The sequence below is a fragment of the Hevea brasiliensis genome, chromosome 7 (assembly GCF_030052815.1).
Source record: "Hevea brasiliensis isolate MT/VB/25A 57/8 chromosome 7, ASM3005281v1, whole genome shotgun sequence".
Lineage (NCBI taxonomy): Eukaryota > Viridiplantae > Streptophyta > Magnoliopsida > Malpighiales > Euphorbiaceae > Hevea > Hevea brasiliensis.
In genome coordinates this window covers 88330557-88402645 of record NC_079499.1, presented here as the reverse complement: position 1 = coordinate 88402645, position 72089 = coordinate 88330557, and the positions used below count along the sequence as shown (strand labels likewise).

General features: G+C 31.3%; 3 protein-coding genes across 5 annotated transcripts in view; 2 read left to right on the top strand and 1 right to left on the bottom strand.

The window, feature by feature from the left end:
* Nucleotides 1-4119, top strand: part of LOC110650434 (G-box-binding factor 1) — a 7884-nt gene extending 3765 nt beyond the window's left edge. For all 3 annotated transcript variants that reach the window (XM_021805425.2, XM_021805571.2, XM_021805495.2), the window contains 4 exons: nt 12-214; nt 2590-2667; nt 3306-3431; nt 3630-4119. In XM_021805425.2, coding sequence (XP_021661117.1) covers nt 12-214; nt 2590-2667; nt 3306-3431; nt 3630-3731 — 509 coding nt within the window. In that variant the 3' untranslated portion in view covers nt 3732-4119. The remainder of the gene's footprint in view (nt 1-11; nt 215-2589; nt 2668-3305; nt 3432-3629) is intronic.
* A 20049-nt stretch (nt 4120-24168) lies between these two features.
* Nucleotides 24169-26619, top strand: LOC110653705 (vicilin-like seed storage protein At2g18540). The gene is made up of 5 exons (XM_058149428.1): nt 24169-24475; nt 24551-24723; nt 24838-24920; nt 24978-25302; nt 25401-26619. The coding sequence occupies exons 1-5, from the start codon at nt 24169-24171 to the stop codon at nt 26274-26276; spliced, it is 1764 nt and encodes a 587-aa protein (XP_058005411.1). The 3' UTR covers nt 26277-26619.
* A 5220-nt stretch (nt 26620-31839) lies between these two features.
* On the bottom strand, nt 31840-42255 carry LOC110650351 (probable protein phosphatase 2C 80). Its single transcript, XM_058150149.1, has 4 exons — nt 41568-42255; nt 40978-41284; nt 33122-33271; nt 31840-32366 (listed from the first exon to the last, which is right to left on the bottom strand). Exons 1-4 carry the CDS (start codon nt 42047-42049, stop codon nt 32070-32072), a joined length of 1236 nt encoding a protein of 411 aa, XP_058006132.1. The 5' UTR covers nt 42050-42255; the 3' UTR covers nt 31840-32069.
* Between the last annotated feature and the right edge of the window lie 29834 nt (nt 42256-72089).

Here is a 72089-nt window from a genome sequence, read left to right as displayed (position 1 = left end):
CTTCACTGCAGCCACTGCACAAAATAACAGTGCAGGCGCATCAGTTCCTGGAAAACCTGTCATGTCTATGCCTGCAACTAATCTAAATATTGGAATGGACTTATGGAATGCATCTTCTGCTGCTGCTGCACCTGGAGCTGCAAAAATGAGAACCAATGCATCTGGTGCCACATCAGCAATAGTTCCTGCAGTAATGCCTGAACAATGGATTCAAGTATGGAACTTTCAGTCAGTTATTGTTTTCATGAGCATGTGTGCTTTCTCTTTGCAAAATTTTGGCGGAGCCTTAATCCTAAAATGATGCAAAAATTTCTTTTATCACTTTCATGTCAAAATTTTGTTTCAATCCACTGGGTACTTTTAAATATGGGGAAAATATAATTAGGTACCACATGGTTTCATGCTTTTAGTTTTCAGAACTTGAGTTATTTTTCGTTGCAATTCAAGATATGTGGTTCACACTGTTAGCACTTAGGTAACAAAATGGCTAACAGTGTTAAAAATGTTGCCATGGCATATTGAAAAAGAAAATCCCACTAGATTAAAATTTAAAAGATTAATAATTAAAATAGTGGATCCCATAGGACTTAAAATTTTAAATTATAATTATTAAAATTATGAGTGAATTATCTTAAGGTGCTTAAAAATTTTTATTATTTAAAAAATTCATCCCCGTGCTCAACAAGTTGGTCTCTCAATATTATGATTGTTTACAAATAGGTCCTTTTATTTTGACAAGCTAATCCTTTAATATTACCATTATTGACAAATTGATCCTTGTATGTTTCTTCCCTCTCTCTCTCTCTTTCTCGCTCTCTCTACCCCCTATGTCTTTCTCATGTCTCTGTCCCTCTCGTTATCTCTTTATCTCTCTCTCCCTCCGCTATATGTCTCCCTCTCCTTCCCCTGTCTCACTCCCCATTTTCTCTCTCCCCAAAACAAATCCAAATACAGAAAAAATATGCCGCTCTTATAAAATAACCCAAATGGCAAATATTGTTCACCCAACAAATGGGATAAGAATCATTAACAGCAAAACTGCTGCAAGAGCTCCAATTAGTATATGAAGGTTGCCGATGATTGCACCATAAGTTGAGTTCTGAGCTCGTTTCCTCATCAGGTTGTTGTTTTCTTATTGTTATTCAAGGGTTTGTGCTTGTAGTATGGATAATGATGAAAGTGGTTATGTTTTTGGCAAAGGGAGGGTAGGCAGGAATGTTTGTGCTTTAGGAAGTATTAATATTAGTAAGAATGGGAGAAGGAGCTCTTAAAGGTTTAAGGAATTCCAACAGAAGTAGAAGCAATTAGAAAGCTATCTAAGAATGGGAGAAGGGGCTCTCAAAGGTTTAAGGTATTCCAGACAGAAGTAGAAGCAATTAGAAAGCTAAGGCATCCTAATATTGTAAAACTCAGAGCCTATAACTGGTCTGTTGATGAGAAGTTTCTAATCTATGATTGTATACCTAATGGAAGCCTTGCAACTGCACTTCATGATAAGTTTTAGAAATTTCTTTTCAGCAAATAGAACACATTTCTATTTTCACTCGTTTCCATAAATGGAGCAACTGAAACTTAAAAAAGACAAACAAAGCAAAGGAACAACAACAATGGTCAATGGATGGTTGTGGATTATGGGTCTTTTCAATTGAAGCCTAGAATTAGTGTGCAAAAATCAGCATCTGGCTTTCAATCCTATGTTAATGTCTGAAAGAGCCCATCTTCTGAAATCTGTACCTGGCATGTCATGTCCTTGGTCGACTCTTTCATGTGATTGTTGGTGAGCTGAATTCGAGAGGAAAATCCAACAGGCGTGGAGAATATGGAGCAAGTCGGAAGCAACCATGAAGTCGAAGATCTAGATTTCCATCTGGGGAACTGGAGTTGATAAAGAAAAGAATGGAAGAGATAATGAAGAATATGTAGGGAAGACTTAAAAAGCTTTGTCATTTCTGGATTTTGCGTGAGATAATGTTTATAGCTGAGAGAGAGGTTTCTGTTTGGGGAGTGAGAAAGTGTAGGAAAGCAGAGAGAAAATGAGGTATGATGGTAGGAATTAATGAATAGAGTTTTTTGTTAAGAAAGAAATGATTCAGGAAAAAGAGAGAGAAATATGTCATAATTTAACCTTTTTGTTAAGAGATGGACTTTTATTAGTAATAATCTAAAAATTGGAACCACTTGCTGACAATATCAGAAAAATTAATTTTTAATGTGCCATGTCAGTAGTTCTAACGCTGTTAGTTATTTTGTCATTCAAGTGTTAACGGCACAAAACCACGTGCTAAATTGCAACAAAAAATTCTTTAGACCATGAGTGCTAAAAGCGCAAATCACAAATACCTAAGTACACTTTCCCCTTTAAATATTTTAGCTTTTCGTTTTAATTGAAATTTATATTTTGTGCATTTTTCTTAAAATGCATTTGCTTGTAATAATTTTTTTCTTCTGGAAAATCATTAAATCTTTGGTCTTATCATTAGTCTTCGAAAATGATATTTAGGATCATTTTTATTCATATTAGTGGGCCATCTGGATACCTTTTCCTTCCACCTTTTTCCTTCCACTGATCACAGGTTTCCGTTGTGATAGGATGAACGTGAACTGAAAAGACAGAAGAGGAAGCAATCTAACAGGGAGTCTGCTAGAAGATCAAGATTACGGAAGCAGGTACTTTTGCTGTTTGCACTTTTCCATTCTTGGGGCGTTCGTTTATTTCTTCATCAATGTAATTGCTTAGATGGATTCATATGACCTGCATTTTCATTTTACCTTTTCTATTATTATTTGGAGGAAGGTGTGCATATTTGTCCTTTGTAGTTGGTTTAAAAATTCATTTCTTATCACCTGTTTTTATTAGTGTTGATAAAACCTCATTGGTGCTCCTGCAAGCAGGCCCCAAACAGGTGAAAAGGGGCTTAATTCTGTTAAAGCTTATCTATCTTAGTTATGACACTTCACATGTTATCCTGAAAATAATGGGGCGCGATATCATTGATCTGAGGAAAGCATTCAAGAATTTAGTTTTAGAACTTGTGCCCATCTAGGTTGGCTTGTACTGTCTTGTGGTTAAAGGTACAAGTGAAAACTTGTTTGGATTCAGCGTATTCTACATTGTCCTATGTAAGAGGAGGAAATCTTAAAATGCTAAAAATGGGTAGCAGATCTTTCTCTTTTGCTTTTGGGTTAGGGAGCCAAAGCACCTGAAACTTTGGGGAAGTGTTTGCTTTAGAAGTTTATAAGATATTGACTTGCTTATATACTCTTTAATTGTTAAATCTGTTTCTTTGTTTTATCATCCTTACCAGGCAGAGTGTGAAGAGCTACAAGCCAGGGTAGAGAATTTGACCAATGACAATCACAATCTTAAAGAGGAACTGCAGAGGATCTCTGGTGAATGCGAGAAACTCAAATCTGAAAACGATTCTATTAAGGTTCATTTTAATCCCTAATTTTTTGCTGTGAACCTCCAATTGAATTCAGCACATAGAATATCATTTTTTTTTATTAATAATAATATTCACTTATTGTCATTTTTTCCCTAATTTCAGAATGGGAAAATGAAATTCTTGCTAATAATTAGGTAGCATATAATGCAATTTCTAATAAATGTGGTTTCATCACCATGGCAGGAAGAATTGACAAGGTTATATGGACCAGATGCTGTAGCTAAACTTGAGCAAAGCAACCACTCTTCAGTAGTTCAGTCTCTTGGCGACGAGGGAAACAGTTAGTAGTCTAGATATATAAGAAATGAGGAAGTATATTTCTTGACCTTAAGTAGATTATGACCATAAATGGAGCATAGAACATTGGTTTGCAACCACTCTTCAGTAGTTCAGTCTCTTGGCGACGAGGGAAACAGTTAGTAGTCTAGATATATAAAGAAATGAGGAATTATATTTCTTGACCTTAAGTAGATTATGACTGTAAATGGAGCATAGAACATTGGTTTTCCTTACTGACTACACCCTTAAGTCTTAACCCTTTAAGTTATAATTGTATCATTTATTTACAAAATTTTACCGAGTCAACGCCTCGATTAATCTATGCATATTGTTGTATTATTGATGAATTTGTTGGGAGGATAAAGAAGGTATATAGTCTTGTTTCTTGATAAAATTTATACTGATTTATTTTCTTCTCACTTGCTAGTTGTAAAAAAAAAAAAAAAAAAAAAAAAAAAAGAAGAAAGGGGAAGTTTTTCGATGACTAAAATAGGTTGCTATTAACCACTGATTTGTGATTTTGATTATTTTAATTTTTTTTATAAAATTTATTTTTTAAAATTTAATAATTGATTTATAATTAATTATTAAATTAATTAGTAATTAATATTAAAAAAAAGTCTTAAATAAATGATTAGCAATTGATTTAAAAAGTCGATTACTAATAATTGATTAAGGAAATTAGTTACTAAATTAAAAAATTATTAATTAACTCCAAAATTAATAATCTATTTGCAATCGGATATAAAAATTGATTGCTATTAACAATTGATAATCAATTGTTAAATTTAGAATTTTTTTTTAAAAAGTTTTAAATTGCAATTGATTTTATGTTTCAAAAAATTTCCACTTATTTTTTTTATTTTTCTTATTTTAATTTACAATTGATTTGTGAATCGATTATTAACAGTAACTGATTTTTGCAATTAATTAAAATTGATTACTATTAGTAATAGATTTTTTAATACCTTTTTTCTTTCTAAAAAAAGTTTTGCCCTTTTTTTTTATTTGCAACGGATTTATTAATCGATTATTAACAACTGTTTTTTTACAACCGATTTTAGAACCAATTATGAATTAGTTGTAAAATTTTACTCCAAAAATCTCTGCCTTATTTTTAAAATAGATTAATCAGTTATTAATTTACTTATGTAAACTTTTACTAATTTTCTTATCCACTACTCTTTTTTTTTTTCTTTTTCTTCTCTTTTTTCTTATTTTCTTTATATTTTTTTTTTATTTTCATCTATTTTATTCATCATTTTCTTTTCTAGTTTATTATCTTTATTATCTTTTTCTTCCTCATCTATTTTTTTTCATTATTTTTTTATCATCTACTTTTCTTCTCAATCTTTTCTTTCTCATATATTTTTTTTATTAATTATCTATTCATTTCTTATCTATTTTCTTCTTAATCATTTTTTATTGCTGTTCATCTATTTTGTTTATCATCCCTTTTTTTCATTATCTTTTTCATTCTTATCTATTTTATTCATCATCTTTTCTTTTCTAATCTATTTTCTTTATCATCTTTTTTTTACAACTATTTTTTTATCATTTTTTTCTCATCTATTTTCTTTTTAATCTTTTTCTTTTACATATATTTTCCATTTTATCATCCTTTTCTTTCTCAACTATTTTCTTCTTTATCATCTTTTTCTCTCATATTATTCATCTTTTTGTTTCTCATCTTTTTTTCTGCCTCATCATCTTTTTTTTTCTCATCTTTTTTATTTAATTTGTTTTTTCTTTAACATAAAATAAAAAATTTTCTACAAATATATTTTTTGTTAGTAAATTATTTCTAGTATTAATTTTTAGTAATTTTTTTTGTTATATATATATAAGGTAAATTTTTTTTAGTAATTTGTCTTATAAATATCTTTTTATATTTAATTTTTTGTTAATATTTTTGTTAATAGTTATTATTAATAATTTTTTTTGATAATATTTTTATATTAATATTTTAGTACTAATTTTTCACTAAAAATTTATTATTTTAGTAATTTTTTGAAGATTTATTTATTTGAATTTTTTATTTGTTATTTGGAAATTTTTTTTTATAATTTTTTAAATTAGCAACCAACTTTAGATTGCTATATTAGTTGTAAATAGCAAACGATTTACAAAATAGTTGTAAAATTATAAAATTAATCACTAAATTTTTTGCATCTGATTACGTTTCGATTGCTGAATCGATTACCAGCAACTAATAATTTTTTTTTATCAAAGTTTTATTTTTGAAAATTTAATTAATTTAACAACCAATTTGATTGTCGATTGCTATTTATAACCAGTCTCATTACAATCGACTGAATCGATTAGCAACCAATTTTAATGGATTAGCAACTGATTCGATTGGTTGCTAATCCAAATTTTCCTTTTTTTTAGTTCTATTGGAGTGAAGGTTGATTAAACTTTTTTTTTAATTTTTACTCTTTATGGTATTTTTTTTTAATAAGACATTTATATTTAGATTGAAATTTGATTTGGACTTCATGTTTCGGACCTATTGTGTGTAAGTACTTGTCAAACTAAACAAATCCAGAAGAAAAGACATCAGGGTGTTCAACCACACATGGCAACTCAATTCTAATAGAGTAGAACTGCAAAAATATGTAGTACTAATTAAAATTTACATCAGTAGATGCAAGTTGTGCAGAAAAATTATGCAGGTACAACAAATAATTCACTAGCTTGAGGCGTGATAGGTCATTGTTCTAAAGAGCATCTCTACCTCTTAGAGAAATCAAGCAGTATTCTCTAGGATATAATGAGTTCTTCTGTATGTAAATAGGAGCAAGAACAACAATGTTTTATGAACCAACAATGAAGAGAAGAAAAGTGGAGCTTGAGGTCTCTTTAGATGTCAGGACATATCTCTCCATGGCAAATGAACCTCCATTTATATAGTCTCTAACAATAGATATTATGGAGGTCATAAATCAGCATTAAAAGGTTTTTTTTTTTTTTTTTTAAAAAAAAGGGTTAGTTATAAAGATTATAATTCAGCAATAACAAGGTTTTTTTTTTTTTTTTTTTTTTTTTTTTTTTTTTTTTTTTAAGAATGCAATAAAATGGGAGTAATGCATAAATTGATGGGATTGTTACTAGTTGTTGGAAGGGCTATAGGTGCTTTACGGAGTTCTTTAAGAGTCTAATATAGGTCATTAAGACTAGAAAAATAAAAGTAATGGGCCAGCAAAAGGTGAGCTAAATCAAACCCACATAAAGGAGTTTCAAGTGAATTTCCACTCCCTATGCGAGATTGTGTGATGCACATCCAGTTAAATGTTTATTGTGTGATGCGCAATTGATTAAATGTTATTCGAATTAGCCTACTTTATTGCCATGAACCTTGGCTCATCTCATGTGTGCATGTCAAGGCTTTTACTTGCTCTTTATTTAAGCTCATATAAGGTGTTGAGTTATATGGCTCCGAAAATTCTCTTAAGCTCATATAGAGTGTTAGATTACATGGCTGTGAAAATTCTCTTCTTTAACCAATGCAGCACAACAATCTTTTGTAATTTCTCTCAATATTTCCAACCATTCTTACTCATTATAAAAAGTTGTTTCCATCTCAAGTGGGGGATTAAAGTACAATATATAGATTTTGGTACCTTTTGGGCCATGAACTAAAACTTGAACAATTAAATTTTAATTCACCCAAATTTGGTGAAATTTAAAGATTTCTATGAATCAAAACTTCTTTTGTTAATTAGGGAATTTAACATTCATATTGCAATTTCTCAATATATTGTTGTTTGATGTAGTATGGTACAAAATATGTCATAAACCATGTCTTGGTTTTCATGAATGCTTTAGAGACTTTGCCTAATTCTCAGAGAAGTGGTCCACTCCACACTCAAATAGGTAATTTCATTTAGTGTATACTACTGCACATGTATCTCCTATACATGAATAAATAATTATTAAGAGCATAAGCTCATCCTCTGGATATTGCAGTTGTAGCAAAGTTTCTCTCATTAATAATAACTTGTTAGTGCCAATATGAACCTACTTCATGGGATCTACAATCACATAGGTTGGGTTCCCATCATTGTGGACTTGCAAGCATTAGATTCATCATTTTTTTTGTCTCTTAAACCATCCTCTATTGCTGATAACTCGTCTAATGTAGCGGGATAATTAAATAAAATTATTGTTAATTTTATAAATAATAATAAGTTTTTTTTTTCCTTGGATCAATTAGGTTACAACATATAAATGTAAGCACTTTGAGATTGAACATGATTAATAGGTTGATCATGTTATAAATTGTAAAGATAAAAGGGAAATTAAAAAGTATCATTTATATTTTATTTAATTTAAATGAATACTAATTTTAAATTATTTTTTTAAAAAGACCATAAATAAATATAATCAATAGATATGCAACAAATATCTAAATGAATTTATTTAATTTTGGTAGAAAAAGTAAATACATTCTTATGTAAGAAAAACTAAAAAAGCTATATTATATTAATTAGCATATAAATTATTAAAATGTTTTGATATAGCACGTATTATTTTCTTTGAAGTTGATCCAATTGCTGCAATAACACATTCATTTGCCTTTTTTAGTGAATCAAATTTAACTTGTAGTTGAGCATAATCTCTTTTCAATGCCTCTTTTTCTGCTTGAACATGTTCAAACATAAGCTTATACTTAACCAATTCATCTAAGTTGAAATCTTCAATCTTAAGGTTGTGGATATTTGCTTCGAGCTACTCTAAACAAAACTCATTCTTTGGCTTCTGCAATTGAAGTAAGATCTCCAGCTATCACAATGAATTTGATGTCGCCAAATATCATGATGATTAAAGCTGATCCTGATTGAAATTGAGTAAGATTCATGGAATTCTTTAACGAAATAAATCAATCGATTTTGGAATGTTAAGCTTGTCTACCAAATATTCTAATGTTGCGATGTGAACAATCTCAAATAATTCATCTACAAAATTAAATAACATGAGATTATGGTTAAAAAAAAAAAAGAGGTTTGAAATACGATATAAGATTTTTGGAAATATGAGATGTTATTTCTATGGAGATGAAAAATAAATGAAATTTAGAAATATTTTAATAGTGAAAGAATTAACAAACAAAAATAAATACTAAAAGAGCATAATGATAATCTTGTGATCAAAGTACTCAATCACATACCATTTAAAGTTGATTGAAAAAATTTACATTTTTTTGACAAAGTAAGAAAGTTAATATTAATCACACACGCATGTGTAAGAACAGAAAGGAGACATAATAAAAGGAAGAAACACATTATAAAAAATCCTTGTTGTTGTTGTGGGTGTGAGAAAAATAGCTATATGAATTTATATGGAGTGAAGAATGGCACTATTAAATGCAAGAAATGCATGTCCTACATATGATCTTTGGATAAATATGAGAAAAATCTTTGAATATAATAAGTGCATGGATTATAATATCAAATCAATTTTTCAATATTTTAACTAAGGTATTGTTGTTATGATTGTTGTAAGATATAGTCAACAAATGTTATATCCTACAAATGTCACACCTTACCCCTCTGTAAGGTATAACATGATCCCGTAGTATACCTAATGAATTACCGAACTTTGCTTATCGATAACTCATTAAATATACTACATGGAATTTTGAATAAATTCAATTTATTTTAAAGTGTAATTTAGTATTAAATAATTATTAAAAAGCTTTTAAATGAAGTTTATGTCATAACTAAAATTTTAATTAATTAGGAATTTTCTAAAATTTTACAAAAATTTTGGCAGAGTACCGTCTAAGAATTGAGAAAACAGTTCTTCAAAACCTGTTAAAAAAACACTTCCAATAGATGTATTATCCACAACTCCATTAAAATCAACACATCTCAATCTCAACAACCTCAAGCAAGAGAAAAGTAATTCATTATTTGTAGAATCCAAAAAGAAACTTAAATATTGCATTAATAGGAATAAACAAGTTTACATTACAAAAATTTATATTAACCAAAATGAATTTATAGACTTTTTATATAACTACTCAAGTCCTTTACATATATACATACAGATACAAGTACATTAAAATAAATATACAAGGGTATACCTAAAATGTATACCCAAAATTTTGTCATATCCTGCTCGCTCTACAGCTCCTTTTTCCCTACCTGCGACAGCAGAAAACAGTTATCGCTGAGCAAACACTCAATGGTGCACAACTAAAAAAAAATTAACACATCAATATAAATCACAATTTTTCAAAACTAAATCAATTTTAATGTCAATACATGTAAAATCATACCTTATTTCTAAAACAAGAGAACCGTTTAATAAAAGCGAATTTTATTCCAACAATCATAAAACAACAATTTCTAAAAAGTCACACAGTTCAGAACATGACACGATTATCCAATTCATTCCAATAACCGAAGGCTAATGGAGAATGCAAAGGCTAGTTAGCACATATATGAGTACTCATTCAATTCATCCTCAACTGACACACACCTCAACACTTCAGATAGAGAGGGAATATAATTCCGATTTGTCCCACTAGGTAAGCTCGTGAGGAATACAAAACACATAGTCATGTCAATTGTGGTTTCAAACCATATTCAAAAATTTTCCATTCATCAAATATATTTGTCAACTCATATTTATATTTCATTCAAACAACTATCCAAAAATGGGCTAACAACACATAATTTCTCAATTAAGAATTTCAATGCAACAAAGTTCATAAACCATTCATACAATTTATTCAAAATAAAATTCAATTTTAAAATAAAAAAGGAAATGGTTGTTGTGCACAAACCTTCTTTATCTTCTTCTTACTTATTTCAACTTCTCCTTGTCCTTTGATATTTCTTTCTCCACTGAAAATACACAATGGAGATGTCTTAATACTCAATTTAATCACCACTAATAGCTAGTTAATTAAATGCCTAATGTATGTCTAAGTTACTTAAGCAATTTCAAGGAGTTTTGTTCATAGACAGATTTATGCTCTGACTTTGAAACCCAATTTCAACCTAGTTATAATCCTCATTTAATGTTATGATCTTAATGAAAGTTGTTCCTTTATGTGTTAAGTTTTCTTTCCAATTTGAATAACTTAATTTGGAGTTGTGTAGCTGTAGTTATGGTCAATTTACCATTCGGGTATCAAGTGGTCAATCTGACCAAGTGTAGAAATTTCCAGAATTGGAATCCCTAACTTTTCTTAGCAATTTCTCTAAGTTGCAATTGGTTTTAGGTTATGGTCAAAACATCAAAGTTATAGTTCTAGGTCTTATAGAAGTTTTGGCATTGGTTTCACTGTATTTGCAGTTTTTTGGACCAAGTTATGGCATTTTTTGCCAAAACTAGTCAGATGGCCTTTTTTCCAGGATTTTAGGTCTGTTTTGGTTCTGGTCAGTTTTGTTGACCTAAATTGTTCTAGCAAATTGGCTGGGTTAGAGTCAAAATTGGGCTTTGTGTTCTACATGAAAAATGTGCTCATATATCTAACCTTTCCAATGGTTCAAGAATCAGGTCATTCTGACCTTCCTAGAGTGAGTTATGACCATTTGAACATTTACTCTTCATTTAGTCATTTTTCCAAGTCTAGCAGTAGGTTACTCGAATTCAAGCCAATTTTAGACCAACTTATGGTTAGTTTTTAAGCAAGGTTTCTTCATAAAAAATGTAGAATTATAACCCTAGTTTCATCTCCAATTGGCCTCATACCAATTGAAGCAACACAACTCTACTTATGGCCATATAACCTTGCTAGACTCATTGGTCTAGAATTCAGCAATTCAATAACCATCACTTCTCTCAATTCCATTTTCAATTCATGTTAATTCTTAACTCAAAATACACCAAATGACCACAATTAGGCATAACAACACCAATTGGTCAACATTTCATTAAAACCCTAATTTCCACCCAAAACCGTAATTCTCTTCTTCACAACTCATGTAAAATCATGCAAACTTAACTCAACAATCATATACATATCCTTAATCAAGCTACAATACATGTTTAATCAAATTAAAACTCATCAAAACCTTAATACTCCATGGCTACCAAAATTTGCCTCTTCCATATTCCCACCGTTTTCTTAATTTTTCATGCCAATTCAACTTAATTCTACATGCTTTAAAAGATTAAAGAAGGGAGATAGCTTGGAAGATCACTTACCTTGAGTAGAGTTTTTCAATATTCAAATTCCTCAAGACTTCCTTAAATTTCTTTGTTCTAATATTCTCTTTAGAGTTTAATTTGAGGGTTTCTATAATTTTTGTAGGGAAATTATAGGAAGAATTAGGGTTTCAAAAGCTTGCTTATGATTAGCAATAGAGGTTTTTGGGTAAGAAAGATAGAGAGAGTGAAGAGAGGAGCCTGCCACTCTTTTTAGAAAAGAAGATGATTATTGACTTTTTAATTTTAGTCATATTTTATGCCATAATTATCTCAATTTTTCATAATTTAAAATTATAAATTTTATTGGGTTATGCTTACCTCACGCTTTTGTCATAATTCCCATTTAGTTTGAGTTTTCTTGCTTTCATTTTCTTTTTACTACCCATCTCTTCATTTTTTATTCTTTTTCATTATTTTAATTTCCTACATTTTAATAGACATTTGGGTAAAAAGTCACCTCTAAGAGTGAATTTACCAAAATGTCCCTCTTTGGTTCAATCCGTCTTTCTAATAGTGTTTAATAGCTCTTTGTATGCTAATTCCATTATTTGAACTTGTTCTCTATTCTTTTCTATGGTTTTCTAGTTTTCAATAGTTTCGCAATTATCCCTAGGCCTGCAGTGTCATAGGTTCCCACAAAAATTTAGGGTAATAACTGAGCTCGCAGTCGCTTCCCGAATCGATCACCCATCGCTGGGACCTCGGCTCATTTAACCGATTAGACTTTATTTTCTTATTTTCATTTCACCTTTATGTGATCTCTATTAATTTTTATTTATGGCTTTTCTACATGACTTAATTATAGTTCTAAATATCCTGTCTGTCCGGACAGATACTAGTCACCGAAACAGTAGAATGTATAGCCTACTTAGTATGGGGGTATTACAACAAAAATTTAGTAAAAATGAGATCTTAGCGGTGCATTATTCTTTTAATTATATAGTGGCCAAGAGTTTGCTGCATGTGGATGAAAAAGCCTTTCTGTATATACCACATCTTTTAAATACAACTAATGAAATTAATTATAATATTGTGTTACTGTACTTTCAATTCTAAATTTTTTATTTGTTTACATTATCTTTTAAATGGTCTTTTTTACTACATGTTGGACCAAAAAGACTTTGTGTATGGTAATGAAAGCAACTATAATATTGTGCTATTATTTGGATGGTCTTCCCATAGTTGTAATTTATCACTATAGTGTTTTAGTTATGTAGTTATTCTGTAAATGGTTAACTGCAAGTGGGACCAATGAGATCATATCCTTGCATATATATATATTATTGACTTGTGTGATGAAGGCTAAAATTGTAGTTTTCTTTCTCAAGTATAGGTTTTTAACGTCATCTATAGTAGTTTCTATTGTTTGTTATATTAAAATTTAGAAAATCTTGAACATATATAAATTATTTTTGTAAACAATTAAAAAAGACTAAGGTGAATAGTAATATTAATGAGAGAGTAAACATTTAACAGTGACAACATTAAAAAATTTAATGAACTAATTAAACTAAGTTGCAATACAAAAGTCCTAATTTCACAAAAAAAAAAAAAAAAGAATCACACTTCACTCAAAACAACTAAAAACTTAAGATGTTGTTATTGTCGAGCAATATGGATATAAATGAGTATTTTTGATGATTTGTTATATTTAGGTAGAATGTTAATTCAAAGTAAATTTTGAATTATATAAATGCAAAATAAATTGAAACTTTTCATTTAAAAGCTTTTTGAAAGCAAATTTTGTTAAAAAAATAATCAAACATTCTTAGTGGTGTGTAAATAACCTACAAAAATAAACCAAATAAGCTTTTAAAATGTGATAATAAAAAAATTATATTTTTAGAATAAAGTAAAATGACAAACCTTTTATTTGTCTTGTATGAAGACTTGCAAGTCTATAACCTATGGGAAAGCAACACAATTAGCATTAGAAGTATATATTCTTTATAACAAATGGGAAAACTTAAAAAAAAAAAAAAAGAAGAAATCTCAAAAAAAACTTGAAGTTGCCACGAATAACCAATAACAGAAAATAGTTTTTTATATGCAAGAATTAATCCCTGTAAATATTGAAAGTAAGTACAAAAGCCATACTTATTTAATATTTAATAATAATTATAAAGTACAATACTATCCTTTTTTTTTCTTAAATAACATTTTCTTTTGTTAAAATCAGTATCAATATTGAATACTTTGATTTTGCAAAGTGATACTAAAAGATTTTATTCATTCTTTATCTCTCATAAACTAACATAGCATTTATTGTTCAGATTGTAGTTCTTATCTTTACTTTGGTTTGTTGGTAATGACAATAAGTGTTTTAACACTGTTGAAATCACAGTCATGAAAAGTTTAAAGGGGAATGTTGCAGAAAGCATTCTAAATGGCATTGTGGAGGCATTGTCAACATTTTATATCTGTAGAATTTCAAGATTTTTCCTTAACTATAAGACTTCTCTCTCCGTCTCTCTCCGTCTCTTTCTCTCTACATGCATTCTTTTCCTAATTTCGCTTCTAAATATCTATTCTGTTTATGCTATCCTTTTGTCTATCCATTGTAATAGAACTCTTTTACTCACATAGTTGTTAAGAGTTTATTGCATGTGGGATGAAAAAGCCTCTTTGTTTTGCCATATCTTTTTAAAGACAAATAACGAAATTAATTATAATAATGTGTTATTGTATTTCCAATTATAAATTTTTGTTTTGTTTACATTATCTTTTGAACGGTCTTTTTCACTACATGTAGGGCAAAAAAGACTTTGTTTATGGCAATGAAAGTAACTATGGATGGCCTTTCTATAGTTGTAATTTATCACTGTATTTTTTTAGTTATGTTGTAATGGTTAGCTGTAAGTGGGACCAATGAGATCATATATATATATATATATATATATATATATATATATATATATATATATATATATATGTTAGAATTATGACTCAAAATCCTAGGGAAATTTGGAGAGACATTTTCTTAATTTGAGTGGGAGAAATATTCCTCAATAGGATAGAAGAATATTTCCTATATAGAGTAAAATTGTTATTTAAGTGTTATTCATAAATAGAATGGGACTCCTAATCAAATTAGGATTAAGGGAATTAACACTATAAATAGAAGAATAGTGAAAATGATTATTTGGCTTTCAGTCCATAGAGTAAAATTGTCACCCATTGTAGAGAGGAGCTTTGCCAATTGGTGAGGATTTGGCTCTGTCTATTGATGAGGGGCACTTGCCCATTGCAGTGGAGAGAGGCTTCGGCCTAAGGTGGAGAAATGACATAGAATTCAAAAGGAAGGGATTCTTGTCCATTAGTGAGAGGACTCTTGCCCATATAGTTGAGACACTCTTTGTGGTGTAATGTTTTAATAGTAAATATATTGGGTTATGTTTAAAGGAGACTAAGAGGGACTAACTAATATATTTACTATGAGCAATTTGATGTTATATGGGTTCTCTTGTGTGTAATTGGGTTTATAATTTTGAGCTTATAATGATGATTTATTACTATTGATAGTGGAAGATGGCATGCCCGTGGATGTAGCCCTATGTTGAGAGGGTGAACCACGTAAATATTGGTATTTTGTGTGTTTGTTTTGTTTCTTTGCAGCTTACACACTTCCGCGATGCACAACAAAATGGTATCAAAGCATGGGGATGATATTGGTGAGTTTGGTTGAAGGTGGAGTTGCTGCGACATGTAAAAAGCCACACATGCAATAATGGTGGTGGTGGAGAGTTGAATTTAAGATGGAGCTTTTGATGCGAAATCAAGATGGTTGATGACGTGAAGATTTTTTGAAGAAAGAAGCAAGTTACACCCATGATGAAGATTGAAGAATGGAGATTTGAAGGGTTCAAGCTCAAGCATGGAAATTTGATGATTTGATGACACCCAAGAATTTAAGATATATAATGGTTAATGGATTTTGAGTCAAGGTAGAGATTGTTAGAATTATGACTCAAAATCCTAGTGGGATTTAGAGAGATATTTTTCCTAATTTGAGTGGGAGAAGTATTCCTCAATAGGATAGAGAAATATTTCCTATTTAGAGTAAAACTCTTATTTAAGTGTTATTCCTAAACTGAGTGGGACTCCTAATCAAATTAGGATTAAGGGAATTAACACTATAAATAGGAGAATGGTGGAAATGGTTATTTGGCTTTCAGCCCATGGAGTAAAATCGTCACCCATTATAGAGAGGATTTGGCTATTGGAGAGGATTTGGCTTTGCCCATTGATGAGGGGCACTTGCCCGTTGCAGTGGAGAGAGGCTTCGGCCCAAGGTAGAGTAAGAACACATAATTCAAGATGAAGGGATTTTTGTTTATTAGTGAGAGGGCTGTTGCCCTTATAGTTGAAGGCACCCTTTATGGTGTAGTATTGTAATAGTAAATATATTGGATTATGTATAGAGGAGACTGAGAGGGACTAACTAATATATTTACTATGAGCAGTTATATAGTATGTGTTCTCTTGGGTGTAATTGGGTTTATAGGTAATATAGTTTTGACCTTATAATTGATTATTTATTATTATTGATAGTGAAAAATGGCATGCCTGTGGATGTAGCCCTATGTGGAGAGGGTGAACCACGTAAATATTAGTGTTTTGTGTGTTTATTTTATTTCTTTGCAGTTTACACGTTTCCGCAATGCACAACATATATATATATTGTTGACTTGTGTGATGAAGGGTAAAATTGTAGTTTTCTGTCTCAAGTATAGGTTTTTAACCTCATTTATTATATTGTCTATTGTTTGTTGTATTAAAATTGGAAAAATCTTGAACATGTATAAATTATACTTGTAAACAATTAAAAAACAAAGGTGAATAGTAGTACTAGTAAGAGAGTAAACATTTAAAAAGTGATGACATTGAAAATTTAATGAACTATTTACATTAAGTTGCAATACAAAAATTTTAATTTAAAAAAGAGAGAGAGAGAGAGATCACACTTCGCTCAAAACAACTAAAGACTTAAGATGTTCTTTAATTTAAGATATTGTCCAGCAATATAGATGCAAATGAGTATTTTTGATAATTTGTTATATCTGAGTAGAATGTCAATTCAAAAGTAAATTTTGAATTATATAAATGCAAAATAAATTGAAACTTTTCATTCAAAAGCTTTTTGAAAGCAAATTTTATTAAAAAATAATTAAACATTCTTAGCGGTGTGTAAATAACCTGTAAAAATAAACTAAATAAGCTTTTTAAAATGTAATAATAAAAAAAAATTATGTTTTTAGAATCAAGTAAAATGACAAACCTTTTATTTGTCTCGTATGAAAACTTTCAAGTTTATAACCTATGGGAAAGCAACACAATTAGCATTAAAAGCGTACATTCCTTGTAACAAATGGGAAAATAGAAAAATGAAAAGACAAAAAATCTTCCTTAAAAAAAAAACTTGAAATTGCCATAAAAAACCAACAGCAGGAAATAATTTTTTATATTCAAGAAGTAATCTCTGTAAAGATTATGCAGCTATATCTATTTAATGAAAGTAAGTACAAAAATCATAATTATTTAATGTTTAACAATAATTATAAAGTACAATACTATTCTTTTTTTTTTTCTTAAATAACATTTTCTTTTGTTAAAATCAGTACCAACATTGAATATTTTGAATTTGCGAAATTATACTGAAAAGTTCTATTCATTCTTTATCTTTCACAAACTAACATAACATTTAATGTTGTAGGTTATAGATCTTATCTCTACTTTGATTTGTTGGTAATAACAATAAGTATTTCAACACTATTGAAATCACAATCATGAAAAAAGTTTAAAGGGGGCATGTTGTAGAAAGCATTGTAAATGGCATTGTGAAGGCATTATCGACCTTTTATATCTGTAAAATTTTAAGATTTTTTCCTTAACTGTAAGACTTCTCTCTCTCTCTCTCTCTCTCTCTCTCTCTCTACTTGCATTCTTTTCCTAATTTCACTTCTAAATATCTATTCTGTTTATGCTATCCTTTGGTCTATCCATTGTAATAGAATTATTTTACTAGCACAGTTGTTAAGAATTCACTGCATGTAGGACGAAAAAACTTCTTTGTTTTGCCACATCTTTTAAAAATAACTAACAAAGTTGATAATAATATTATGCTATTGTATTTTCAACTCTAAATTTTTGTTTTGTTTACATTATCTTTTGAATGGTCTTTTGTACTGAATGTAGGACCAAAAAGACTTTGTATATGGCAATGAAAATAATTATGGATGGTCTTCCCATTGTTATAATTTATCATTATAGTTTTTTAGTTATGTAGCTATTCTATAAGACCAATGAGATCATGTCCATATATATATATATATATATATATATATATATATATATATATATATATATATATATATATATATATATTGTTGACTTGTGCGATAAAGGGTAAAACTGTAGTTTTCTTTCTCAAGTATAGGTTTTTAACCTCATTTATAGGATTTTCTATTGTTTGTTATATTAAAATTTGGAAAATCTTGAACATATATAAATTATATTTGTAAACAATTAAAAAAAGAAAGGTGAATAATAATACAAGTAAGAGAGTAAACATTTAACAATGACAACATTGAAAATTCAATGAACTATTTAAATTAAGTTGCAATACAAAAATCTTAATTTCAAAAAAAAAAAAAAGAGATCATACTTCATTTAAAACAACTAAAGACTTAAGATGTTCTTTCATTTAAGATATCATCAAGTAACGCGAATTTAAATGAGTATTCTTGATAATTTACTATATCCAGATAAAATGTTAATTTAAAAGTAATTTTTGAATTATATAAATGCAAGATAAATTGGAACTTTTATTTCAAAAGATTTTTGAAAGCAAATTTTGTTAAAAAATAATCAAGCATTCTTATCAATGTATAAATAACCTAGCAAAATAAATCAAATAAACTTTCAAAATGTAATAATAAAAAAATTATGTTTTTAGAATTATGTAAGATAATAAACCTTTAATTTGTCTCGCATAAAGACTTGCAAGTCTACAACCTATAGGAAAGCAACATAATTAGCATTAAATAAGTGCATTCTTTATAAGAAATGAGAAAATAACTAAATGAAAAGAAAGGAAATCTTCCTTAAAAAAAAAAAGAAATTTCATAAAAAAACTAACGGCAGAATATAGCTTTTTACACAAAAGAAGTAATCATTATAAACATTTTCAGCCATACCTATTTAATGAAAGTAAAGACAAAAGCCATAACTTTTTAATGTTTAATAATAGTTATAAAGTACAATAATATTCTTTTTTTTTTCCTTAAATAGCATTTCCTTTAGTTAAAATTACTACCAATATTGAATGTTTTGAATTTATGAAGTGATACTAAAAAGTTTTATTCATTCTTTATCTCTCACAAACTAACATAGCATTTAATGTTGCAGGTTGTAGTTCTTATCTTTATTTTGGTTTGTTGGTAATAACAATTAGTGTTTCAACACTGTTGAAATCATAGCCATGAAGAGTTTAAAGGAGCATATCATAGAAAGCACTGTAAATGGAATTGTGGAGGCATTATTGACATTTTATATCTACAAAATTTCAAGAAATTTTTCCTTAACTGTAAGACTTCTCCCTCCATCTCTCTCTCTCTCTCTCTCTCTCCATATATTTTTTTCCTAATTTCAGTTCAAAATTTCTATTCTATTTATATTATCCTTCAGTTTATCATTGAAATAGAACTCTTTTACTTGCATAGTTGCTAAGAGTTTGTTGCATGTGGGATGAAAAAGCATCTCTATCTTTGCCACATCTTTTAAGTACAACTCATGAAATTAAATATAATATACGCTATTAATGGGATTAATCTTATCCAAAATTGGAAGGTTTGGCTATAATTGCAAATTATTGCAAACATTTGACTTTTTATGTCCAATTACAAATTTGATTTTAGAAATTGGATACAATTGCACCCAACATCAACGTTGGATACCAAAACTAAAATTGAAACGTTCAGAAAAAATTGCAAATTGATGAAAAAGGTTCAGTGTTTTTTGTCCAATTGCCCATATATATATATATATATATATATATATATATATATATATATATATATATATATATATTTTGTTGACTTGCATGATGAAGGGTAAAATTGTAGTTTTTTTCCCTAAGTATAGGTTTTTATCCTCATTTATTGTATTTTCTATTGTTCCTTCAAAATATTTATGGTTCATGATCTCTTTTTACACATGCTCACCAATTTGGAAAATGACCTAAAAAAAAAAAATGAATGCATGAAACTAAACAAATGAGGTAGAATCCTATTATAGTAATAATTAACATAAGCTGTAAGACTCACTACAATATACGTTTATTTACTTCTAATAGTATAAATGAACTTACATGAGACAAAGTTGGATGGTATCATAATGTTTTCTTGTAGATTAAAATATTAGAAAATAAAAATCCATAGAAAAATGAGTCAAAAAGAGAAAAAAGTCACCAACGGTGAACAACAAAAAGGCATGCATTGAATTTATTGGTTCTTATCATAGAAAGCATCAAATAGGAATGTGAGATTACTCTCACAGTGGTATTTTATCAAAATGCAATTGAGTTATTTCAAAATAACAATTTAAATAACACAAATTTGCAAGTAAATAAATAACACAGTTGCAAATTTAACCAAATTTACTAGTAAACAAAATAATGTGTTGATTTTTCCTTATTGAGGTATTTTAGCAGAAAACTTCAGCTCCTTACAAGCAACCAAACTTTAGTTCAAATTGGTAAAGTAAAATAAAAAAATGCTTTAAGTCTTTTTCACCTTTTAGATGACTAGTAAAAAGAAAATACCATTAAAATAAAAATTCCCTATAAATACTAGCAGTTCCATGAAATTTAAGGGAAACTTAATTATTAATCCTAATTTTAATAATATTGAAGTGAAATCTCAAGAACTGCACGAAAGGATCATATTTTTTAGAGACAAGAGTAACAATTGTGTGAATTATAGAAACTTTATTTCATTTAAATGAAAAAAGAAAATGTTGACATGGTCTTAGCACAAAAAACAAGTCACCAACTATTAATTTAAGAATGAAATAAATTTATATGCTGAAGAGAGGAAAGAAAAAAGTAGACTATTTGCAATTATAGAATTGGGATTGCAATTTATGAAATCTAACTCAAAGCTTTTCAATTCCTTGAAATTATTCATGTAATCCATCAAAATCACAACAAAGCCTCTGATAAAAACGACAAAAAAAAATAAAAAAATAAAAAGGAAAGCTACATGGAAATCAATTTTATATATATATATATATATATATATATATATATATATATATAATAGAGTGCGATAACTGCAATGACTAATGGGAAGGGGGGTAGATACTAATGCCATGCAAGTTGATAGTATCCATTAGTGGATCAAATTGCTAGCATTCTCTCTTTTAGTTGAATAGTTTAAAGTGGCATGCGTACTTTTTAAAAATCGCAAGTTGACTTGTATGATTTTATGAGCTAAAACAATTAAAATGAGTAAAAAAAAAGAGTAAAATTTAGATAAAATTGTATTTTTAAATAGTGAAATTAGATTAAAAAAACACAATTTTATAAATTTACAATTCTATGATTTTATATATTTGAATTTTTAAATTTTTAAATATTACCTTTTAATTTATCAAAATCATTGTCATTTATTTATTTTAACATCATTTCTAGATTTTTAAGTTTTAAAATATAGTAATAAATACTATTTATGCTACTACAATTATCATGCATATATATTATAATTTTTTATATTATTTTTTAGCAACTTTTGTTATATTGTTATTCCATAAATATGATCTAATTTTTATATATTATCCATCAAATATTTCTATTATTTGCATTTACATCTTTTCAAAGATGGAAACTTAGAATTATGTTTTCAAATACCAAGTTTATGTATGTATGTGTGCGTTAATTTATCAAATTATTAGATAATTTTAATTATTCTCATATTAATAATTTAGTGAAGAAAATATTAGAGTTAAAATTAAAATAATTTGAATATTAGACTTGACAACATATTACAAATAAGCTTTTTTTTATAAATTTTTTATGCTTAAATGTGTATAAAAAGTTATTTATCTATTGATATAAATACAATTATATTTTTTTAAAGGTATTTTAAGCAATTTGTAAAATCTTACAATTTTACATTTGATTTTATGATATGATTTTGCAACTCTTTCATCGATTCCAGGTTAAAAAAAAGAGTTTGACAATTTTGGTAGCTTGTATGTTGTTGATTTGGGCTAATTAGAGACTTCGAAACATACAGATTTTTAAATAGAAAAACCAGGGAGCTTATCTCATAATGCACATAAGTGGAGTCCCCCCACAGAAGGTGTTGTTGAAGTTAATGAAGATGCTGCGAAGCTTAAAGAAAGGATTTGTTGGGCCTAGGCACAGTAATCCAAAACCACAAGAGGAGATTATGGTGTCTGGATCACGAATTTGTGAGTTTCAATTGTCGATAGACCAAAGCTGAAGTGAAGACGAATATCTTTAGGGTTTCAAGGGTGGTAGAAATGAGGCTTAGCAAGGTAGAATTAGAAATTAATTCTTTAACTGTGGCCCAGCAACTTAAGTTAAGTGCCTTCCCTTCCTCAAATCTGGGTACTCATCTTCTTCGCCTATCATGGATTGCACAAAAATGTTCTTTCTTTATTTATCAACACACCTTTAAAGAATCAAATCAATTGATCCATGCTCTTCAAAAGATTGCTCTATCCCTGAATATGGATGAGCAAATTTAGATGAACGTTCCTACTGCTTTGTTTTTATTGTCCTATTAGACCTTTCTTTAATATCTTTTAATGTAATAGTCTTTCTTTTAAAAAAAATATATAATAATAATAAAGGCCTCAAGCGAGCGAACGAAAATTTGCCATGAATAAAAGATTCAATAAATTTAGTCTAAAATAAAGCTTAAATCTACGAATTAAATTAAATCAAATTAAAATATTTTAATTTAATTGAGTTTAATTGTTTCTATTTATAATTTGATTAAATTTTCCTTTTTAAAAAATTTAATATTTTTATTAATTCAATTTTATTTGATTTGAAATTGAATCTACGGAATCCTCAATCCACGATCCTAACTAAGATTAGCCTAACTTTGTTGAAAGCAAGAAACAAATGGGAAACCGGAGCCTTGCCATTTCTAGCCCAAGATAAGCCTAACGGTTCAGACTCCCACATTCCTATTATCATTGTTGTCTTCACACGCAAACACACCATAACCACGGATTCTGCCATTCCAATGCCCTCTGCTCTCTGCACCAAATTCAAAACGTGAAACGGCACTTTTACCAACATTTGAATGAGGCATCGTTCCATAGATTTATTTTAATGATAAAAAGAAAAGGTAAAATGGTATTATTTATATATATATATATTTTTTAGAGCAAGCGCTAATGGGAAGTTTATCTTTATAAAGCTCCGCTTGACTTGTTTGTTTTCTAGATCACTTGATCTCGAACTTAATTTTTAAATTTATTTAATAAATAAATTAAGTTAAATTTATTGATATTCGGCTAAACTCACTTATTTAATAGATATGAAGGTTAATGTGATTAATAATAATATTTAATTTTAAATTTATTATCTTAAACTTATTAAATATTATCTAATTTTAAATTTTATAATTTTAAATTTAAAATTTACTAAAGTTATAAATCAATCTACTCGTAAGTTATTGGAAGCTCAATTCAATAAAACTTAATTTGCTAAAAATTTGACTTAACTGTATTTATTCGAAAAATAAATTAAAATTGAAATTATGGTTATTTTATAAAAGATATTTTTTAAAAAATATTTTTTATACTTTTTAATATTTAAAACATATAAAAAAATTTAATCAACAGAAAATACTTTTTATCAGTCAAACCAAAACTCTTCAAAGCCCGCCGCAGTTGGTTTACCTGTCGTTTAGAAGTGTATTGTCTGCGGTTGCTATTGCTGGAACATGCAATTTCTGCGAGAATTAAGCTAAGATGAACCTAAGACTAGGACCAAATAAAACCCATACTTGTCTGTTAATAAGCGATCAAAGCATCTTATGGCTAATTTGTATTTTAGCCGGAAGAAAGAATGCATATTATTGTCCGCCAAGTGTTCCATCAACATGCACGCGTCCACTTGCAGAGACGCGTAAGACTCATCACCTTCCTCCTCAGTCATTGCATACAGATCAACACTTATTCACCAATGGCAGTGAGTCCTATCAATTAGTTCTCATTATGGGGAAAAAGAAAACGAATGTTTCAAAAAGCTTCAATTATGCCTTGTTCACTCTTATCATTCGTCCTTTTGCTTTCCCTTTGTTGCACTCTTCGTGCGGAGACTTTCAGGGAAGCGGAACATGGTTCTGCTGGGATGAGACCTTCTATGGTGAAAAAGGAACAGAGGAAATCTTTAATGGTGACAGAATACGGAGAGATCTCAGCCGTTGATATCTCTAGTGGAACAAGAGGTGCTTACCATCTTGAGTTTATGACGTTGGAGCCTAATTCCTTGTTTCTTCCTGTTCTTCTTCATGCTGACATGGTATTTTATGTGAAAGCAGGTAAAATTTTCTTTCATCAAGTGAAGTTTATAAATGTTTAATTTGCACATGCTGTAATGCTTATGCTGAATATAGGGAGTGGGAAGCTGAGTTGGGCTGAAGAAGGAAGAGAAATGAAGAGGGTGAATTTAAAGACAGGAGATGTGTATAGGCTACGTCCAGGCTCAATTTTCTTTATGCAAAGTAGCTTGGAGCCAGAACTACAGAAGCTGAGGATTTATGCTATCTATTCAAAGACAGATGAAGATGTCCATGTAGGAAATTCTTGATTGGGACCTTTCCTTTCCTCATAATAGAAGCTGAGAATACATGTATAAATTTCAATTTTTTTTTCTCTGTCAACGTACTATTAATTGCAGGAGCCACCCATTGGAGCATACTGTAGCATTAGAGATTTGGTCCTTGGTTTTGATAAGAAACTCCTCCTATCAGCTTTCAAGGTACTGTACTGCAGCTTATGAATACATTTATAAGCAAGTTTGCGTAATTCTGGCAAAGATAGCTTAAACCGGTGTTTTAAGGTTCCTGCTGATGTAATAGAAGAAATGATTGGTGCGATGAGGCCACCAGCCATAGTCCCTGCTATGCAAAAGAAGAAATCAATATTTTTGGAGCTAGAAGCTAGATTTACAAAAGCTCTTACTGGCAACAAAGATGGTTCCTTCTTTAGCATCAATGGTGGGAACAAGAAAACTAAGACATTCAACATTCTAGATGCTGAGCCAGATTTTGAGAACTGTAATGGGTGGAGCGTTACTGTAGACAGAGGAGACTTGAAATCGCTAAGTGGTTCCAATATTGGTGTTTTCATGGTGAACTTGAACAAGGTAAATGTAAATTATAATTTTTTTTTTCTCTCTTATAGCTATAGAATCAGAAATCGTGGTAGCAGTGTAGCACTTCCATTGATGTATTTTACCTGCAGGGATCGATGATGGGACCACACTGGAACCCAATGGCTACTGATATAGCAATAGTTTTACACGGACAAGGGATGGTAAAGGTGGCTTGCTCTAGCAATTTAAATGAAACAAAGTGCAAAAACACAAGGTTCAGGGTTGAGGAAGGAGCCGTTTTTGCTGTACCTAGATTCTATCCTATGGCTCAAATGTCTTTTAACAATGATTCATTTGTTTTTATGGGATTTATCACATCAACAAGGAAAAATTACCCTCAATTTCTAGCTGGGAAAAGCACAGTCCTCCAAACTTTGAACAAACAGATCTTGGCCTTGTCCTTCAATGTTACTGACACAACAATTGATGAGTTCTTGGCTCCTCAGCAGGGTGAAATCATATTGGAGTGCACTTCTTGTGCCGAGGACGAGGATATCTTAATGAAGGAAGAAACGGAAAGAGAAAGGCAGGAAGAGGAAAGAAAGAGGGAAGAGGAAGAAAGGAAGAGAGAAGAAGAGGAAGAAAGGAAGAGGGAGGAAGCTAGGAAGAAAGAAGAAAGAAAACGAGAGGAAGAGAAAATAAGAGAAGAGGAAGAGGCACAGAGAAAGGAAGACAAGGCAAGGGAACGGGAAGAAGAAGAAAAGAGGAGACAAGAACAAGAAAGACGGGAAAGAGCACAAAAAGCAGCAGAAAGAAGGCAAAAGGAAAAGAAAAGACGAGAAGAACCAGCCAGAAAGGAGGAAGAAAAAGCCAGGAGAGAGGAAATAGAAAGGCAAATGAAACAAAGGGAAGAAGAAGAAGAAGAAGAAGCTAGAAAGGAGAGGAAAAGAGAAGAACGAGGTGGTGAAGGCCAACCTAAAGAGCAGAAACAGAGAGAAAAAACCAGAGGAAGAAGAAGGAACTAGGAAAGAAGAGCAAAAGCGTGAAGGTGGTGGTGGCCGAAGAAGAAAAGCTGCAAGAAAAGTCTGGAAGCTTTAAAGCGCAACCCTATAGCTGCATTGGACAATTCTCGGTCACTCGCTCTGTAGATGTGCCAATAAAAGCTCATTCTACGCTATGCCCTGGTTACCAGCTTTTTATTCCTTAATAAGCTCTGCGATACAAGTTTGGAGTTTGGACATCATGTTCACACTGGGAGCTCTAGATCCTTCTTTTCACGAGTTTGGATATTTTCTTTCGTGTAAAATAAATTTTGGAATCCATTTTCGTGTCTTTTGTTTGTAAAATAAGCTCTGCATAGCAATCCTCAATGACGCTAGCTTCTTTCCCTGTGCTTTTTGTTTGATTTATTAAAGAAAATATTTTATTTAATTCTTACATTTTAACAAAAATTAATTATGTAGTCTCTATTTTAAAAAATATATTATTTAATCTTCATATTATTAGTCAGTAAATTATTTAGTTCTTTCATTAAGCTAAATAATTCATAGACTAAAAATATAGACTAAATTATATATTTTTCAAAACAGAAAAATCAAAGAGTTAATTTAGTTAAAATGCATGAACTAAATAATAATATTCTATTTATTTAAACTTTCCGGTCTTTTAGTAGGCTATAGCTAACTTGATGCTTGAAGTGGCATTTCAATGAGCTTCATATGGTGGAAATTTAAGTTGAATCCTTCCATTTCTTTAGTTGGAAGAATAGTGTGCCCCAAATTCATGGGAGAACTAGGGTTCAGGTATTATAAGAAATTCGACGTCGCATGCTTAACAAAGCAAGGATGGGCATATACTTTCCTTTCTCTTCTTTTAGGGAGGCTAGGAAATGATGGAGGGGATCTTGGATTTGAAACAACTTGTTAGCTGGTCGAGAAGTTCTAAAAGTGAGTGTCAGGATCAACATATTAGATGAGAACGGTATTATGATATGGGAGGACCCTTGGATCCCTTGGGTCCCTCAATTCAAAGCACCCAAGCCTATGTTATGCCCTCCAAATGTTAACTTGGTCTTAGACCTAATGGACTAGAACAAGTGAGAATAGAATCACAACCTAGTTTTTTCAATTTCAATCCTAGAATAGCAAGATCTATTTTAGTTATTCCTATGGCTCCAAGAGGAACTAGTGATTTTTTCATTTGGCATTATGAGTCCAATGCAGTCTACTCAGTCGATCGAGTTATAAACTGCTAGCACAAGAGTCATGCAAAGTCAAGCGGATCGTCCTTCATGTTCTCAGAGTGCACTACCACATCATCGGAGCACTTGGAACCTTCAACTGAAAAATTAAAGTGTTCATTTGGATAGCAATGTTATATCCTTACCAGTTAGAGATAATTTGTGTAATAAAGGAATTCCTCTAGATCCATTTTATCCAATTTGTCACAAAGAGAAAGAAACAATTGAGCACTCCCTTTTATGGTGCGACTACGCAAAAGTAGCATGGTTCTGGGGGTTATGTGCTTATAAACTAGACCCTAACGGATTTCCCTCTTTCTTAGTGTGGTGGTCGAGCTTACTAGAACAAGTCACAATAGGTAACCTCCATTATGATACCCTTTCTTTTGCAACAATCACATGTTGGCAAATATGGAAAGAAAGGAATTTAGCAATGTTTGAGAATGCCATTCCAAATCCCTTAGCAACAATGAGGTGAATCATCACAACTACAGAAGAAGTTAAGCTAGTAAGTCCATCCTCTATACCCAATGGAGGTAAGGGAAAATGCAAATCAAGATTCTCGAAGTAGATGGTATCCCCCGCCAGAAGGCTTTCTTTAGCTAAATTGCAATGCTAGTTCGGAAGAGGATATGCCAAAGTCATCTATTGAAGTTGCAGTAAAGGACCATTTGAGGAGAGCAGTGGATGGTGTAGCTAAGTCAACTATAGCTTCCTCCCCATTGACAGGTGAAGGGAAAGTTGTTGAGGAAGCCATGCTTTTGGCTAGAGCTCATGGCTTTAATTCTATCTTAATTGAATCCGGCTCCACCAATCTTATCCAAGCTATAAACAAGCTGTCCAAGACTCTGCCTTGGGAAATTCAAGTTGTCCTGCACTCTATTGAATTACTAAGATCTTCCTTTCATTCTATTTCCTTTTCTTATGTTAGAACCTCTTGAGCAATTCAGGATGACTTATAACTATGATGCCCTTAGGCCTTGTAATACAAATTTGCAATTAAAAAAAAAAAGGACTAAATACAATATAATATTTTATTTCACTTTTAGTTATAAATATATTAAATTACCTTATAATTCTTAATTACAAGTGTACTATTATATATTACATTTTAATTTATAATTATATTTATATCTTATGTTAAAGATTATGTAATTAGTAAATAGTTAAAAGGTATATTATATAATATACTTCTATTATTATATTATATAATATACTTAATCCTAAATTATATAGGTACTGCAACACCCATCATTTTTTATGTCAGAATTTCTGTCGTTAATAGAATATTCTTGCGAAATTCAAAAATTCTACAAATGAGGGAATGATAGTGGAAAGTGTGTGTTTGTGTGTGTGTGTATATATATATATATGATACGTTAAAAATTATATTTAAGAATAAAAATGTTTTAATGATTTGGACGAAGAAAAGTTTTTAAGTGTTGTTTTGGGCAGAAGGAACTTCAGTATTCAAATAATGGATTTTCGACAGCTAAAATCCCTTTTACTGTTCAAATGTCCTTTTGGGTAGAACGGACTCTGACAGCTAAAAGCATGACTTTCGACAGCCGAAAGTCCCTCGATAGTGAGGGTATAAAAGGACTATCAACTAGGTTTTCTATAAAAAGGAGGCTTGGATTTTCTCTCTTCTCTCTTTCTGAGTTGCTGTAGCATGCAAAAAGGACATTTGAAGAAGAATTTCAAGATTTCTTGCTTGATTCTTCTTTTGGGAAGTTTAGAGAGAGTAGTTTGAACCATGGATCATAACTTCTCCTCTTTCTCAAGCTTAAAGGTAAAAGAGTAATTCTTCTTTTCTTTTGATCTTTTAGAAGGATCCAAGCATGTTTATGAATGTTAGGTTGTTTGGCTTTAATTGTATGTTTAATTTGAGGAGTTTTTGTTTTGGTAAGGATAGAAGAGGCTCTTGCATGTTAGGGTTTTGATGAATCCTGATGAATTGTATGTTTTGTTTTGAATTTGTCAAGTTTAGGCATTTATAGGAATTAAATGGCAAGTTTCCCTTGATGGAGTTAAGAATTTCTTGTTAATATTATGTTTGTAGTTGGGTAGAACTTTGAGTTCTTGTTCCTAGTGGATGCATGTGTAATTAAAGCTTGAATTCAAGTTGTTTTAGACCTTAAATATGTGCTATGATAGTTGGATTGTGTTTTGGAGCTTGGGCTTAAGTTGTGGTGTTGTTAGGAGTAAGGTTCTATAGGTTTTGGACTTGGGAATTTTGGAAATTCTTAAGTTCAACTGTCGAAAACTATTATTTCGGCAGCCAAAGTATGTAGTTTCTCAAGAAAATATGAAAAATTTTCAAGTTTGACAGCCAAAGTCCAAAACTTCGATAGCTGCAGTAGCTACTGCCCAAAATGGGCAGGCGATGTTGAAGACTTTGTCAGCCGAAGTCCAAGACTTTGGTTGCTGAACTTGATTCTGCTAACCTTATTTCTCCTTTAGTCTAAGGCTCCAAACATGATTTTACTATCCAAAAGGACCTAAATGGTGAACATTAAAGGTCCATTGTAGGTTTTAAGGAGTCTAGGATATAGAATTGATGTGTTTGTTATTTCATCACTTGATCAGAGTTGGTGATCAAGGTTTAAGGATGTCGAGCCCTGAGTTGGTTTGATGTCAGAACATCCTAGGAAGCACACATGAAATCAAGTCTACTTGCCAGATCTAGGAGGTAAGAGTAAATGAATAAATTCTACTAGAGATAATTATAAACTGCTTAAATTAATTTGAAATTCTTTTTAATTACTTTAATTTCTACTTTAAGCATAATCATGCATCATGAAATTCATTGATATTAGAGTATAATGCATTAAAACCATACTTGATATAATTGCATATATGTTTATGATGTGAGGTAGATTATGGATGACCCACTGAATCCTAGATAGTATATGGTATCATGTAACATATGTTATGGATCCAAAAATCCAAGTGAGGTTCCTATGAGGCCCATGGTACATGGCACATATCATGTTTTAAGCGAAAGTCCGAAGAAGCCTCTGTACCAATGTATTAATAGCATAGAAATATGCATTTATGTCATGTCTTGGTATCATGTATGTTGAATGTATTTGATGTTTTAGGGTTGTATGTTATGTCTATGATGTGGACATGTATATCTAATGTATGATGAAATAAAATGCCCTTGCCAATAGTTTGTTTAGATATATTGTAGTTAATGGTTTCCTTTATATTGAAATGGGAGAGCATAATAAACTCTAGTAGCATAAAATGTAGTTTAAGAAGAAGGGAATGTGGAGTCCGCTAAAAGAAATAATTATAAATAGGAAAGTGAGAAATGTTAAAAGAATAAGACCAAAAAGTTATATCCTCTCCACAATTAACTAAACAATGTCACATAAATTATGAAATGAAGAAAGAATAAAGTAATGTCCTATTAGTCACACTAAATTAAGAAATTTAATAAAAGTCTATTAGGGTAATTAATGACCCTCTTAAGTATTTTCATACTAAGGCTAGAGTGAATGTTCACAAAATGGTAAAAATAATGTGATTAATAGGAGCAGTTCAAGTTAAAATGCTTTGACTAAGAAAAAGAAGTCCCTTAAGAGAAACATTTTCAAAGTAAGGTATGAAAATTATGAATAGCCATAACGGATATAAACTATTCAAAGGAAGTTGTGATTTATAGTAGTCATTTAAAGTCTACTGAAAAAACTTAATTTTGTATAAATAAAGTTTAGTATACTAATAAAGATAATAAAAGATATAAATAGAAAAAGAAATTTTCGCATAATACATTACTTAAAGTTTTAAATTCTTTCTAATGAGTTTGAGCCTTAGGGAGGAAAAAACCTCCCTTAGACTTCAAGAAAAGTTTAAAGTTGTTATGTGGTCCCTTAAAAGGTCAAAGTATACAATCTTAGATTTATTATAGTTCCGACAACCTTAAGTTAAACCATTCCTTAACGCCGATTACGATCCTTAACCAAGTCGTGATAGGTACCTTTTTGTTAAAGATTTTATAATTTAAAATTAGCTAAAAGATATATTACATAATATATTATATATTAATATTCCATTTTAAAACTTAAATACTAAATCATAATTATATAAAATTATTTCAAGAATCAAGAACTGAATCAAATCATATTAAACCAAAACCAAAATAATGAAAAATCAAACAACCGTATTGAAATTTATATTTGATTTCGACTCTTAGACCGATGCCAAATCAAACTGTAACCGCATACCTTAGAGGGAAGACAGAAAAGGCCACCTTTCTTTTACGCGATTGTCTTTATACAACGGCTTCACTCAACAATTTACAAAGGCATTTTCATCAAGTTAGAACCATAAAACATTAATTAGGTAAGAAGGCGGGGAAAAGGGGCACACAGCTTCAATAATAAAAAATTGAGTGATCAAAGATTCAGTGTTTCATCAATTAAAAAAGAGTGATCAAAGATACACGTAAGCATTAATAAATGGCTTGCTATGCTAGGTTTCTAGGCACAAGGACAGCTACAGGGCTTTTCCAGCCATTCAAAGAGTGCATGCATTAAGGCACAAGAAATTGGTTGCAGCCAAGACCTGATCACACTTTGTTAGAGATTGCTATGTATGACACAACAACAGTGATATCATCAAGTTTGCCACCATAGTAGCGGAATCCAGCATCTTGAGCAGCAGAAGAAAAAGGTGTTTGTCGGTTCCTATCTTGTGCCCGTTGACGTGCCAAAGCTGCAATCTTCTGGGCTGTTACTTGAGGCCCTAACCCAGCTCTTACCGCATGAACAACAACAGCAGTAACCTCATTGTTATACAAGTTGTCAAATAATCCGTCTGTTCCAGCAATTATTACATCACCCGGAGAAACAGGAAATGTGAAAACCTGGGGTAATTGATACCAAAAGGATGCTCAAATCAGGGAGTTGGTTGTTATCTCAAACTGCACACGTTTAATTAAGCTATCAAAAAGGAAAACATTCCTTAAGCATTCCAATTTTTTGAAAAAAAGAAGGCATAGACTCAGTTGTAACAAACTCAAGTGACCTATGAGTATCTCTAGATTTCCAGAATGGGAGCCAGATGGAGAACCCAACTCTGCTCTAACATTTGATGGCAGCTCATTAGAGAGACATAGTCAAGAAACAGGGTAACTTCAATTTTCAGTTCAGCAGCTATAAACAGTTGTAATATGGCATCACAGAGACCTGGACAAGGCCAGTTCCAGGCCTGAGCTGGTAGTTCCGGTTCAATGTTTAGGGGGCCTGAAACTGGCCCTCCAGGTTCCCCTGCTTTGGTTCTAGTTTTGATCAAATTTAACAGTTGAATTTTTTTTTTCCAATTTTTTTGTTAAAAAAGAAAAAAAAATTCCAGTTTGGTCCAGAACCAAACCAACCAGTACAGCTCAATGCCAGTTTTGACCCGTTTCGATTAGCTTCCGGTTCCGAACTGGCCCTTGGCCAAGTCTGGCATCACATTATCAAAGTTTGAGGTTAATTTAGATAAAAATCCACACTGCCAGAAGGAACACAAGATTTGCTTCAATTACAAAAACAGAAACAGATGGCCAACATATGAAAAGCATGATAATACATGTCAAACAATTTACACATCAATTTAGTGTAAAATCAATTAACTGACCTGGCCAGAGCTGGGTAGATCACCACTGCTGCCACTCTCTAGTTGGTATGTAAAATTGAAGCCATGCTGCTGCACCGGGGATTGGAATACAGTGCATCCATCTCTGACTACCATAAATCCACTGTCTCCTAGATTAACAGCATGTATTCCCTGATACAAGAAAAAGCCCAAATAAAACAGTCTCGAGTAAATTTCTTTTGTTATGTTAAGAGAGCATTTGGTATGGGGCAAATGGAAGGGAGGTTAACAGTTACAAGAATAACAGTTAATTGTGTAATTGTTACAGATGCAAAAATTAATATTGTTAAACATGTTTGGCATTACCCATGAAAGAAGAATAACAATTAAACCTGTATAATTAAATGTGTTTGATATGCCTATGTGAATGATAGGTATAAATTAAATTTGTACTATTAATAAAAATATTTTTTATTATAATAATAATTGTTAATAATATTAAAAAATATTTTCTTTAACATAACAAAAATATTTTGTGATAATCATTTATAATAATATATTTATTAAAATAATAATATTTATTTATAATAGTTACAACAGTAATACCTATTTAAGAAACTTCCTGCTGCAGGCCATTGGAAACTTTGAGTGTAGGTGAGGGGAATAGTTAACTGGGTTAAAAGTTAACCTTGGCATACTAAACATGGTTAATGAAGGGTAATACATTACAAGAGTAACTTTTAACCCCCCATTACCCTCAAAACAAATGCACCCTAATAAGCAAATAATTCAAGAAGCACCTCAAATACAAACATGAACAAATTTACATATCTGGCTAACAGAGAGACATTTCTTATTGATTCTGATCCACAAAACAAGATAAATTCATAACTAACGCAGTGCTAGACTTCCTATTTTGGATGATGCAACAACTTAAATCTTAGTTTAGATATCTTCCTATTCTAATTAGGATTTCTGATTCTATTTAGGACTTAGTTTATTTTCCTATTCTAATTAGGTTTTGATTTAGTTGTCAAATTTCAACTAGGATTAGTTATTTTCCTCTTTTATCTAGATTTTCATTGTATTTTTGTTTATCTAAAATTCCTAAATAGTGTATTAATTTTCCTATTAAGTTTAGGAGATCAAAACTCTACATAATCACCCCATATGTTCAATGTATTTTCAGTTTTGAGATTTAATTATTAAAATTACAACAAAGTTATTCTCTCAAACACATTGTGTGTTGTGTGAGTGTGTATCTTGAGCTTCACGTTGCGTTAGCTGGTATTAGAGTGGAGAACCTGCCCCAATAGAAATGACTTATCTTGATGGAGGTGACGATTACATTTGTTCTCGCAATGATGATCAGGGAGCTAGAGCTCTTTACAATAAGGACAAAACATAGCAATGATAGAAACGACGTCTAAAGCAACAAATGGTTCTCAGAATCGAGCATATCGAGACGCTTCGAAGAAATTGCAAATCGCCTTGATGCTTTGGGAACTAAAACAAACAAGGATCGGTAGAAGGCCAAGGGTAAATGTAGCCTGTAGTGTTCCTATCAACAGACCTTTTTCTATATGTAGGCAATATCTATGAGAAGACTCGGAAGAGGAAAATAACTATGAGCCAAACAGGTTCTATAGACATCCGTGTAATGAAAGATATAGAAGAAGAGGTGCGTATCGATCAATTCTTATGCAATGACAAAATGTCTATAACGAAGATTCGGAGGAGGACGATGACTATGAACCAATCAGATTCAATAGGCATCAACGAAATGACAACTACAGGCAAAGAGGCATGTATTGGAAGGTTAAGCAGGTTTTTCAACCAAAAATGAAGTTCCATTTGAATTTGCAGCCGAATGCAAGGACACCCAACCTATGCATCTATTAGTGGAAATGGAAGAAAGTGAAGAGTAACTTGAATCCAAAACTCAATTTCAAGTCGGGGAGACTAATGTCAAAAGATCAAAACTAGAAGCTTTGATCATATTTCCTTTTGCAATGGTTAGAAATGAAGAGCTTAAGGAATGTGTCCTAGAAAACAAAGAATATCATGCCATTGAGATTTCGATGGAAGTTTAAGGAAAACAATCCATAGAGACAATATTGGACATTGGAGAAAAACAAGTCAAGGAAATGATGAAAGAATGAAGATCTCTAACTCTTTACCTTCTATTGTTTCCTTTGATTTTATTTATTCAAGAGTTTTTATGGATACAATTGAGAATAGGAAGTTGTTCAATCCAATCTGGCTTGGTTCCCCATTATCAACATCAATCAAGGTGGCTGCGCTCCCTTAACAAAGTTCATAATTCTTCAACATTTTAAAGTCCCAAACAAGTTTAGTCCAAGTGGGACAGATTGATATGGAAGAATTCTAACTCGATAACGAGTTTTTTTCAAGTAGAGGTGTATGACATGGTGCTAGACTTCAAATTTTGGACAATGCAACAGCTAAAATCTTAGTTTAGATCACTATTATCAAAGGCGCGCCTCCTAAGAGGCAGGAATCAAGGGGGCGCAAGTGGTGGCGCCTGAAGGAGAAAGAGGCGCAGGACATCACCCAGGCGCAGCGAGGCGTGGCTAGGTGCGCAGCGCCCCTAGGCACTCCCGATAGAGTCCAAGCACATTTAAAAGAAAAAATAGGGTTTCTTTGACTTAAAACCTATCACCAGCCACCAAAGAAAGAGAAGAGGAAGAAGAAGAAGAAGAAGGAGAAGAAGAATAAGCTACTGGCCTTGACCTCCAGCTTCAGATAAGTACATATTTTTCTTTGTTTTTTCTTCTTCTTTCTTCTACTCATCTTCTGGGCTCTCTCTCTTCCTCTGTGTTTCGTCCAGCAAGTGATATCTCCCTTTTTTATTGCTCTCTCTCTCTCTCTCTCTCTCTCTCGCTCTCTCTCTCTCTCTCTCTGTGTTTCGTCCATAGCTGCTCTCTTCCTTTTTTTCTTCCGTTCAGCCATGTCTCTGTCTTCTCATATGCTGTTTTCTTTTTTTTTTTTTTTTCCTTCTCTAAATTTCTGATTTGTCTATTCTTTATTGTGAAAGTATGTTAACATGTTATTACTCTAAATTTTTTATTAGCTTTATGGGTTAAATTTGTTATTACTTTTAGGTTTATAATTGAATTAAATTGTATTTATCTTGTTGTGTGATGGTAATTGCTATTAGGTTTTATTAGCGAAACTTATTATAAATTATTAGAGATTAGAAATATAATAATTGAATTTATATTATCATAAATTATTAGTTTTTGTTATTATAATTGGGATTATGGTATTATAAATTGGTTTGCATATTGCTACTTGCTAATTGCTATTAGGTAAATAGAGTTTATACTATTATAAATTATTAATTTCCTTATCTCTCTCTCTCTCTCTCTCTCTCTCTCTCTCTCTTTTAATGTTTAGCATTATGTTACTTGAAGTGTGTTAAAATGTCTTTAATTTCTTTAATTTTAATTTTTTTTTTTTTTTTTTGCACCTTGCCTCGCTCAACTGCGCCTTACTCCTAGGCTCCAAGACACCTTAGCGCCTTAGTGCGCCTTGAGCCTTTAATAACTATGGTTTAGATATTTTCTTATTCTAATTAGGATTTCTATATTGTTTCCCGTTCTATTTAGGACTTGGCTTATTTTCCTATTCTAATTAGGTTTTAATTTAGTTTATGATACGCAGCAGCAAGGTCCAAAGAGCAAATGGAATGTTTATTCCAGAAGAATCAAAAGAGATAAGCAAATGTGGAGGTGGTGAATTCAGTTACAACAAAGCTGCATGAAAAAGAGGAGAAGGTATAATAAGGGCAAAGCAGCATGAGGAGAGCATATCTTTGATTTCTTTTGTTTTTCTTGTCCAGCTTTAGGTTTGGGGGGCAATTTGTCCCTGTGAGCAACTACAGCTGCCGTTGGGAACTTGTTACTATTTTGTTTTGCTTGTATCTTGTTTTAAACTTCTTAATTTGTTAATACAATCAAGCTTAAACTCTCTGCGTTCTTCACTAATTTCTTGTTCTATTTACTGTTCTTGTTATGGTTGTGGTTCCTTACTCTACCAATTTGGTCTGACCCTGATGACAAATACACAGATGGAATTACAAGTTGAAACAGTGAGAGGAACCTTGCTCTAGTTGATGATGGAGTCATGAAACTTCATCTCGAAAACAAGAGCACACAAGCCAAACTCACTTCTTTTGAAGAATTACTTTCTACTATTGCCAAAGGTAAAATCATTATGGCCGAAGGCGAACCTTTCTCCACTACTTCCTTTGCCTCGCTGAATCCACCAAACACACCCATTGCTACTCCAGTCCCTCCTCCTGTCAACATCGATGATTCTTCACTGGCTATCAAAAAAGTGGAGCTCCCAACTTTTGATGGCAATAATGTGATTGGCTGGCTCACTCATGCCAAGCAATATTTTGAAATTCACTCCACTCAACCGGACCTTAAAATTCCTCTAGCTCTCGTCTGCATGAAGGATGGCACACTCCACTGGTTGCATTGTCGTCGGAAACATCAACCTGGTCTAACTTGAACCCAACTCTCAAATGAGTAACTAGCTCGCTACAATCCGAATTACATGGTTAATCCTTTTGAATGACCAGCTTTTGTACAACAAACAGATACTATGGACAATTACATATCAATTTGTGGCTTGTGCCTCCCAAATTCCATCTCTCTCCGAAATGCACTAACTTAAAAACTTCTTGAATGGTCTTAAGCCAAAAATCCGGCTTTGTCTCGGGCACCATGAATCTAACGAGAGAAGTTGAAAGGGACTGCTTGTTCTCATGTATCTTGAAATACCCATCTCCTCTACAGGGCTCAAAGGGTTCCACAACTAAGTCAAGCCGTTATACCCCTTCTCCTTCAACTTACCCAGACTACAACAAAAGCCTCCTTATAATTTAGCCTAGCCCATTATACCTAAGCCTCCACTCATCTCTCCCGTCGACACCTCTCCACCACACCTGCTTTCTCCAAAAACACTACCAGCCACACATTCAACACCTTGCATACCACCACCCACGAACACCAAACCACGCAACATCCGCCATTACTCTCATCAAGAAAACTAGGATCTCAAATCCAAATCCAAAGGCCTGTGTTTCCGATGCAAATGACCTTATTTTCCCCTCCATGAATATCTCTCAAAGACCCTTAGAGCCCTCATTGCTGCTGAAGATGAAGACCCAGTAGACACTCTGAAACCACCTCAAAAGAAAACCTCCAATCTCCCCCCTACTCACACGCATCCTTGATGCTCATTTTAGTCAATTGATGCTGCCTTTTTACTTAGTAGGCGGTATTGCTGACCCATAAACATTGAAGCTACTTGGTACTGTACACAATCATCAAATTATTTTCATGGTTGATAATAGAGCCAACTACTGTTTTATTTCCCCTCATTTGGTATCTGTTCTTAATTTACCTGCCTTTCTACAAAGCCTTTTAATGTGAAATTGAGTGACAGCTATCTGACTCTTTCTTTGGCTTGTTACAAAAATTTGGAAATTGATTTGGGTCCACTAACTATTTTTCCAAAGTGTTGCGTGTTTCCTCTTGCAAGTATTGATGTGGTTTTGGGTGTTTCACGAGTCACGACTGGCAAATTTGGACGATATAACGATCAATTGGCAAACCCTTTCCATGTCTATCCAGCATCTCAATTCCACCATCACCCTCACTAGTCGCCCTTCACAACAAAAGACAGCAATTACCCTCAAAACTTCCAAGGTCAAATTTCGCGCTGTCTTGTTAGAATACACAGCCTCCCCAGCATCACCTTTGCCACACTCCAATGTCAATGACACCCAACACTCTCAATTATAGGCACTTCTTCAAAAATATGCCTTTGTTTTATATGCCTTTGTTTTCTCAGACCCAAACTCTCTACCACCTTCACAACCTTAGAACCAAGCCATTCCACCACAACCCAACACTCACCCTGTCAACACCAGACCTTATCACTATGGTTATAGCCAGAAGAATGAAATAGAAAAACTAGTTGCTGAGATGCTAGCTACAAGTGTCATTCACCCAAGCAATAGTCCTTTAGCGAGTCCAGTGGTTCTTGTGAAAAAAAAAAAGGATGGGAGTTGGCCTTTTTGTGTTGATTACAATGTATTAAATAAGGCTACAATTCCAAATAAGTACCCAATTCCTGTCATTCAAGAGCTCTAGAATGAGTTACATGGCGCTAGTTTCTTTTCCAAAATCAGCTTGAAGTCCAAGTACCATCATATCCGAGTAACAAATCCAAACATCCACAAGACTACATTTCACACCCATTTACGCCACTATGAGTTTGTCGTTATGCCATTTGGCTTGATGAACACGCCAGTAACATTTCAATCCACCATGAACAACATGTTCAAGCCCTTTCTCCGCAAATTCATTCTCGTATTCTTTAACAATATCTTGATCTATAGAAAAACTTAGGTGGATCATTTGCAACATCTAGAATTGGCACTCCAAATTCTTCAACAACATTTCTTTACGAATGCAAAGAAATGTGCCTTAGGCAGGACATCCATTGACTATCTCAGTCATGTGATTTCTCAAACTGGTGTTAAAATGGACCTGCTAAAATCCCTGCCGTATTACACTAGCCCATTCCCAAAACTCTAAGAGCAATATGAGGATTTCTTGGTTTGACAAGCTACTACAAGCGTTTTATCTCAAATTATGGCCATCCGGTGCCAGGGCTCATTACAACTTCGGTGACAAGGCTCATCTTTTAGGAGCCAATATGATACGCAGCAGTAGCAGGGTCTTAATGGCCTGCTTGGAAAGTTTATTCCAGAAGAATCAAAAGAGATAAAGCAAGTGCTAAGGTGGTGAATTCAGTTATAACAAACTCGCGTGAAGAAGTGGAGGAGAAGCTATAATAAGGGCAGAGCAGCTTGAGGAGAGCATGTCTTTGATTTCTTCTGTTTGTCTTGTCCAGCTTTAGGCTTGGGGAAGTTGCTAATACTATCAAGCTCATGCTCCCTGCCTTCTTAACTTATTTCTTGTTCCATTTATTATTATTGTTGTGGGCATTGTTCCTTACTCTACCAGTTTTCCTATTTCAACTAGGATTAGTTGTTTCCTATTTTATCTAGATTTCCTCTTGTATTTTTGTTTATCTAAAATTCTTAAATAGCATATTAATTTTCCTATTAGGCTTAGGAGATCAAAATAAATCGCCCCTAATATTCTATGTATTTTCAATTTTTGAGATTTAATTATTAAAATTACAACAAAATTATTCGCTCAAACACATTGTGTGTTGTGTGAGAGTGTTTCTTGAGCTTCATACTATGCTAATAACCCTAGCTTACAGTATTTTACTGGGAACAAATAACTTTATCTAGAGTCAATCATTCAATATAAATATCCTGTCCAACCGCAATTGAAAAGATGGGGGTGTAAAGGCATTGTATAAGATGATCAAGTAAGAAGAAAAGAAATCTACTTTTATCCGACACATCAAATTCAGCAATTGTTTTCTGTCACAAATTACGATTATCATAGTTCAGAATCAGATTTGCAATACTAAGAGTAAATTAATATTTAATAACCTTAACCATTATTGAAGCAGTTGAAGATTCTATGGTATTTGAGAAAAAGGCTCCACAATTTCTGGAAGATTCATGGTTGGAAATATGAAGCAGACAGAATCCACATATCAAATGGCATGGACCAACTGACTCTACCACAGAATGACAACAGAAACACCTATATTACACCAAAACTGTGTATGCTTCTAGCATAGCACATTAGATTGTGTTTTAAATATTATGTATGCTCATAAAGCCAAAACATTCTGTCAATAGTAGTGTCAAGGAATAAAGCTAAGTATTACAGTTTACAGGCCAGTCAAAAGAAAAAAAAAAAAAAACAAACCTCATTTGTAAGGGCAATGATGCAGGCTGTTGACGAACCCTTAGCCTTTGTGCTCGAGTGTGCCTTCTCTAGCACCTTGGCTGGGTCTACTGAACCCACGGGCTCCTCTTGAATTGCACTTACCGAATTAGACATAAGCTCCCTTGCATATTCTCCTGCATTAATTCCTACATCTGCCCAGCCGCCTACTCCATCTGCCACACCAATGGCTTGTTGATCTGCACATATAAAGTGAGCATCTTCCCCACGTGTTTCTTCCTTATCAGGATGTGGCAAGTAACATGATCCTGAGAGTAGCTTCAAGGTTCTGTCACCAAGAACAGTTCACTCAATACCAAGCAACTTAATTACTAAATATTGCTTGCTTGTTAAAACCCATTTTAAAATCTCCAGCTCAATGCAAGGAAACCCATTCCACAATGAAGCATACAAGAAGAAATTTTGTACAGATCTTTCAAATTGATCTAAACAAAAATAAAAAGGAGGGAAAAATGTAAGGGCCATTTCCGCTAGCAAATGAAATCAGAACTCTAAAGTAAATCACCAGAAATAGAAGATAACCGAAACATAAAGAAGATGAGAACACGTACTGGCCAGATACCACAGTGGAGTTTCCCAGCTGTTCCTCACGAGAATTCCCATCAAATGACACATCACGAGCAGCCCCAGCAGAGAATTGCGAAGAAGGCATGGTATGGAAGTTTTTCGAAAATGGTCCAAGAACAAAATTACTCGCATCAAACGAAGAGTACCCACAAATCAGACGACTATTAGGCAGCTCCCCATTTCTCATTCTCATGCTCGCTTTTAGGCAAGTGGCTCGACTTCTATCCGCGAAATAAACACCGCTAGGTTTCGAAAATTCCAATACATTTCCACAAGTGGTAATAATATCATCAATATGAACATCACCAAACACAGGCTTAGAACTAGAGGCAGCCATAGAATATGCACCAAGAGAACGCTTTACTGAAAATCGAGCAGGGTTATTGGATAATAAAGAAGCTGAATTTCTAGCAATTATAGCCGTCGTAAATCCAAAATTCAGCTTCACGAGGAACCCAGATGGCATCTTAGCCCCTTAAACCAAAGAAAGCTGCTTCTTCAATCACTCCCCTATCGAAACCGATAATTCTCATCAGGAACCTGAAAGGGAAATGGGAATTAGGGATTTTTCAAATGGGTAATAAAATTTTCGTAATAAAAGCTTATCCCTCCGGTGTCCTGCTCGAGTAGAAGCCAAAAGAACTATGCTTAGATGCTTGCACCTTATTTTGTTCTTTGACGCTATAGTCCCTTAATTTTTATTTTTTAACGGTCAAAATGTTAGGAATTTAGCTGAGCTAAGGATTGCTGAACTGGAGTCAAAGGCCATCACATATGGAAATGGAGGGATAACTCAAATGTAAATTAGATGAGAACAAGCTATGAAAATGTGAAGACTGTTATTTTTTTTATATTTATTATATAATACAGTAGGTAAATTAAAAAATTTACATAAAAATTGATTATATTATATTTCATAATAAGATAAAATATTATATTTATATATTATATTATATCTTAAAAACAAAGCTATTATTATTAATAATTATTAAGATTAATTAATCGATTCAATTAAAAAAAATTTTAATTATTCACTATATTCTATATTAGTTATGTGTATATAGTATAGTTTTACTTATTATAATAAATTGAATAAAATATAATTTAATAATAAAATATTTAAATGTAGATTATAATTATAAAAGATAATTTTAAGAGTGGAGCAAATTTACATATTTAATAGACTAATAACTTTAAATATATATTATGAAAAGTTCTATAGATATTATTTTTTAAAAATATTTTTTATATTATTATTATTATTATTATTATTATTATAAAAGAATAATAATGTCAATAAAAAATAATAATTATAAAAAGATTATGAAAATAAATTAATAATTTATTGTTATTATTACTTCACATAATGAGATAAAAGTATAATATTTCATTAATATACTTACTTTATTATAAAATAAAATTATTTAAAAATTACATGAAAAGATAATAATAATAATTAATGTACATTTAATAATTAAATAATTAAATAAATCAAAAACTTTTAAAATGACAATAAAAAAATAATTTGAATTTATAAATGAACACTTAAGTAGTTTAAAATTAAAATAAACAAAAAATTAAAAATTAAATTAATAAAATAAACTACTTAAACAAAATTTTGAAGGGATATAAGCATTTCTTCTAATTTAGAAAATTCCACTAATTAAAAGAAAAAAAAAAAGCTAGCACGTTGAAAATTTTTAATATATATCATGTAAATTTTAAAACAAAATATTTATTTTTAATAATAAAATAAAGATTTTTTTTTTTTTAAATAATGACACTAAAAATAAGAAGCAACGGCAGAACATTCACAAACATTCCACGTTTTGAAAAGGATAAGATTATAATCAACTCCGTTAAGAAAAAAAAAAGTTATAATAAAATAATCTTATAATAAAATAATCTTAAAACTAAGCGGAAAATCTTGATTCCTGTATTTAATTAAGAAATAAATATCCAATTATCATCTCAATTAAATTTTAATTGTAAATAATTTACATGAATTTATTTGATTCATTTTACTTAATTTAAGATTTCATATTTTTATAAGATTTATATTATATTTATTATAAATGAAAAAATAATATATACTTTAAAAATATCGATAAATATTTTCAAAATTAGATCTAAAAAATATTTTTATATGATTATTAATTATTACAATTTTTTTTACAAATAATATAAATATAAATATTTATTTCATTACTTACTTCATAATAATAATAATAATATATGCTTAATGTTATAATAAAAGTAATTGAATGCTATATGTTTGTTGCTTGCTAACCTCCAAGCTTCTCTTATAATGGTTCTGCGTAAGTATTATTAGAAAAAATACTTTTTTAAATATATTAATTAGGAAGTATTAAAAATAATTTAAAATTAAATTTAATAAATTTTAATTATAAGAATTTTTTTAATATTAATAAAACCATTTTTTCTAAATAATTTTTTTAACATTTAAAATGGTCTTTTCTTTGCTAAAAATAATTTTGGAGTTCCAATAATAATGCCAAATAATAATTATATGCAAATACATCCAAATAATTAATGCCAAAGTATTTTCCCTCTCTTATGTACTCTCTCTCTCCCTCGCTTATCCTCTCACTCTCTCTCAAATTCTTCCCTTTTCTTTGCTCTTCTTCTCAGTCTTCTCCTCTTCTCCCTTCTCTCTTCCAATCTTCTTCTCTTTTTTCTAATTTCTTCTATCAATCTGAATGAGAGTTAGGTCTTATAAGTTATAGTCCTAACACAAATCACCTGATAATAAATGCTCTGCTATTTTTGTTTGGTAAAATTTCCATTCCAAGTCAATCTGGAAACTGAAATTAAAATTTTGATATAATTTTAATTTTATTTTTCAATATTTATATTTTAATTTTAACTCAATTTATTTTTAATATTTCAATTTATTTCAATTCGAATTTTAATTTTAATTTTAATATAATTTTATATAACTATTATGATGAAAAATTATATAAGAATTATCATTTAAAAGTTAATTAATAATATACAATATATCGCATAATTTAAATTTTTTCCCTTTTTTATTATATGGTCTTTAGCTATATACATAATTACTTATTAAGCCTATCATATTATATTAAATTAATGTATTTATAATTAAGAATTATAAAATAATTTAATATATTTACAATTAAATGATTAAAAAAGGTAGAAGAATAAAACACGATATTATGTTATATACTCTACAATTATAAGGTATAATATAACATACTAATTATATTATATCTATATATGTTACAGTTTTAATTGTATAAAAACATGTATAATTATATTAAAAGTATATAATATATTTAAAAATTATATAAAATATATACATAAATTTGATTTTTCAATTCAATTTTAATATAAATTTAGTATGATTTTGAGTTAATTTTAGCAAATAATTAGAATTTAATTGAAACTATAAATTAAGTGTAATTCAGTATGATTCTTTCATTTGACCTAACTTTTTTTAAGGGAGAAAGAATAGAATATATGAGGGACTAAATTTTGACCTAATAAATATTGATCTTAATTGTACCAAAATCAAATTACATTATTATAGTTTTCTGATTGGAATTTATATAATTTATTGGATATTTTTATAAATAATTTTAAAATTTTCAATTAATCAAGATATTAGTGCTCAATTTTATTGTTTTTGTCAACAAATTTTACAACCTAACAATATAGTGATGAGAACATTATTGGTTCAATTGATAGATAATAGAAATTGAATTGCTAATATATTAAAATTTTGAAAATTTATTAACGAGTTTTGATTTATTATTGTTTGAGAGGTTAAGTTAGAAAATTAGTAAGAGTTGCATAAAAAATTGAAATTTTAGTTTAATTATTTATTATTAAGTTTCCAGTTTAGCAAGGGTATTTTGGGGATTCCGTGGTGAGCTTAGAGTTTCAGGCGAGTGGTGACAAAATCCAAGTTGGGGAGGGGAGATTTTGCTTGGTCAATCTTGACGATTAAGAAATGACCAATTAAACTGCACCATGAAAAGCCCCAAAGATGATGTGTTAAGATGTGGTAGGTCATTGAGTCACCATTTGGGAGACGCGATGTGAGCCACTACAGTATGTTTGGTCAGAATTGGGTTTGGAGGGTCATGGGCTCCCTCTCCCGCAAGTTTGCTCTAAACAACAAGTGGGACTCTTGGAGTTCATGAACAGTTAAGGTAAGCTGAGGTAATTTATTACTTTTGTGGCAAAAGATTGATTTCAGAAATTGGGCCTTCTGTGATGGTTAATGCAGCTAAAGCCATTAGCCATGTCCATGTGAGCATTCCTTTAGTGAGACTATTTGGGAATTCCATTCCCTTAGTGAGACCATTGATCTAAATAGTGTTTGGTTTAATTCCATCATATAAAAATTTGGCAATTCAATTGAATTTTAATTAAAATTTATTTTAAATAAATTTTACTATTTAATATGACACAAATTAAAATGCAAAAATCAATTGAATTATATCATTTATGTTTGCTATAATTTCATAATTGAAATTCATTTGCTCTTATTTCTTAAATTACTGCCAAGAGCAAAATTAAAAAATTATAATTTTCTACTTTATCAAAAAATCTTATATCTAATAAATTTATAATAATTAATAATATATTAATAAATATAAAATAAATTCACATGTCTTATAATATAAGAAATTTATTGTGAAAGACTTTTCCCATTTTATAAATGAGCATTTATTTATTTATTTTTCTTTTTACAAAGTATAAGTGAGTAGGTATAAAAAAATTAATAAGAAGCTAAAATAAATATCGTTTTTTAATTTTTAATGAATTACTGTACTTGGTAAGTTTCTTTAATTAACAAATATGAAGATGGATGATTGAGTGAAATTGTTTTGATAAGGGTATTTTAGTCCAAAAAATAATATTATGTAAATTTTGTGGAATTCATTTCAAATTACATCAATTTTGATAGGAATTGGTTTTAGTTATAACCAATTAATTTCATAGAATTGAATACTAATTTTTATTCAAAGCAAACACCTAAAACATATAATTCAATTGAATTCTACAAAATTTTATAAAATGGAATTGAACCAAATAAGCTCGTGACATTTAAGAATGGCAAAAAATAGAAGGGCAAAATTCTTATTTTGTCAATCAAATCTGAATTTGCTCACCCCAAAGTGATGAGCAGTCTATTTATAAAATAACACATAAAATTAAGGATTTATTGAGTGTTAATTCAATAATTGGCATGATCCAATCTGACTCTTTTTAAATTTATCTAATATATGGCTCTAAAATTAAATAAACAAAAGTAATATTTATGAAAATTTAATATTCACATTGAAAATAATTTGCAACTTGCAAATTAACTTTAATTTAATTTGATGTTTTTCATTACTATAATCTAATAGATAATTCAAATTAACTCATAATTAAAATAATATAAATTAAATTCACTCAAAAAGTAAGAAAACCGAAATTACGTGCAATCAAAAATGCTAAACCACCTCTAAAAACATGTTTATGCTCTATTTCAAGAAGTAAACATCTCTTGCAGCTTGTTTAGCATTACTGTTGAATTGTGTTGTTGCTATTTTGAAATCGCTATTTATAGAATTGTTATTCTAAAAAGACAGTTTATATGTTTGGTAATAAAATAAAAAATTGTTGTTGATCAAAAGATTGTTTGTTATGTGTTTAGTTAAAATTATTATTTAACATGCTATTAAAGGCACAATGACCAAAAAGAAAATAAAATGTTGTTGAACTCCAAGAGATTGTTTTGACTTTCCCTTCTTCAAAAGAACCAAATGAGAGAAAGGCATGAGAGGTTTTTTTGCGGATGAGAGGATAATGGTGGGAGAGATGAGATGAGTAAGAGGAGGCGTGATGCTAGGGCTCAATCAGAAAAAAAAAAAAAAAAAAAAAAAAAAAGCCTTTTATATGAGTAAAGTTGTAAATATTATATCTTACTAGGGACATTTTTGTCTCAAAAAAATATACAAAATTGATGCCCGCTTTTTATTACAACCAAATTATCTAAACAATATCACTTTTGATGCTTTTCTCAAACCAGCTTTTTTTAGTTAAAAAGTTCTTTTTTTTTTGTTATTAACCAAACATATCAAGAAATTATTTTTCCCTCTAAACCAACTTTTTTGCTTCTCCCAAACCCAAATGGACCCTTAATTAGTCTTAGCCCTAGTAAAAGATATTTATAGTGTATAAAGAATGACAATCGAATATGAAATGTATTAGGTAAATTTCATTCATTGTTGCTTAATTTAGAGGCTATTTCAATTTCTTCCTTAATTTTAATGTATATCATAATAATGTCTGAACTTTAATTTGAGTAATACTAAAATATATGTGATCAAATATCACAGGTTTACATGTTAACATGCTTATGTGGCATTATTATTCTAACACCAAATTTCTCTAGCCTCTTGCTTCTCTCTCAAAATTTTCTCACCATTTCTCTCCCTATTCTTGTCCTTCTCTTCCTTCCCCTAATCCCTCCCCCACCTCATGAACTCAGAATCAATCGAGTGCTTACCCTCCTCCCCCTTTTGTCATGACCTTCTCACACCCATCACTAGGGGTGTGCAAACGGTCGGTTCGGTTTCGAACCGAACCGAACCGATAAAACCGAAAATTGAAAATAAAAATTTTTAAAAATCGAACCGAACCGATTGATAAGAGAAAACCGAACCGAATCGAACCAATAAATATCGATTCGGTTCGGTTTTAAACCGATCAAACTGAAATTTATAAAATTTCATATTTTTAGCATTAAATCTAAATAATAAAAACATAAAAACAAAAAAAAATTAGAAATCAAAACTCAAAAATCTTAAGGTTCGGTTCGGTTTTTTTATTTCGGTTCGATTCGATTCGGTTCGATTCAATTTGGTTCGATTTTTTTATTTCCTATATATATTAATAATTTCGGTTCGGTTCGATTTTTTTGATTTTTTTTATGAAAATAACCAAACCGAACTGATTAATCTGAAATTATCAAAATTATATACCGAACCGAACCGATTAAATTTTAAAACCGAACCAATTGAACCGAATTAATCAGTTCGGTTCAGTTTTTCAGTTTAAACCGAAAACTGCACACCCCTACCTATCACCGGCACCATTCTCTCTCTCCCCCTGCTTTAACTGCTCCCTCACCTCATAAACCCAAGAAGACCTACCCATCAGCCGAGCCCCGTCCCCTTCCCCTTTATGTCGAAACCCACCCACATTAGCTCGTGCAAATTGAAGAGTACCTATTCATTTGAATTGAAGGTTGGAAGGCTTAGGTCCTTTCGCCATTAATCTCCTTCACCATAGCTTCGTTTGCATCATCATTGGTCTCGGTTTAGAGCCAACAATTTTATAAGCTTTATGGCATCTCCCAATCACTCTCGTGACTCACCAATTAGTACCAGCTTAGCCTAGCTTCCTTCTTCTTCTCCTTTTTAGTAGTTCGCCTTCGTTAGCCCGTCCTCCTTCTTTATCGTTCGCCACTTTTATTTTAATCTGATGGCTTTCTTGAATCATTGTGACTTACTCTTTAACCCTTGCTCAGTGGTAATAGTAGCAATGACCCTCATCAATCCCCTCAACAGTCGAATTGCAGGTCTAAAACACCAAGGGTAACAGGGAGCCTTGGTCCCTAGACATTTGTAAAATTTTTTTTAATAGGTGTAATAAAATTTGATTTTTTTTTTATTAATTGGTATATTTAAATATTTATAAAAAAAAAAAATCTTAAATAGGGGTAGTAAATTTTTATTTTGCATTAATTGGTCCTCAAATTTTCTATTGGCCCTTAATAATTTCTAATTTATTTATCATGATTTTAATTGATTTTATTTTTTGGGTTTGTGCTTGTGATGACAATAACAATGATTATGAATCAAGGATCAAAGTTTGTGCATTCTTGATTGAATGAGATTTTGATGCTTGAATTTGTTTTATGTCATCTAATTTGGGTTTTTGGATGTCTTATGATTTCTATTTTTAGTCATTTACAAGCATTAAAACCCTCCGAACAATGCTGCGGACATTAAAATATTTATATTAAAAATATATTAAACTCTGTTTTATAATAATATAAAATATTATATTTATATTTTATAAACAAAATTATTATCTATTAATAGTTAATAATATTTAATATAAATTTAAATTAAAATTTAATTATTACATATATTATGTATTGGTTACCTATATATATTCTAATTTAAGATCAATTAATATTAATAATATACTATTTATTATTTACGTATTATAATAAATTGAATAAAGTATAATTTGATAATAAAAATATTTAACTATAGAGTCTAGTAATAAAAGAAGATAATAATAACACTTGTTAAAAAAGTGAATTGATTAATCCATCTAAAAAAAGCATAACATTATTCTTATAGTAATTGATCGAGTATTCAAAAGTAAAATATATTCACATTATTTTTAAAAAATTTTAATTACTAAAAAATAAGTTAAATGTATTGCAATTAAATTAGACTTTAAGAACAAAGTAAATTTAAGTATTTATTACTTATAAATCAAATTTACATAATTTAATAGACTAACAACTCTAAATAGATGCTATAACAAAGTTTATAGATATATATTTTTTGAATATTTTCTAGATAATAATAATAATAATAATAATAATAATAATAATAATAATAATAATAATAATAATAATAATAATAATAATAATAATAAGTCAATCAAGATCTTGCTATTTTAAAATAGTATTTATAGAAAAAAAATTAAAAAAAGCATAATATAAATATTATTAAAATAAATCAATCATTTATTGTGATCATACTTTCCTATATTAATGTGAAATATTATATTTCCTTAATGTAATATTGATTTATAAAATAAAATTCATTTTATTACAAAATAAATCATCTTAACATTAGTTGAATAAAGATAATAATAATTAAAACAAATTTAATAATTAAATAATTCAAAAAACAATTAAAAACAAAATAACATAAAAATAGTAAAAATAATTTGAATTAGTATATAAACACTTATGTGTTTAAAATTTAAATAAAAAGAAATTTATAAATTCAAATAGTAAAATAAAATACCTAAATTAAAATTAAAAGATAATTGAAAAAGAAAAAAAAGAGTGGCACATCAAAAAAATTTAAGATATATAATGTAAAAATTGAAAAGGAAGTTTTTATTTTTAACAATAAAATAAAAAATTAAAAATAAAAACACCAAAAATAGAAAACCACAACATGATAAGATCATCAATATCCTTAGAACTGTGAATTTCATTTTATTAAAATAAAATTATTTTAATGAAACTAATAATTAAATAATTTAAAAGTAATTAAAATTAAAATAAAAAGTTGAAATTATATATGCTGGGGTGTTGTTTGGAAAAAGGGGGGGGGGGCGGGGTTTGGGGGGCCGGTGGAATATGAGGCGAGGTACTGTGTTTAGAAAAAAGAAAAAAAGAAAAGGGTTACTGTTCCTGAACAGTGTTTTAGGGTTTCATTTTAGTATATACATATGATAACAGATGAAAATTTTTTCCTTGTGGAAGAGGAGCATGAACTGTTATCAGAGAAATAGACAGATAAGGATATAGTAAAAATATTGTGTGTTTTAGTAATATATAATAATAGGTTTTGGCTTGTTTGGAAAATTGAGTAGAGAGAGAATAAGAGTCACAACTCATCAAGTAGACCGAAAAATGAGGGAGAACGGAGAAGGAGAGAGAGGTAGAAAGTGTGCATGTGAATGAAAATTAATTAATTAATAAGATAAATTAAGACTAATGAATTAGAATTAAAATTATCTTATTATTAATAAATAATTGATGAGGCGTTTAATAATCAAATCAAAGTCACATTATAACAAATTTGTCATTGTATATAAAGTTATGAACATTAACATCCTAAATATTTTTTCTAGTTAACTATTCTTCTTTTCTTCCTCCACACGTTTTCTTTTACTATGATATTAATTCTCTGTTCTCAGTGAATGTCCGCTTATCTCCCTTGATATTAATTGTCTAGCATACATGTGGAACATGTTTATGAATTGGGAAGATGCCAGCTTATAGCTGTAAAGGGTCTTACTTATATTTGGTATAAAATCAATATAAAATAGAATCTCATATTTATGAGTAGGTCCTATCATATTTTTGAACAAGATCTATTATGATTTTAAATAATATGTTAATTTTAAATTGGATGAGTGAAGATATCTGGATGCATACAAGGATTTTCTATTTATAAAATCGCAGGCACTAAACCCAGTGGAGTAAGGATTGAGGAAAATATATATATATATATATATATATATATATATATATATATATATATATAATTGAAAATCCAAATAAAACTGAAAAAAAAAATCAAATCTATATGGATTTATTACGATTTTTAACTATAATAAATTGAAAGCATAGGTGCCTACCCTAGACCCTGAATTGAAAAAGTCAAAACCTTAGTCCCTAAATTGAAAAAAAAAACTAAGTACAAGAGTCGAAAATACATAATGCTTAAATATACTTCTCGCCAATTATTCAAAATAAATATTTTATTAATATAATTAACTCTTTAAATTAAGATAATTACTATTATATTTTATCTAAGTGATTTAACTTAAATTTTTTATGCAAAATTGTAGAAATCTAAAATTTTATGCTTTAGATTTATATTATCTCTATTTAATGAATTTTTTATTTTCTCAAAAAAAATACTTTCCTTTTAATTTATAAATAAGTCCTTATTATTTTACAAATAAGTTTTTAAATATTATAATTATTTCTAATTCATTTGCCATTGGCTCTCCTTCTCTCTTTTGCTCTATTCCATCTCTCTCTCCCTTTCTCTCTTTTCTATCTCCTTATTTTCATCTCTCTCCCTCTTTCCCTCTTATCATCTTTTCCATTACGAAAATTTTCCCTTCCCCTTCCCTCTTTTCTTACCATTTCTTTTTTCTGCCCTCTTTTTAATATGGGATGGTTAATTCATTGTTTTTTTATTTTTTTGCAAAACAAAATGCAAAATATGAGTATAAATTTTCTTCATGTGGTGCTAGAACCTAGAATTATTATCTTAAGAGCAAATGGGGTTATCTGTGTAACATTCGAACAGGGCTCCGTCGACATGCTTTTAGGTGAAGGGGGTAGGATGAACTTGAAGAGATGCAATCAACAGCAGCTTTACAAATGCATCCTCTGCCTGTTGCTCAACCTCCTCAAAGGCCTACGTCTTCTATATGGTATCTTCCTACTAATGGTGTGCTGAAACTCAATGTGTTCACCTCTTTTGACAATCGGTCTTTCTCAGTTGGCTAAGGAATTATTGTTCGAAACTCTCAAGGTCTTTTAGAGAATGGATGCTCACAGTCCTTCTTAAGTTCTTCCCCTCTACTGCAGGGGGCTTGGCAGTTAATGAATCTATACTCTTTGCTCTTTCCAGGGGTTATACTCCATGCATAATTGAATATGATTTTTTTAGACTTTCTCATTCTCTAGTGGCTATCTCGTGGGCTCTTGAAGCTTTCATTCATGATATTAGAATGTATCTATCTCTCTATCTTAGTTTGAGTATCGTGCTTCATCCTAGATCTTTGAACAAGTCTATAGACTGGGTAGTAAATGCTGCTAAGACTTATTCTGCATGGGCAGGATGGGTGACTAATCCTCCTGCCCAGTTGCCATCTTTGTTATATATATTCGGATAGAGTTGTATTAAGAGGTTCATGAATGAAGAATTCCTTTCAGATAAAAAAAAAAATCAATTCAACTATCAATAATTTAAATTCTACAGTCTAATAGGTTGGAGAACTGATATTTAAGTTCACTAGATTCCTCATGTTGGCAGGCACTTAAAATAAGTTTGAGTACCAAGGAAGGGTGCAAGTGCAACAATGTTTAGTCTGACAACCAGCTTATCAATTATTCCTAGGGCATAAATTATGGGGCCAGGTGACCATGATTGAGGTCTTTGGTTGTGCTACTTTACCAAAGGAAGTTGCTTCCACACCTTAAATTCTAAGAGTTTGTGTAACACCACTTACCCGATCTACAGTATAGCCAAGTAAGACATGCCACATTCTATGCCAGAACACTTTCTCTTATTTTGCTATTTTTCTTGGTAATTATATTCCATTTTGTTATTTTAAATTTAATAGTTCAAACGGAGAAACTGACAGAATTTCTCCTAATTTATTACCATTTTTTTTATGAATGACCACCTGTTTGAAAACAATTTTGTATTATATTCTCATTTTTGCATTCAAATCAAAAATTCATTTCCATCATCATTTCACCAATAATCTCAAATTTCAAATTATCAATCGTTTTCACTCATATGGATCCATATGAGATTTCATCTCATTTCCATTCATACACAGTTCATATATGAAATTTCAAACTTCATTAACTTACAATAATGTACAAATTAATACAACTTCTTGATATACATTACATGCTTAATAATTAATTACAATGATCAAAACAAAATACATCAGCTAGACGAACCCTACCAATGCACTGCAGTGAGGTGACACAGCTGACACAATGCAATCCGATCTCCAGGTAATCCCAGTCAGTCACCTACTGGGCCTTATCCTTCTCTCCAGTATCTACGCGTAGCAAAAAGCAACGCGCTAAGCATAACGCTTAGTGGTGCAATAATAATGTAAAAATAAACTAAATAATTAGAAACAAAGAAATTATATCATTATACCACACAGGATGTATTTTTTTATAACTATTTATAGTATACTTAATTTATTAGTTTTTCTATTCATTATTTATTATTGAATTTTTAAGATTTATTTCAATGCCCAAGTAACCTATACAGATTGACTGGACTGGATAAACGGGTAATCTAGCACTAGGTATCAAGTACCTCGGGCCGTCACATCATCGGTCACATAGTGTATGCCAGGTGTGCAACAGAATGGCTAAAGAGCCATAACATCAATCGGGCATAAAGCCATGTGTATCAGAAAAATAACGGAATGGCTATAAGCCATAAATCACAAAATGGCATTAGAAATCATAAATCACAGAATGACACAAAGGCATAAGCAGTACTGTAAATCAGAACCCTATTGATATGCCAACCTATCCAAACCAATCATAAAACTAGTTATACATGGACACCTTAGTACCTTAAGCATTGTTCATTGCATTATGTTATTATATTTACTATTCATTATACTATTCATGCTAAATTTTGATCATGCCATTCATAATGGGAATACAAGCCCCAAATTCATATTCATCCCACATTTTTGTTCATTAAGCTATTGGCATTAATTACCAACCATAATTCAAGTCATTTTAGGAGTATTTCAAAAATTTCAAAATTTATAACTTAAGTTCACTGTTACATTAGGCTAATCTACAGTGAAAATTTGACCTCATTTTCTTCATCAAAATTACTTTTTAATTAACTTTAATTTTTTTTTTTTTGAATCACTCAATTTGGAGTTTCGCAGCTCAAGATATGGTTAATTAACCATGACTGGTTCACTGACCCTTTTGCTGTTCTAGAATCTGGCAGATTCTGGAACCTCAATTTATCCAGCTATTTGGACAAGCTACAATCATATTTTGGCCTAATGCTCTTCATATGAGTTGTTTCCCTATGTGTCTTGGTCACACAGGTTCAAAATCATAAAATTTCAAGTTATGTATGGTGAGTTATGGCAATTTAACTGACCTAGACTCATGAACCCTGCACCTGCAGGATCTAATATTCAAATCAGTGTTTTACATTTAACATTTAGGGTTCTTACACTCAAAATTGGAGGAAAGTTTCTAAACTAAAGTTGTAGCCCTGTTTCTTAAGTTTCTAGATCATATTAGCTCATCTTCATTAGAGTTTTCTACAATGAATTATGCCCATGTGAACAGTTACTGTTCACATGGTTAATTTTCCAGGTCCAACATTTGGTACATAGATTCAAGCCATTTTTAGGGCATTCTAAGAACAGTTTCTAGGCAGGGTCTCTTCATGAAAAATGTGGCATTATGTCCTAAATTTCATCTTCAATTAGTTTCATACCAATTGGAGCAATATAGCTCTACTTATGGCTACCTAAACATGCTAGACTCAGAGTCCATAATTTCCTGCACAAGAAACAACATTTCCAACTCCTCACTACCACCCAACTACCACTTCATTTCATCATCAATGCACTTCAATTGGTCCATAATTCATCTCAAGAGTGTCAATTTCAGATCACAACACAAAATCCCCAAATTTGGTTCAAAACCCTAGCTCGCAATTTCTTAAATTCATACTTCACATGTAATTCAAGTTCCAGTTCATATATACTCATCAAATACCATTGCTAGGCAAGTTCAATTCAAATAAAACCATCAAACACTCCCCTTTCTCATGGCTGCCGAAAATCATGCATGATCATTCATACATGGTTCTTCCATTTTTCAATAAATTCTAACTCAATTCACCTTTCTATTAAAGATTAAAGAAAGAAGAAAGAGAGTATTTGCACTAACCTTTAACTTGACCAAGTTTAACTTGCCAAAACCTCAATTTCCCTCACTTTCTTGGCTGTCAATCACTTTTCCAAGGTGCAAGATCAAGTTTTAATGAAGTGGCCTAGGGGTTTTATGGTGGGATTTGCTAAGAAATCAAGCAAGAAGAAGAAGAAATGGTGAGAGCTCTTTGGCAATGGTGGTTCGGCCAAAAGGAGACCAAGGAAGAAGATGATATTTCATTTAATGTATTTGTCCTTTTATACTTATAATTATCCATAAGCATAATTATAATAATTACATTAAAATAAATTTAATTTTAACTTTTTATAATAATGCCATGTATGTCCCTTTCTTTACTTTCCATATAACTTTACATTTTTAATACATTTTTTAAATTTTAATGTCACTAATTTTAATGGATATTTAGGTCAAAAGTCAACTCTAGATGTCAAATGACTAAAATGCCTCTCATCCGGTTATAGACAATCTTTTTCGGTACTACTGATTAAGTTCATAACCTGATGGCCACTTTAATTTTTTTATAACGCTTATTTCAATTTATTTTCAACTTATTTATTATTATTATTATTTTATTTTTTTTCCTCAAACCGGCTTTAAATAATACCATTCACTGACTAAATATAGCACTATTCAAAGCTCGGAAGTTCAGGATGTTACAGTTTGCTTCTTTTTCAACAGAAGGAAACTTAGGTATGAATGTAATGTCTCATCTCTAACATTTAGGCAGCACTAGACTCACACCATGAAAGTGGCCAAGACAGCATTATGGTAAATGCAATTATCAAACCTAGTACATATAAAAACATGGGTAATAAACAGTAAGTAGGCACCATGTATTTTGTCTTCAAAAATTAAAACCATCAAGCAAGAAACATATTTCAAAGGACAAGGGGACCTAGACCTACTAACGCCATAAAACAAGAGCAAAGGCATTATTGCCCTTTTTGTTTCCTCTTGTTGTCTTCTTGGAGAACCTACGTACCCATGTCAAAGTGTAATCTCTAAATCATCTTAAATTTATATTTAATGATTTATGCTCTATTTATTTTATGGAAATTATTTTTTGTATTTTCTAACGTTTGAGGCACTCAGAAAATAAATTAATAAAAAATATATTTTTCCAAGTAAAAAAAAATAAATCATTTTTAAGGAAAATAATTTTCTTTTTTCAAGAGAGGAAGTCATCTTTTGTAATTTAATAATCTCATTAAAATGTAAAAGCATTATATAAATACATATCATTAATTTGCAACCAAATAATAGAAAATATTTTCATAAAAAATATTTTTTAAAAAAATATTTTTCACGAAAAAAAAATATTTTTCACGAAAAATATTTTTTATACACAAGTTATTTTTCATGAAATAAATGGAGCCTTAATTTGATTATAAAAATAAGGAATGTCAGAATCCAAAATTGTTCTCATAAATGAAATATAATCATACAATTGTTTAGAATAATACTACTACTTTACTTGGAAGAGTTTTAGGCTTCATTTAGAATAAATTATACACATGAAATTAACTGAATTATTACACAATCATACTAATTTTGGTCTGATTTCTATCCCTTTTAAACCGAATTCTTTTTTTTTTTTAAGTTAAAAAAATTGAATTCTTTCACTTATTATTTTTTCAAACATAAAAATGATTAAAAAAAAATCAATTGAATAGAATTCTTGTAAATTTATAATTTTTTTAAATAGGTTGTTAATGAAAATTGATCCTATGAAAAAATGTTGCGTGCATAATATATGTAAACAAGTATTTAATCATTAAACTGAATCCTATAAAGGATTATCATATGTTTCAACTAATTTTATATTGATTTTATTTCGATTAAATTTCAATTTTTTTTTTTTTTTGAACTCATGAGGCCCAAGTAGTCCCTTAATTCTACAGAAAATTGACAATTTATTAAACAGAGCAGTTACCTAACACGAGTCTCTAATAAATCTTGGATCGCGTGTGAACTTTTATTTGATATCGTAGTTGTATGAAGTCTCAAGTATATTTATTGCTAGTGTATGACTATGAATTCTAATAGATTTTGAAAGAACATTTTCCTAGTTTGAGAATGGAGAATTATTTTCTACATAATTTAAGATTTTTATTTTAATGTTATATCTAATTGAAAGGGATTTCTAATTCAATGAGATTTCTATTGAAAATAAGGTTGATAGCTATTAACACAATGAATAGAAATATCTTTGAAGTTATTTAGTTTTAGACCAACTCAACTCAACTCAACTAAGCTTTTATCCCAAAAATTTGGAGACGGCTATATGGATTCACTTTCTCTACTCTAAATAATTTTGGGTTAAATCCTCAGAAATGTGTAATGCTTTTAGGTCATGTTATACTACTTTCCTCCAAGTTAATTTAGGTCTACCCCTTTTTTTCTTTCTATTCTCTAACCTAATGTGCTCTACCTGTCTAACTGGAATTTTCGTATGTCTACGCTTCACATGACCAAAGCACCTCAATCTCCCTTCTCTCAACTTATCCTCAATTGGCACCGCTCCTACCTTTTCTCTAATACTCTCATTACGGACTTTATCTAGTCTAGTATGGCCACTCATCCACCCTAACATACTCATCCACCTTAACATTCTCATCTCTGCAACTCTTATCTTAGACGCATACAACTCCTTCAATGCCCAACACTCACTACCATATAATATAGCCGGTCGTATGGCTGTAGGATAAAATTTTTCTTTCAACTTATTGGGAATCTTGCGATCACATAAAACTCCCGTGGAACGTCTCTGCTTTAACCCTTCGGCTTTAATCCTATGACTAACATCCTCCTCACATCCCCCATCTACTTGATGGACTGAGCCGAGATATTTAGAGTGATTACTTTGGGACAGTACCACTCCATCCAAACTAACTCCTTCCCTATCACCAGTTTGGCCTTCACTTAACTTATAATGCATGTATTCTGTCTTCGTTCTACTTAACTTAAAGCCCTTTGACTCTAGAGTACTTTCTAAAGCTCTAGCTTTCTATTGACTCCTTCTAGCTTCTCATCTATCAGAACAATATCATCCGCAAACATCATGCACCAAGGAATACTCTCTTGTATATGTTTCGTCAATTCATGTAAAACTAATGTAAAAAGGTAAGGGCTTATAGCTAATCCTTATCCAATTGAGATCGTAAAATCTCTTATGTCCCCTCCCACTGTGTGCACAATGGTAGTTGCTTCTTCATACATATCTTTCAACACTTGTATGTACCTAATAGATACCCTCTTTTGTTCTAACACACTCCATAAGAAATCTCTTGGAACACTATCATAAGCCTTCTCCAAATCAATAAAAACCATGTGTAGATCTTTCTTCACGTCTCTATATTTCTCTATCAAGCTTCTAATGAGAAAGATCGCTTCTATAATTGAACGACCGGGTGTGAAGTTAAATTGATTGAGAGAGATAGAAATATCATGATGTAGTCGATGCTCCACAACTCTCTCCCACAACTTCATAGTATGGCTCATGAGTTTAATTCTCATATAGTTTGAGCAACTCTGTATGTCTCCCTTATTTTTAAAAATAGGTACTAAAATACTCATCTTCCATTCATCAGGCATTTTCTTTGAGTTTAGAATCTTATTAAATAATTTAGTTAACCATGCTACTCCTATATCTCCCAAATAATTCCACACTTCAATTGGTATTCCATCGGGTCCACAGGCTTTACCCAATTTCATTATCTTAAGTGCTTCTTTTACTTCTAAAGATCTAATCCTTCTAGTATAATTCACATTCTTTTCTATTGTTCTATAGTCTATATTTAAGCTATTACTATTTTAACTATTATTAAAGAGATCATTAAAATAATATCTCCATCTTTCTTTAATGTCCTCATCTTTCACCAACACTTTTCCTTCTTTATCCTTAATGCACCTAACTTGATTGAGGTCTTGACATTTCCTTTCTCTCCTCATTGCTAATCTATAAATATCTTTCTCTCCTTCTTTAGTTTCAAGTTTCTCATATAACTTTTCAAAGGTGTGTGCTCTTACTTGACTAACTACCTTTTTTGCCTCTTTCTTTGCTATCTTGTACTATTCATATGCCTCATTATTATCACATTTAGGTAATTTCTTATACCATTCCCTTTTTCTCTTCACTGCCTTTTGTACTTCCTTATTCCACCACCATCTCTCTTTTGAGGGTGGTCCATGTCCTTTAGACTCTCCAAGTATTTTTTTAGCTAATTCTCTAATCTTTGATGCTATCTGTATCCACATATCATTGGCCTCCATATCTAGCTTCCATGCTTCAGACTCGAGAAGCTCATTTTTGAACTTCACTTGCTTTACTCCTTTGAACTCCCACTACTTTGTTTGAGCTACATTATTTCTTCTGACCTTACTTGAATTATTCCTAAACTTGACATCCAAGACCACTAACCGATGTTGACTTGTTAAAGCCTTTCCTGGAATGAACTTGCAATCCTTGCATAGAGCTCTATTTGTCTTCCTGGTTAAGAGGAAGTCAATTTGGCTTCTATGTTGCCCACTTTTGAAAGTCACTAAATGTGACTCTCTTTTTATAAAGTAGGTATTTGCTAGTATTAGGTCGTATGCTATAGCAAAATTCAGGATGCTTTTTCCCTCCTCATTTCGACTGCCAAAACCAAAACCTCCATGAACATTCTCATAACCTTGCCTATCACTTCCTATATGTCCATTCAAATCTCCACCAATGAAAACATTCTCTTCATTCGGTATGCTTTGCATTAAATCATCCATATCTTCCCAAAACCTTTGTTTACTCTCACTATCTAGTCCTATTTGTGGGGCATAAACACTAACTATATTTATTATTTCTCCTTCTAGTACTAGCTTTACCAGTATAATTCTATCTCCTACTCTTTTCACAGCTATTACAGCGTCTTTCAATGTCCTATCTATGATTATACCCACTCCGTTCTTATTTCTCTCCTTTCCAATAAACCACAGTTTGTACTCTAAATTACCCACTTCCTTGCTTTTCTATCCTACCCATTTATTCTCTTGAATGTAAGCAATATTCACCCTTCTCCTTTCCAAGGTATCCACAAGCTCCATTAATTTTCCTGTAAGTGATCCAACATTCCAAGTACCAACCCTGATCCTCCTCCTATCCTGTTCCTTCCTAATTAGTCTCCTTCTATGATATCTTCTATTGTTTTCTATGTCTATCTTGTATTTTGTTTCACTATCTGTTCTGCTATCTGTCCTATGGACTAACTTCTTTACCCACACCCGTCCATGATGTGGGAACCCTTTTTCACTTAACACCATACCCGGGCGTCGGCATGGCGCGTCGCTTTCGGTGAACGCCCTATACCCTTGCATATTTCTCACTACACCCGGGCTCCGATGTAGCGCGTTATAAGTAGAGGATGCCCCAACGTTTATATCATTTGAATATATATCATAAGGTGTGATGAAATTTTTATGCTGATTGTCACCTACCGCAACCCTCCTCCTTTATCCAGGTTTGGGACCGGCTAAGCACAAATTACTCAGGCAGAGTTTATTTAGCTTTAGCCCATATGTAGAAAAATTTGAGAAAGGAACTTCTATCCATTATAGTCCATAAAGGAGAGGGTTTTCTAGAGGAGAATGGGAATGTTAAGATGAGATTATAATTTCTTAGGTGTAATTGAGTCTATGGATAATGGTAGAGCTTTGAATTTAATCATGTATTTGTTATTTGTTTGATAGTGGAAGATTTCAATTCATGGATGTAGCCTTGTTTTGAGATGGTGAACCATATAAATATTGTTATTTTGTTTATTTATTTTGCTGCTATTTTTATTTTTGATTTAGGGCTTTTATAGTTGTAACAAAGTGAATTTCATCATTACATTATTAGATTCTAAAATTTAACAAAATCTTTAAATACTTTTATAATTTTAATCCAAGGTTTTTACCATGGATTTTAAATCAGACCCAATCATTGAACCAATGAAAACAGAGGATTAGGAGTTAAAGATTTAACTAGGGTCGAACCAGGATTCAACCTATATACTATTAAACAAATATTAAATATATATTATGTAATTAATATTTCTCATAAATTAATAATAAGTATATTAAATTAGATCAAAATTAACAATTTTTATAAATTTTATGACTAAATTATTAAATAAAATGAAAAAATAAATAAAATAATTAGAACTATTAACACTTTATAATAAAAAAAGTCAATTAATTTTATTAACCATAAAAACAATAAAAATAAACTTAATATATTTTATATAAAAAAATAGATTTATATAAAATAATTTTAAAAGAAATTATATATTAAAATAATCTCCATAGTAAATATATATACATATTGAAACAAATGATAATAAGCACCACATTCCGACGTCGGAATATCTATCTTTGATGAAATATTCTAGTGAAAATAAAAACTTCACTGATAAGGGAGTGGCAGTAACCTGTGAAAATGTATTTATGTATGTGTAATGTGTTCAAATGTATTTAAAAATAAAAAATTATTTTAAAGGTTTTATTTCCTAAAAGTTTTACAAGTGGTTGTTTTAGGCAGAAGAAACTTTGACAGCCGAATGATAGATTTTTGGTCGCCGAAGTCCTTTTTATGGTTTGAATGCCCATTTGGACAGAAAGGACTCTAGCAGCTAAAAGTATGGATTTTGGCAGCCAAAAGTCTCCCGACTATCAAGAGTATAAAAGGGACCACTGCTCATTTTCTACCCAAAACACTTGAGTTTTTCTCCTTGCCTCCCTCTCCTTTTATTGGGGCATACAAGGAGCTCTTTGAAGAGACTTTCTTGAGATTTTGAAGATCTAAAGGTGGATCCTTCCACTTAAAAGTGTGGAAAAGTATATTCAAGTTTTGAAGTTTTGGTTCTCTCACCTTCAAGCTCCAAGAAAAGAGGTAACTTTCTTTTCTTATTGATCTAATAGATAGATCTAAGAAAGTTGAGGATGAATTAGATTTCTACAACTTCAATTTCATAAAAAGTTATTTTAAGTTGACTTTTTAGGGAAATTTAGGCATGTTAGCATTAGGGTTTTGTCATTTATGAGGAAATATCATGTTTTGTTGTTAGAATAGTTATGTTTAAGTGTTATGGGCCTTAAATAGCTAGTTTTTCATGATGAATTTGAAGAAATCCATGCATATGCTATGTTAGGTAAGGAAAACCTAAGATTTGAGTTTTAGGAAAGCATATGATTTGAGTTTTTATTAATATTAAGTAGACTTTAAGCTTAATTCCAAGTTGTTTTAGGCCCTAAAAAGATGTTCAAGGGGTTTAAGGAAAACCTAGGATTTGAGTTTTAGGAAAACATAGAATTTGAGTTTTGATTAATATTAAATAGACTTTAAGCTTGATTCCAAGTTGTTTTAGGCCCTAAAAAGGGGTTGAAGAAATCCATGCATATGCTATGTTGCGTTTAAGGAAAACCTAGGATTTGAGTTTTAGGAAAACCTAGGATTTGAGTTTTAGGAAAACCTAGGATTTGAGTTTTAGGAAAACCTAGGATTTGAGTTTTAGGAAAACCTAGGATTTGAGTTTTGATTAATGTTAAGTAGACTTTAAGCCTGATTCCAAGTTGTTTTAGGCTTTAAAGAGGTGTATTGTGATGGGATTGTGTTTTGAAAATTTGAAATGAGTTGTGAGGCTTTTAAGAGAAGGAATCTGCAGGTTTTTGACTTAAAAATTCTAGAAATTTCTAGGTTCAGCTGCTAAGAGCTAAAGGTTTGGCAGCCAATACATGTGGTTTCTTGGAAAATCTAAAAACTTTCCTAGTTCGACAACTGAAGTCCAAAACTCTGGCAGCCAAAGCTAGCACTAGACAAAAGTGTTGTCTGAAGCTTGAGACTTCAGCAACCAAAGTTCAGGACTTCGACAGCCTAAGTGGGTTCTGTTTGACTTTTTTTTTCCCTTATTGTCTAAGGTTCCAAAACATGATTTCATGGTTCTTGAGGGCCTAGAATAAGATGTTTATGATATGTATAGAGTTTTAGAATAGTGTATAACACTCTAGGGCCTGATTTTATAGGATTGGGCTTGAGGGACTAGAAAGGTTAAGGATCCGATGATAGCTCCTATTCGAGTAAGGTGGTTGATAGGCTTTCAAAGGTGAGTAACTCTAACCTTAATAAAATGAAAACTATTTATAGGTAATTAATAATCATCTTCATGCCTCATGTCATATTTATTTAAGATATATGCATCTAGAATATAAAGATGTTGCATAATTGCATAATTTATTATTGGTGCATTAATGGATATTGAATGACCCACTGACTTCCCCCATGTTTATAATGATGTAATATTACGTATGTTATGGATTCATAAGTATAAAAAAAAAAATCCCATGGGAAAATCTTTAAGTTGCCCTGTCAGGGGAGATCTATAAGTTGCCCCAAGGTGCATAACATAGGTCATGTTTTAAAGGAAAGTTTGGAGAGATACTAGTGATAAATCTATCTTCCATCAAATGTTTGTAATGTGAAAACCTATGCAAGCGATGCAATGTATGTGTATGAATTAAATGATATAATTTAATGATGGTTACTTTACTCACTGAGCTTGTGTAAGCTTGTTCCATTCCCTGAACCCCAAGATGCAGGGTTACAGGACTAGAAGAGTTCTCTGAAGAGAGAGCTCCAATGGTAGCTTTAGCCTTCTCCTTATGTATAATGTATGGGTAGATGGACATGTAAATTATGAATGGATAATACTGTGCTAGTAATTAAAAAAAAATAAGAGTTCTATAATAATTTTAAGTATGATGATGATGATGTATACGTTATGTTAACCCTTTTGGGAGCATGCATGTCAGACCATTATACTTTAGAACTTATGTATGTTTAGGTTCAAATTATGAACCATTTTTTTTATCAAAAATATTTATGTATGGATGAAAAGACTAGAGTGTAATGGTTTGGAGTATGTTTAAACATGTGAATATAGGAATGCATGTATGTTTTACAGACTTTAGGCTTGCTATGAGTTCTAACAACCTTAAGTTGACCTGATCCCTAATGCCAGTAATGGCCCCGGGTTTGGGACATTACAAAGTTGGTATTAAAGCTTTAGGTTAGAATAGTGGACCTAAATGCTAGTAAGAATATAGAAGAAAGGTGAAAGGAAGTATGTTGACCAGCACAATTAGGAAAATACATGTCCAACAAGGTTGAGTCCTTATATGTTATGTGATAAATGTTATGTGCATGTTAGGTTTCATGTTATGCCTAATTATCTGTTATGTGTTCATGTGAATGCACATGAACTTCTTATATGCTCAACACTTCTTGTTTGTTTTCAGAAATGAGAGGTTCAAGTTGATTTGCTAAGTTGACTAGCGCTCCACCTAAGAATGAGGTATTGGAGCACTGTCGCTAACCCTGTTGCCAGGGAGAAAGCAAGTAGAGGTGGAAGGGGAAAATCTTTAAGAGGTCCTAAAAGGTCTTTTAAAGTTGACAGGGAGACTATACAGGGACCTAAAATGTTTGTAGATGCATGAAGGAGTTCTTATGGCTTCTCCCAATAGCACGAGAATCCCGAGCCTTCTAGTATGGGAAGGATGGGAAAAGATAGTTGTGAGGAAGGAGAAAATGAGATATCTCCTTCACAGCTAGGACCAGAGTTTGGGTTTTGGCATCAATATCTTTACATAAGAAGTTTTGGAAACCTTGGGTTTATGGGCTATCCCCAATATCCTTCTTTTATGTCCTACTCACCTTACTTTCCACCGTACAAACCATACCCCATGTACCCTCCACAACAGTACCCCCAAAGTTCTTCCACTGCCATGGGAACTCAAAATCTCATGGAGGGAGTTAAAAAATAGTAAGTACCATTACCACCCCCTACAGCTCCTACAGTTCCTACACAAGTTACTGGGACAAGTAGTCAAGGTAAAGCAAAGATGACAAACTATTTAAAGTTGGATGCTCCTAAGTACAAAAAAGGAGATGACCCTTTCGAGTACATTAAGGTAGTTAAAATGAAAGTTAACGAATCGAAACTAGTGATAGTAGGACCATTCAGATAGTCGACTTTACCTTAAATGTAAGAAGGTGAAGGAGTGATACAAGTCCTATGTTATTGACAAGGTCGATAGTATGACCCGATATCAGTTTATGACAGAGTTTACTAATTGGGCCTTCCCAGAAGGCTCTAGGGAACTAAAGGTGGTAGAGTTTGAGCAATTGAGGCAGACTGTTGACATAAGTGTTGATGAATACATAGACAAGTTTATTAAGCTTTTGCAGTATGTAGGGTAGGAGCATGATACAGATAAGATGTCACAACCTACACCTCTGTAAGGCATAACATGATCCCGTAGTATACCTAATGAATTACCAACTCCGTCTACTGATAACCCATTAAATACACTACAAGGGATTTTAAAAACTTTTCTTACTTCTTTTACAGTGGTGAGCACTATTTACAGGTGTTAAAAACCTTTTTGAACTGAAGTGATAGAACTAACACATTTAAATTATTTAGAATTTCTGTAAAAATTTTGGCAGAGTGCCATCTGTATTTTGGATAAAACAGTTCTTCAGAAAACCTGTAAAAAAAGCACTTCAATATTTTTCCAAATATCAACTCCAACAAAATTCAACACAATATTTTCTCAACTCAATCCATAACAATTTTTCAGTATTTTCAAAGGATGAGATAAAAGAAATATAATACAAATTTTACAAGTCAAAATAACTCATAATTTACTTTACAACTTCAATGTACAATTTTAATTTACAACTGCTCAAATAATTTACATACATATTATTACATGCATACATCAAAACCTATGTACATGGGTATACCTATGATATACCTAGAGCTGATCTGAATATGTCTTAAAAGAAACTTAATCACTGCTCTATGCTCTTCTTACCTGCGACAGCATACAAAGCTATCGCTGAGTGGTGAACTCAGTGGTGCACAACTATAATTTAAAACATAGTACAATATACATTGACAAAATTTACAGTAAATAATTTGGAAATCTGAATACTCATCAAATTCCACAACTCAAAATATTCTTTGCCAATAATGTAAATCATTTGTATAAATGACTTTGATCACAAAATTCAATTTATCAAATCATGACTATCCATTTAAATAATTCTAACGAAATCAATTATACATAAACCATAATTGAAATCAAAATTCCTTACCATTCAAAAGCCATTCTGTATCTCAAAAATCATTATGTATTTCAAAAATCATACTGTATCTCAAAAATCATACTGTATCTCAAAACTCATTCTTTATCTCAAAAATCATTCTTTATCTCAAAAATCATTCTTTATCTCACTAACCATGCAAGACTAATCTGAAAGGGCCATATTCGATGTGATTCTAACTCCCTATGGTCGGGGAGGTCGAATCAGATTCTAACTCCCTATGGTCAGGGAGGTCGAATCATCGTGCACAGTACCATCACAATAATGAATCTTCCGCAAGGGCCATAACGATAAAATAAACTTAGATCTAACCTCAAATCAGAGGAAAATCTAAGCCTGTGCACGTACCATGGTAATCAAAACACAACTAACTCCATTGTCTTCTCAACAAATGAGAGAGACGGGTAATAACCTAGTCAAGCATCTATAGTGAGATATAAAACAATATCACAATCCATTTAGTGAGCACAAATCACAATACAATTCGATTCAAAGTCAATTTCAATATCCAATAAAGTTTTATGCTCATCACAATTCAAATCATACAATTGCATTTTTCCATGAAAATTGCCATTACAATTCAAAACATGTTCTATCACAACTTTCTAAAACATAATTTATTCAATCCATAACAATGCTTAATACTTGTGGAAATACCATTTCACAAAGCTAAATTCATACCTACTATAACAATTTCAATAATCATTGAATTAAATCCAATGCTTATTAAACATAATACATAAGAAAAATATGTCATTTAATCATATGAAATATTGAAAACAAAATCAGTTAAAAACTAGTTGTGCACAAACCTCTTATGACTGTCTCCTGGTCTGGACTCAGTGTTTCCTTCCCTTTCCCTGAGTCTTTACTAACTGAGAAACACAATTTAAAGTGTTTCAGTACTAAATTAAATTGTCTCTATCGATAATGCTTGTTAAGTGGTTCACTGAAATCTATTATTTGCTTAATCACCTAATATACCGACCCTCAATATTTTCTAGGTAAATTAGGTTTTCGTGTCCTTAATATGTCACATTCGATAATGTTTTAGGATTGGTACGTGTTACCAAACTCAATTCTATGTATATTGCGTTTTCTTGCATTTCATTGCAAATTGCTGGATTTCGGGATACTAGTTTGACCTAGCCGGACGGCCTAGTTCCCTCTGTTTTCGGGTTTTGGTCAAAACTACAAACTTGTAGATCTATGTCTTATTGAATGCGGGGAAAAATTTCAGGTCAATCCGAGTTAAGTAGACCAAGTTATGGTCATTATACTATTGCTGGTCAAATGGCATCAAATTAGGTCAATTTTAGGTCAATTTGGTCAACTTTGGTTCGGCCAGTTTTTGGACCCGAACTTGTGCAAGCTTTTTGACTTGCTTCTGGTCATTTTTGGGTTTTGGTGTCTTCATAAGACTTGTAGGTATGGGTCTTAACTATTCATGGTTAAAATTTCAGGTCAATTGGACCTGTTTTGAGTGAGTTATGGCCTAAACACTCACTGCTGCCCAATTAGTCATTTTTCAGGTCCTAATTGTACCTAATCCGAATTGGTCATTTTCTTAGGTCACCTTGCAAGCAGAATTTTGGTATGCTTTCTCAATCAAAGTTGGCACATTTTGTGCCTAGTTCCACCTCCAATTTGTCTCATACCAATTTAGGTTACACATTTAAACTTATTGGCTAAAATGTACACTGCCCTTAGTTACCTTGCTTAAACACACATCAATCACACACTTACCTTGCTATATGTTTACTTCCCTACCAAATCTGTTTTGGTACATTACCAAAAACATATTCTACTTTACATTAACATCACTTTAGGCAGATTACAATTATCCTCAACACACCAAATATAATTCTAATTTCCAAAGTCCAAATACAATTACATACACACCTAACCATTACAAATTTTTACATACACTTTACACAACAATTTCATATACATATCCATCTATCCTTAATGCCACAATTCTGCCCATATCTTCATGAACACATATACTTATCCAAGAGTTCCAAGGCTGCCAAAAACTTCCTCAACACCAAGTTTTCCACAATTCATCAATTTTCCATCCAAGTGCAAAAATCACCATATATATATGAAGTAATTCACTAGGATATTAAATCACCATAACCAACATAATTCTCATTAATTATATGCAAAATTATCTCATCAAATACATGACTACATGGCTGTCCAAAATGAACACAACAATAACTCTTCAAACTCAAAAATTTTCTTCACAAATCCAACACCCATAACATGAACACAAAGTTTAACAAAGCTATCTTCAAAAATGCTAACTTACCTTATGGTTGGAACTTGTTAAACCTTGATTAAACTTCTTGATTTTGGTATCAAGTTCTTCCTTATGATGTGTAGACAAACTTTAATGAAGAACCCTAAGTGATTGGAGTTAAAATGGAGGAGTTAAGAGAGCTTGAAGAAAACGGTCATGGAGGTTTCCTTGTTTCTTCAATTCGGCATGGATGAGGAACCTTGAACAAGATGAAGTTTCTGCTTGGATAATGGAAGTACACCTGCCCCACTTTGTTTTATTTTATTCCCTTAGTGGTCCACTCATAAATTTAAATCATATAATATGTTAAATTCCCACTTATTCCACATTAAACCCTTAATTCTTGTTATTTACTTTAGGTACCACCAAATTAATTTTTCATTTCATTTTCTAAGTGTAATATTATTTATTTTTAGTGGAAATTTAGGTCAAAAGACAATTTGGGACATCAAATGACCATAATGCCCCTGTTCGGGTTGCATTCCCGATTTTTCGGTAACACCGGGTTTTGTCTGTTTTTCGATTTCTCACTTTTCTTTGTACTAATTATTTAATTTTTCTTTGATCTTTCTAATGAGATTTATTCTTCAATAAGGGTCTATTTAAGTCCTAAAAATATTTTCCAAGGTTCCCCGCAGTCCAGGGCCAGTCAACGGTCCACGCCGTGACTTCCCGGTGCGGTCACCCATCGCTAGGATTCCCGGCTCGCTTAACTTGGCTACATTTCTTTGCTATTGTTTTTCCTTTGTTTTTCTTGTATTTTCTTTTCTTGTATTTCATTATTTTATATCTCCCCACTCATATTGAAGTGTAGTTCTAGGCATCCTAGCTGTCCAGACAACACTGGTCACCGGAGCAGCAGAACGCACTACCGAACTTAGGGGTGTTACATAAGAAAAAGGTGAAGAGGTACACTTAGAGATTTCACTCCAAATACTCTTTATTGGGAGATGGAGAAACCCACACCTTCCATTCTATAGTAGATGCAACAAGAAAGATAGAGGCTGGGCTATTATTGAAGGGAGTTTAAAGCTAAAAAGTACAAAAGCCAAGTAATCCACAATTCCTAAGATTATGGATGCAGGGAGGTTTGATCACTTAACCAAGACCGTTTCCTCATCCAAAACTAAGAGAGATAAATGAGGGAAGTTTGGCAAGAAGCAAAAGAAGAATAAGTTTTAGAATAGGTTCAAGTCAGGCCTTAGGATGGGAGGCGAATCTAATTCAGGCTTGGACACCTCTGATTGTGTCAGATGTGGGAAGTCTCACCAAGGGGTTTATAGGTTTTGAACCTCCCAATGCTATAAGTGTGGTTAAGAGGGGCACATGTCCAGAGAGTATCCTAGTATGGAAAGGGTGGCTTCACAGCAGCAAACTGAATCATGCAGTATGGCTCAATTGACAATGAGACAAACTTTTATGAGTCCCTCATCAGGAAGGGGGTAGAGAGGATGACGTTCTTCTTCCTGTACAGCAGGCTCACAAGGGAGGGGTTCAACGGCACCAGCACGGATCTTTACCGTAACACAACAAAAAGCTAATGCCTCTAACACTTGGTGTCAGGTAATCTTTGCATTCGAAGTTTCAATGTACATGTTTTGATTAATCCTAGTGTATCCCATTCTTTTATTAAACCCAAAGTAGTTTTAAGGTTGGGTTTAGTAGTTTCGAGTCCGCACTGTCCATTGCTTATTAGTGGGCTCAAGTGTGATCCTTCAGTGATAGAAATGATCTGTTATGCTTGTCAAGTGATGATGAAGGATAAATGTTTTTTAGTTGACCTGGTGATTCTAGAATTAATGAAATTTGATGTCATTCTAGGGATGGATTGGCTCTCAACTAATTATGCCACCTTAGACTATAGGAACAAAGTAGTAAGGTTCAGAGGATAGGATGGGTTGAAGGTAGTTTTTTAGGGAGATCAGAAATCAATAGTGAAGGGAATGATCTCCATGATGCAAGCCAACAAGATGCTCCAAAAAGAATAAAAAGGGTTTCTAGCCTAGGTTGTGTAGAGCAGAAGTGGACTAGAATTAGTTCCTATCTTAAGGGAGTTTCTAGATGTGTTTCCTGCAGAACTACCTAGTTTGCCACCTGAGAGGGAGATAGATTTTGAAATTGATCTAGTGCCTAGTACAAAACCCATATCTATTCCTCCTTATAAGATGGCTCTTACAGAGTAGAAAGAGTTGAAAGAACAACTGCAGGAATAAGGGGATAAGGGATTCATCCGAGCAAGTACTTCTCCTTATGGTGCTCCAAACTATTTGTAAAGAAGAATGATGGATCCTTGAGGCTATGCCTTGACTATAGGCAGTTGAACAAGGTCACTATGAAGAACAAATACCCTCTGACCCTTATTTATGACTTGTTTGACTAGTTGGCCAGAGCTAGTTGTTTTTCAAAGAAAGATTTAAGGTTTGGATATCACCAATTAAGGACTAAGGAGATAAATATTCTAAAGACTGCCTTTTGGTCTAAATATGAGCACTATAAGTTTTTTT

What these genes read in the sequence shown, in the direction of transcription:
- LOC110650351 (XM_058150149.1), bottom strand. Translation starts at nt 42,049, where the DNA reads ATGCCATCTGGGTTCCTCGTGAAGCTGAATTTTGGATTTACGACGGCT. An exon ending in TCCACTGTGGTATCTGGCCA is followed by an intron (nt 41,285 to 41,567) that starts GTACGTGTTCTC and finishes TCTTGGTGACAG; the next exon opens with AACCTTGAAGCTACTCTCAG. An exon ending in ATCTACCCAGCTCTGGCCAG is followed by an intron (nt 32,367 to 33,121) that starts GTCAGTTAATTG and finishes CAATTACCCCAG; the next exon opens with GTTTTCACATTTCCTGTTTC.
- LOC110653705 (XM_058149428.1), top strand. Translation starts at nt 24,169, where the DNA reads ATGTTTCAAAAAGCTTCAATTATGCCTTGTTCACTCTTATCATTCGTC. An exon ending in CTATCAGCTTTCAAGGTACT is followed by an intron (nt 24,921 to 24,977) that starts GTACTGCAGCTT and finishes TGGCAAAGATAG; the next exon opens with CTTAAACCGGTGTTTTAAGG. An exon ending in TCATGGTGAACTTGAACAAG is followed by an intron (nt 25,303 to 25,400) that starts GTAAATGTAAAT and finishes TTTTACCTGCAG; the next exon opens with GGATCGATGATGGGACCACA.